Source organism: Alosa alosa, chromosome 11, assembly GCF_017589495.1.
Source record: "Alosa alosa isolate M-15738 ecotype Scorff River chromosome 11, AALO_Geno_1.1, whole genome shotgun sequence".
Classification (NCBI taxonomy): Eukaryota; Metazoa; Chordata; class Actinopteri; order Clupeiformes; family Clupeidae; genus Alosa; species Alosa alosa.
Window position 1 is genome coordinate 7,254,356 of NC_063199.1, and position 70,839 is coordinate 7,325,194.

The following is a 70,839-nucleotide window of genomic DNA, read 5'->3' on the forward strand; positions in this document are numbered from 1 at the left end:
CACATGACCCTGTTCTTTGATCTTGTGTGTGTGTGTGTGTGTGTGTGTGTGTGTGTGTGTGTGTGTGTGTGTGTGTGCGGCATGCGGCGCGGCGTGCTTGCGGCGCGCGTCGGTGTGTGTGTGTGTGTTTGTGTGATCGAGACTGTGTGTATGTGTGTGTGTGTGTGATCAAGACTGTGTGTATGTGTGTGTGTGGATGTGTGTGCATGTCAAAAAGAGTTCTCCAAACCCTAACGGAATACTGAATAAGAGACTGCCTTTGCTGTCTTCTCTCTCTCCCTCTCCCTCCCTCCCTCCCTCCCTCCCTCTTTCCCTCTCTCTCTCTCCCCCCTTCCTCCTCTCCACAGTTGATATGCAAAGTGTCGACGCTGCGAGCGCTGTGCAGCAGGCATACAGAGAAGCTGACGGCTTTCAAAGCAATATACCCAGACATTGTGCGTGCCCACTTCCCCCCCTTATACAAGGAGCTGTTCGGATCGGACTTTGAGCAGGCCATGCCCGTGGACGGGTAGCTGGCAGGAGGCTGCCCGCTGACCTCCCACCCGTCTGCTGGAGGCTAGCCACCCAGCCAGGGGAATGTCGCGCATGAATCTGAGACACTTTAAACGGTGCCCTGCACTCACCAAGACGGCCGACACACACACACACACACAAACACACACACACACACACACACGCACACACGCTGCACACACATTTTTTTTCCCTTTTGTTTGTTCCTTTTTATTCTGGTTTATCTTTCCCTGAAAGTGGTGGATTGTGGGAAAAGGAGGGAATGCAATGTGATTGGTTGGGAGAAAAGGGAGGGTTTTCTGATTGGGCAGATCTTATTCTTGTTTTATTTTATTTTATTTTCGGGCTGGGAGGTTCCTGGATTTTACCCTCTAAAGTTTTTTGTTTTGTTTTCTTTGTTTGACATGGGTGGGATTGTGAACCCAAGGGAGATCGAGAGGAGATAGCCCAATGCTTACTCTATGGCTGAACTCGGAGCATTCGTGCATATAACCTGGGTGTGGTTTCATTGCAATTCACAACAACTGACAAAAACTTATTCACGGATGAGATGTAAAGAGTTTTTTTTTTTTCACAGTGTCGATATCATTAAATGGGGTGTTTGAAGAGGTGATCCAAACAGTCTTTCGGCTGGCCAAATATACAATAGAAGTAGATTCTATGTGCTAAGAAATGCTCACAGTATATGCATGACTCCATCGAGTTCAGCTATTTGTTTTCTTCTTCTGTTTAGTGTTTGCTTTGGAATGTGACTCCCATATAATAAACTGATAGCACATGGGAGAAAGAGAGAGAGAGAGAGAGAGAGAGAGAGAGTGAAGGGAAGAAAAAAGAAAGAGAGAGAGAGAGACCACCAGAGTGTGGAGTTTTAACCGTCGGCATGGTGACGTAAGCAGCACCTTTTTATGGACAATCGTCAAAATCAAGAGAAAAAAAAATAGAATTCTGGTAATTCTAGTTTTAAAAGAAAAATGCAATGACTTTTAGCTGTCAAACATGACTCCATTCACCATGGTTGCATAGATGATATTGTGTAAGGCCATCTGCTATTAATCCTTCTCTGAACAGGAGCCCCACCAGTGAAACTGAGGGCACCACCAATGACAAGGGTCCATTCCACCAGTTTTCTAACGTGCTACAGGGTATACGCTCATAAGTACTTAATAAACAGAAAAAAGTAATGTTTATAGATTCTATTTTAAATAACATGTATGATATTCGTAGTTAGACTTATTCTGAACTGTTGAATTGATAAGGCACTTTTCTTTGCACCTTTCTTTAATTTAAGACTTGTATATTACCTAGTGATGTGTTGCATGTGCAAAAAGAATCACACGACGTTGAGAACCCACGGTGGTGGAGAGGCTGGGTGTGGGATGATGATGATAGCTGCAGGGTTGCTGCTGTTTGGAAGGGTTGTTGTTTTTGCTGTGGCTGGTTGATGTCTTGTTGTTGGCAATGATGGCTGCTGGGGAAACGGAAAGGCAGAGAGGTAGTGTGTGTGTGCGTGTGTGTGTATGTGTGTGTGTGTGTGTGTGTGTGTGTGTGTGTGTGTATGTGTGTGTGCGTGTGTTTATTTCTGTGTGTCCTTACCTTCAATCCCCATTTCTCCAGCACAAGCGGTTTTAGCTTCTTGAAGCTTTGGTTAAAGAGATTGACATCCTCCCTCCAGAACATTCGTTCGACAGTGATGGTGCTTGGAGCAATATGGCTCTCTTCTGGTGTGTATAAAGGGATTGTCTCTCTACCTCTTTTTGTTTTGTTTTGGGCTGGTGCGAAGGCGCTCACACTCTTCCCTTAGCAGCCCACAACGAAAGCCATCAGACAACACACACACTCACACACACACACACACACACAAACACAATCTAATGTGAGTCAAAGCAATCTGTCATACACCCACACATAGACTTTCAGTCGCCCTCTTCTGAGAGATCCATCAAACAATCCCATCAGCCCACGGTGTCCAATCAAAACAATTCTCTCCTCTTTGTTTTCTCTCGTCTGCTGTGGATCTCTTGTCTGTCAGCATGTGGTTGATTGGATGACTGAACTGAGGAGGAGAGGAGGAGGTGGGGGGTGTCTGTGTAGTGAAGGAGGCCTCTAGCCCTCCTGTAGCGCATCCCTGTCCTCGCCCAACACAACTGCCATGCTGCCTTGCACCATCACTGATCATATGGCTCCACCTAGTGGCTGCTGGAACAATAACTTCAGGCTTCAAGTCCAATTCTTGGGTTGATGTAAAATAGCATTTTATGGCAGTTAACAGTGCGTGTGTGTGTGTGTGTGTGTGTGTTTCTCAGTGCAACGATCCATCCATCATCTTTGTTGCTTCATTGCTGATGTTGTATCCTCATTCTCGAGGCTGTCACAGTGTTTGTCTGTGAAGACGTATCTGAGCGCTAGTGTGTGTGTGTGTGTGTGTGTGTGTGTGTACCTGCCTCTCAGTGAATGCCTCAGCTCAGCTGGTTATGACAGTTTGTTATGGGACAGCAAAAGAAAGAAGGGCAGTCAGATATTCAAAGCCTTGTCTGGTAGCAAAACTTCTATTTTTGTAACATGTACAGAACATAAGCTCATAAAAAACAAGAGTCAGAGAGAGATAGAGAGAGAACGAGAGAGAGAGAGAGGTGACACAAAAGCACTTATTCTTGCAATAATTACAATTGAAGTTTCTATCCTTTCAAGAAGAAAGAAGGATATTATTGGACAAAAGTGCTATTTTTGGAGTCTTTTGCTAATTGTTTTGTTTGAGTGTGATCAAGCTTTTGGGAATCCAACATCTCCGTGATTGTGCCATATTTGCTGTCGTTTCTGTAGTCTGTGTCCACAACAGATTGTTTTGACATTCCAAAAATAAAAAAATGAACGATGTAAAGCATGCCGAGTATTCCAGAAAATCCCAGTCGACTCCAGACATTTCCTGCAAATGCCCTACCTGAAACGGAAATTAAAATACTCTTGTTATTCATGTTTTTTTGTGAGGTCAGTCATTCCTCCATTAGACCTGCATGTTTCTGTGTTCTACCCATACTTTTCTTGCTCATGAGGTTGAGAGGGTGTGTGTATGTCCACATGCACCTTCTCCTCATTCAAACATTGGGGGAAGTTTCTTTATGCTTTGCCATGTGCTATTGTCCTAACTGGGCTGCAGACCAGGAACCAGTGGTCATGCACAGGACCTGTAATGAATGCTCATACTGTATGCCATAACCGTCATTACCGTAACCGTAATTACTCAGAGTGCTGCAGCTTTACCAGATAGAGATTTTACTTGTCCTTGTTCACATACAAAAGTCAGATACAAAACTCCACAGATGTAAAACCAATGAAAACTGTATCAGACTGTGAATGGTAATCGACGCCCCCCCACCCCCACCCCCAATACACACACACACACATACACCCTCACTTGACCTCACCTACCCTCATCTTCAAGAAAGAGCCGAGAGCTGAATTTGATCATTCAGTGAAATCACTCAGGGAGATTTTTGTTACTCTAGGCTCTAAGTGGGAGGTGGCTGTTAAAGGCAGGTGTGCGTCACTCCTCACAAGAGACAAGCAGACAGTGCAGATGCGTGTGCACGTGCACAAGCACCTTCTGGAAAGTTCCCTAAGGCCTCTACACAGAGAGAGCTACTGACTGCTGAACCGAGCTTATCAGTTTGGTCTAGAGTCAGCTAACATGTTAGCATCAAAGTCTTGTTACAGTATCCAGATATCGTAGAAACAACACAGCAATATTCATTATAAATTAAGTTTGAACAGGTATTGTAGGCATGAACAGGCATGTATTTTTAAATATGTTCCCTCTCTGTCCTGCACAAAATGAGTGCACAAGCCACTGCAAGATGCCAAAAATACTGGTTTCCGGAGCCTCCTCCACTCTGTCCATTGCAATTGACTCCCATCACCTGCTCCTCACATCCTCATCCCAACACCTATAGCAGTGTGCTGTGTTTCATATGACATGTCTGGAAGGCTGGGATTCTTCTATACTCATCACTTTGTGGTGATTCCACGTGCCAAATACCTCTCTGTGTTCTCTCGCCAGCATGACTCCAGGCACTAGTTAGTATTTTAAGACATTACCGATACGGGTGTCCATGGGGCTGCCTGTGGGGTCCTTGAGACATTCTGATGTGCAGCGATGCTTAGCCTTCAGTGGGACTCCCTTTCCCAGAAGCCTCTGTCCTCCCCACCAGTCGCAGCCCAGAGCTGGGGAGGAATGCTATCACTCACTCCTAGCTTGGGGTTTTGTATTAAAGTCCTGTCGATGTTGCATAGGCAAAAAAACTAAGCAATATAGAAGACTGAGCAAAGAAAAGAGACTTATTATTCGGCTCCCTTTTTCAGTGATTTGTCAGAGGCACTCAGACTTGTTTGGACCTGTGTAGTTTTGAGGATGTTCCGCTAAAAGGTATGCTTTGTTGTGGATGTTAAAAATAATTGTTTTGACTGGGTTCTGTGGTATTTTTTGTCGTGTTTTTTGAATCGGTCTGTGGTTTCTGTCCAGCCAAGTGTATCAACACATGTAAAAGCAATATTGGTATGTTTGTACGTGTTAATATTTTTTTTTTTTTTTTTGAGGGACAGTGAACACATACGCATAAGTAGCATATACATGTGTGTGTGTGTGTGTGTGTGTGTGTGTGTGTGTGTGTGTGTGTGTGTGTGTTTTGCTTTTCTGTGCTCATATGGTTTGCTCCAGTCAAATCCCAGACAAGGCTTTAATCGATGCGGAACAGCAGGGTAAGATGATCACCTGTGTGTGTGTGTGTGTGTGTGTGTGTGTGTGTGTGTGTGTGTGTGTGTGTGTGTGTGTGGACTTACTTTTCCAGTTTTAGGTGATTTCTTTTGTTGTTGTTGTTGTTGTTGTTGTTGTTGTTTTGCCGGGTAGCAAAGAGCTTAAGCTCTCTCTCTCTCTTGCGAGGCTGCAGAAGCATGCCGAAATGCACCTCATCTCTCCTGCCTATTCATTGCCTCCTTATGCAAACAGCGACCTTGTCATGACCTTGTCACGACCTACGCAGGCACTGGCATTTTGTAACCTCCCCCCTTCTTGCTTTGATGCGCTGCGCCCATCTGGTGTTCGGACTACCTGCTGACTTGTGACGTCGTGCTCTTTAGATATGTAGTAATAAGACAGGAAGTGTTACGTCACACTCGTGACAGTGTCCGTGTTCAGAGGATGTGAAGGTGTGACCAAGACCCCAGATCAGCCATTCTCCTTGCAGTTTTTTATATACTATATAAAAAGTAACTGAAAGTCTGTTTTATCTTCTCCCAAAAGCACACCTGACACAGTAATTGAAAGTGAATTATGTCTCAGAATATAGAAATAAAAAAGATCATTAAAAAATAAATAAAAAATGAAAAATCTTTTAGCCATAATCGAATGTCAAGCAATAATATATATGGTGTATTATTATAATTATTAATTTTGTGCATAGGCTTTGAACATCTGCATGTAAATACACCTCTTATTTATCTTGGGTTATGTTTTAACTTTGTGTTTATTTGTTTGTTTATTTTACCTTCTCTTTTGATTTGGTTTGTTTGTTTGTTTGTTTGTTTGTTTGTTTGTTTGTTTGTTTGTTTGTCTGTATATTTGACTGGTTCAGTTCCCGGGTGGAGAACTAAGAACTTCATATGGCCTGTATGCTGTAAAGCTTCATCTCCCCACTCTCTCTCCCCCTCACTCTCTGCTTTTTAATTCACAATATTTAATGTTATTATTGATCACATGTATAAAGTTAACTTTGTAACTTCTGTCTGTATAGGTAAGAAGAAAATACTGCTATTAAGGCCTACTCAGTGCAAATATTTATCTGTTTATTGAATACACCATGCTGTAAGATATCTCTGTTTTTAGTATACTTCTCTTTTAGACTTAGTTTGATAGAGGTAGGGTGTGCACATTTATTTTGTGTTATTCTGACGTGTGGTGCTAGGTAAGTTACTTTTGTGAACAAAACAAATCTTGATTCATAGACTAGGCCACCCTGTTAGTCCACTCATTTCTCTGAGTATTGATGCATTATTGATATTAGGATTCAATAAATGATAATGATAATGATAACAATGGTAAAGAAACTGATAGTGGTTTTAAAAATGACGTTAATACCCAGCAAGTACCTGTATCAGTGTGCTAGTCTTGGGATATGGCTATTTCCTTCTCACTTTTAAGATTTTTAGCAAAAAAAAAAAAAACAGTATCAATTAATTAAAAAGGCTATTAAAACTTGCATTTCTGTTTTTTTTTTTTTTTTAAGAAAAACGAAAACATGGAATGGGTTTGCTCATGCTTATAAACTACAGTATTGTGTTTCTCCTAGTTCTGATTGTGAAAACCACTGGTTGGATTTGTTGCTGGTTTGTTTTGCATACAGATATCTACAGCTGTGGGGTTTTAGTATCGACAGCTGGAAAGGACTTGAGTTCTTCAAACTGATACTGGAAATGACTGTACGGGTGACGCTTGAAATCAGGCACATTTTTGCTCCCTCATTTAAAACTCAACCAACTTTTTTTTAATGACAGTTTCCCAGACAACTGTCACAGATCCATGTTTTACAAGCAACTTGTGTTCTTGCTCACCCTTACAAGAATTCTCAACGCAAACGTACAAGAAAAAAAAAACAGTTAAACAAAACCATTTGTTTATTTTGCTCCTCTCTGTAGCAGACAGATAATACTTGCAATAATACACATTGAACTACACTGAGAGATACTCAGTGTTACAGGATGCAGACATTATATTCAGCTGTTGCTATTGTTTTGTTTCTTTTGATTTTCAAACATGTACTCGAATGACAATGTATTTGCACATTTAGGTGACTTCTATCTATCTTGTGTGTCCAACTTTTTCATACGCTGTCTTTATAAGTAATTGGTGTTTTTCATGTTTGTTTAAGACCATAGAAACAGTTAGGTCCATCTATTGCGATGTGCTGTATATTTCAGTTGACAACCCATTATTTGCAGTGCTCAGTATATCCAGTTTTATTCATCTTTATTTTCTGTCAACAACTCAACTAAGATTGTTGAACCATTCAGATGTCAGAGAGCATAGCGGTTGTGTGGTCTAACAGACATTGGGTAAAAGACAACTTTGGTAGAATCAGGTTTAGATTTCTGTAAAAGAATGGACAGTTAGACAATCCACGTTTTTGTTCCACCCTCAGTTTTACAATGTTAAAACTTCAGTTTATTGTATTGCAAACAAAAAATGACTAAAGCATTGTATTTTAAGTATTCATATGTGTATGTAAAATATGCATACTACACATCTGGATCTGTTTCCTGTTTGTTTCATGTGAGCTTAAGGGGTTGGGAGATCCGGGGGTGATGCAGGGGTAGGGCGGGGGGGTCATGCGCTCCACGTTGAAGCAGCATAAAAAATGTGGGGGGGAAAAGCCGAGGACGGTTTGTGGTTTGTCACAAATTTTTATGTCACACGTTTGCTACTGATCTTAAAATGGGGACAGATGATCATGTAACTTTTTACCCAGCTCTTTTAAACTCTATTTAGGAGGTAGTGTCTTCACAAGTAGTTTTGCTCCTTCTTGTCTGATTCCTAAGTATGGAAAATAAGTATTTTGATTCATTTTGTAAATACAGCTGTAAAGAAAAATAAGAAATTTAATGTTGTCTTTTAAATACTTTTCATTCTAATATGAATGTTGTTATATTGTACTTAGAAAACTGTACCTTTAATATTACCTTTATTAAAAGTGCATTGGACACATCGATTTTAGATGTGCTTTATGTGCTGGTATCCCATAATAAAATTTACCGCTTGTAATGGGCTCTTATTTATTGTCTGCGTTATTTTTGTTTTGTAGCCATGACAATTACAAGAAAATTGTTATATTCTCTGCAGTGTCCTGCTGCCTGTGTTAGGGGCCATGCCACAAAACAGACACTGTGGGGTGGGGGGGGGGGGGACTCCACATTTGAGGTGTCTAATATAATAAATACAAAATATAATAAATTCTAGACATTTTAAGACAATATGAATGTTAGACTATTGTAGCTATAAGTCTATTTGCATGAACTGTTTTGACTTTATAACATTTAAATGTATATTTATAACATTATAATGTAGGCCTAGGTAATTTATTTTAAATGAATATAAAGATCCAAAATGGACATACTCTCATGGGGCAGTTGGGCTATAACAACTGACAGAAAACATGTCTGCTTAGTATATAAGTCTTACACCTTGTGGACAAATTATTATCTTCACAAAACAAATAGTTTATCTAGTAGCCATTTTAGTTTTGCTGATTCTGGCTGCTAGGGCCTATGTCAGAAGACAAAATGTTATCTAAACGTTCAAATATGTTCCACAGGAATTCACAGATGTTCACAGATCATGGTTGTTGTGATATGTTAACTTTAAGATTTAAGATATTTAACAAACTTTATAGCCTACACATTTCAGAGCTTGTGACAAATGTATTCTGCCTTCTTCAAACATGTAATGTTAAGTGTTCCTTCTATTTGGTGGGCTATTTCTATTTCAATCTGACAGCTGCACTTGATATTGCCTAATTTTATTACATTTTAATTAGCCTAATGTCTGAGTTGAAAAGTTGAGTTAATTAGCCTAATGTCTCAGTTGAGAAGTGGGGACACAAAGAAATTCTTCCAAAATTAGAAAACAGGTACATTTTTAGATGTTACTATTCATTAACGACTTTTTATTTGTTATTTTGATCATTAAAATACTTAGATGTTATTACTTATTTAGCCTATGGACACACATATAGCCTATTCCTATTGGGAAATCATTGGTGTCAAAAATGTGAGCCTAATAGGCTAACGAATTATAGGCCTACTTAAAACCCTCCTGTTGTGTTCATTTCATGTTTAGTTTTGTGTTCCTGGTCAAAAATGACCGTTGCATTATAACTTGGTATAAATCCATAGTAACACATATTTTATCATCTGATGTTGTGACAGACCTTTGTATCAATGTATATTCTATTGGATATTACCAGTTTTGAACTTTCATTTGCTTATGGCCTGCAGGCCTCATTGACCTGAGCTTATGCAAGTCAGAAAGGGGAGAACTATTCATGGGTTTCATCAGGTCCCTTTCCACAGGTGTATAAAATCAGGCACCTTGATTATCAATGCAGACTGCATTGTGATTGATTAATACACCTGTGAAAAGGGACCTGATGAAACCCATGAATTGGGGAAAGGTTCGTGGGGGCTGGCATAGAATCAAAAAGGGGGAGTAGGGGGGGTGTTTGTGTGTTTTAATGTACACCAGGTGCCTGGACTCAATTTTATACACTGACCATTTTCTCACCCATTCATTTCTAATGGCCGGTCATTTTAGACCATGAATAGCCTACACATGGGTGTTCTAAAGGTAGGCCTAAATAAAACACAAATAGTTATAAAAATGCCGTGTTAACAACATGGTGGTCAGAATAAGTTAACAATATTTTTGAGAGAAAAGAATTGTCAATCGAACACAGTGGAGGGTTAAGAGGCTACTTGTGATACCTGAAATGCAGTAGCTAATCGAGCCACATGCAGCCACCGAAAATATCCTGTTCTCCATAAAGAAGGCGCTAGAACGGCTCAGCATTCGTTGTTCCACCGGAACCCTTTTTAGCGACAAGTTGAGTTCCAATCGGCAAGCACATGACGTTACACAGTCAGGAAAACATGTGAACAAGTGTCAACCATGTTATTAGACATTCTCTGACCATGGTGTCAACATTGGACTGCATCGCACCTATGATCGCACCACTTTTTACAGTACTCTACTAGATATTCTATGTCACTGTACACCTACCTATCATGGAGCTGACATGGTAAGACAGTAGTTTCACCTTGAAAAGGCGTCATTTTGACAATTCATTTTTGTGCAAGTTTAACAGCTAACAGCTAGCGATCACTAACTAAACATTAAGGTGATACGTCAATATTTATGTTTCATAATCGCTCTAATTAATATTGCCGTAATTTGACATAGCAGTGCGGAAAAACTTAGGGTGTCTGAGATGTTAGTAAGTTTCAGTTGGCTGAGTTAATTGTCCACTCTCTCAAACTGCTGCATCTTCCTACTGTAGGACTGATTCCCCTGATACCAGCAGTGTTTTTTTCACCCGAGATATTTATGACAAATTCTCTCTCGCACCAAATATTAAAGAACTATGGAGCATCCTTCACAGGTAAGGGTCTTCATTACTGAATGTAACGGCTTCAAAAGTTTGTGCAGTACTAAATACTGTGATATTAGAGTTAGCCTAGGCTACTACTGCTAAAGCCTATCATTGATTCGACTGAATGGACTGTGAGCAAGATGCTAAGAAATGCGTTTATTTGCTTTGATCTGTCAAGTCCAAAGGTAAAGGCAGAGTCGCAAGAAGCAGCTGAAAAAAATCAAGACTTGCCTCCTGATCCACCACAACTTGATAGCGATGACACTTCAGGTGTTGACAGTGACCATGACGCGGATGAAAACCCTCAAGTCAAAAAGAATGCTGCCAAGAAAATCTCTGAAGGAGTTTTGGGTGGTAAAGCTGTAGTCTCAGCGCAGAAGTTTCCGGAGCCCAGGATACCCTATCCGCGTTTCAGTGCCGTCAGCAAGCACCACCATTACCAATACATAAACTGGTTACGGAACAGGTCTCGCATGCTCCCACCACAGGTAGGCCTACAGTAGCTGCCATAGTAGTCTTCTTCACATCATGTGTTGTGGCACAAAAACAGTCTTTTCATGAACTCCTTGGTCTCTCTTCAACTCCCATGGGTAACCTGCTGCTGTTTTATTGATGTATGTGTGTTTGTTTTCAGCATGTAGTGCAAAAAATCAGACAGGAGGTATCAGAGTTCATGGGGTATCTGCAGGAGGCCGCCAGAGCCTGTGCAGAGGATTACAACTTCATTTCCCAGGGTGCAGCCCAATATTGTGAGGTTGGGTAGTCTTCTTGTACACAAGTTTTATTGGAAATGTTCTATGAAATCAACCTCTCATCATAGATTTATGTAACTTTAGATGTAGATGGTTAAGTTGCCTTTCTTACTGTATGTTAATTATCTATTTTTCTCTCCTCTGGTGTTTACTTCCTTCTTTTGCAGGAGTATTTGAAATCCTTTTATGATCATGTGAGGACCTATCCCCAGTTTTATGTCCTTCAAGAAACTACCAGTCTTCTGGGGAATGTGTATATGCCAAATCTGTCATTAAACACAGAGAAACAACTTCTTGCAATGGTATGGTATAAGGCATTACAATTATGTAGACAGATACATTGTAAAAACACATCCAGGAACTTGACTGATTTAATTTTTATTTATTTTTATTTTTTTTTTTCCCTCAGGGAAACATTGATGTTGGATTCAAAACGATTCTGACTAAGGACTCTCAGCTGTCAGTTGATTACGATTGTGTAAACTCTGCAAATCCTCCATCTAAAAAAGCAAGAGATGTGCACAAGGTACAGTCTTTAAATGGCTACAGTAAGTTGTCTGCTTTATGGAGACATGTAATTGCACTGTTTTGTTGTTACTTTTAGAAACCACTAGAGGGCACAAAAACATCTTTGCTGTAGTTTAATGTTATTTTGTGTTGAAAATGAAATGCCCTAGTATGAACTAAGAATATTTAGCATAGCTGCTTTTGATAAGTCATAATGATAAGAAGATTTTGCAGGATGATACACCAAGTTTTTTCCCCCCCACTCGATCAGGTCACCTTACATGCATGCTTACATCCCTACCCCGCTGTTTTATATTGCTCTTGCTAGATTGTTGATGGGCTGTTCCAGACTGCATTGCTGTTTAATTCTAACTTAGGCTAGGTTATTGATTGGCTGCTGTAGGAAGTCCCCAACTAAAAGCCTAAAGAATTGAACATCTTTTCCTGTGTTTAGACCTAAGCTGGTTTGTCATGATACATTTCCAGCTCAGTCATAACATATCAGTCATCTTTTCCTCAAGACAGTTCTGTTTAGAGTTGTGTTACCCAGAACCTGTTGAAGGTGGACGTGCGCATGATGAGCCATTCTCATGTGTCTCCCACAGGCGGTCAGCAGCGACGAGACAGCGGAGAGGCTGAGCAATAAGTACGAGCCCGACGTGTGTCTGACCAGAGAGACCCTGGTGCAGATCCTGGACCAGAGTGCCGAGTTCACTGAGGACTGGGAGGTGCCGGTGTGGGTGAAGCTGAACTCTCTGACAGGTAGACAACCACACAGATTAGAGTGCGGTTCGGGCCGCAAATTTCTGTCCGAACCCGGCCCGCGTCCGACAGAGTTGCGTCCGAACCCGACAGACATTTTCATTTTTATGTCCGAACCCGACTACCGGTAGCCTATGTCTTTACCACAGTATGTAACGCAAATAGGACTGCCTTCACATAGTAGGCCTAGACTTAATGTGCTTAGTTTTCTTTGGTCTTAAAATCTCCTGATAGGCTAACAACTTTTTTTTAACGACGCCCAAGACGTGCACGTCCAAGAAATGCACAAGTGTTGTCACGGCTACATAAACAAATCTTGCACACAGGAAGAAAGCTGTACATTTTATTTTATTCTCAAGAAACAAACGTTTGCATCATGTAAAGCAGATCACTTGGTTACCCAACATAATAAGCTATTTTAAATGTAAAGCTTCCAATGCATATCGCCCCCATGTGTCCGAACCCGAACCGAACCCGACTACAATTTCTGAATATTTGTCCGAACCCGACCCGACCCGTCGGGTACTGTCAGGTCCCGTCGGGCTCGGGCGGGTAACCACACCCTAACACACATACACAGACACACAAACAAACACAAATGCTTTACAGCCCTACCATACTCAATATCTTTCTCATGACTTACAAAAGAGAGGCCATCTTTTCTATGGGGCTTTGTTGGGGCCACATATGAACTGTATCAATCTGTTTTTTTATTTTATTTTTTTTTATTCATTTTGCTCTTGTTGATCATTTTACTGTTGTTAAAATCATATATGCTTACAGTGTAAGTAAAACAGCTAGTATCAGTGATTGTATGTGTTCATTGGATTATGACATAAATGAAAAGATATATGTTTGTATTTGTGGATGCTACATGTTAATTTTTATTGGCAAATGCAAAGTGAGCAGACAATGATGTGTCTTCTGTTGCAGGTAAAAAGACAGTGTACATTGACCCTCCTCTGCTGAAGAAGGACCTAACTGTGAGAGAGAAGAACCATCTCTTCCATGAGGAGAGCATTAAATTGGCATTTAAGAAGAAAGTCCCCAAACCTGTGTTCTTCCTCATGACCGGCCAACTTAGCCCAGAAAAACAGCGTCAACCCAAGGTTGGAAGTGTGTGTGTGTGTGTGTGTGTGTGTGTGTGTGTGTGTGTGTTCTACTCTGTTGCAGATGGCTCTATCACACAAGCCCACTTAATCACAATGCTTGAAATTAGATAGAATCTATACACCATATCACTCTACAGTGTTGACGTTGATTGATGGTTTTTGATTGTTTTTCTCTGGCCATTACTCCTCATCTAAATAGCTTCAAACTCCATTGGTGGTAAGATGTAAGCTGTGAAAGACATTGGACTTCAGTCGTTTAATGTGTGAGCAGTTGGTGGCTGAGAGCTTGAGTGTTATGGGGACTTTTTATGATGTAGCTGTATAACTTTTCCAGTCATTCAGCTTTTTTTTTTTTTTGTTGTTTTTGTTTATTTGTTTGTTTGTTTGTTTGTTTGTTTGTTTGTGCTCCAGGAGGGCCAGTTGAGGAAGCCTGTGGCAACAGAGAGCACAGACATGGAATTTGAGGTGGATTTCACAGAGCTGGAGTCTTTCGGAGAATCCACGCCTTTTCTCAAGAAAAAGACAAGCCAAAACACTACAGAGAAAACAGAACCTGTCAGGAAACCCAGCGTGGCCGAGGCCAGATTGTCTCCCAAAGCCTCTCAGCCTCGCAACTCTCCCCAGAAACTCAGCACCAGTACACAAAGTTCAAAGAAGGACCCCGCTAAAGAAGATGCATGCAAATTGGAGTCCCAGGGGGCTGATGTGGACTCATCGTGGACAGACGTTGAGGATGACCCCGCAGAACAGAGCGATAGCGCTGTTGTGGACACGCAGTCAGAGCAGGGAGACAGCCATGCAAGCGCAACAGAACAGGAAGAGGAAACCAAGGGGTTCACCACAGCCAAACGAAGCCGCACAGCCTCGGTGTGCTCTGCCGACTCCGACGAATCCAGGCTCTACATCGACGACGTGCCTTCCACTGGGTCAGTCAGCGGGTCCGCTAAGAAGCCTGCCCACCCTCCTCCCCCGAGCAGAGCCCCCGCGGCCTCCCACCCCCGCCCGGCCACCCCCCTATCCCCCCAGGCCGGTGTGCGGGCTAACAGGGTGGTCAAGAGGCCTCGACTGGAGGGGCAGTGCGATCAGCTGGGCCAGATCCTCCGCATGCAGAGCGCCATGCTCAAACCTCAAACACCCAACACGAGCTCCAGGACTCAGGAGACGAGCCGGCCTGCAGAGCCCAGGCCAGCGGACACCCCCGGTCACAGCCTGGTCAAGTCCTCTGTCACCTCCTTCCTGGAGGGCAAGGAGAGAGAGGACGGTGTCACCCACCCTGGCCCTACTCTCACTGTGCTGCATCTCGACAACAGTCAGAAATGTAAGTGCCTGCACTTCCTCACTTTGGCCAGCAGGAGGCACACATGCACAGGCATAGAAAAGATTATTCTTTTCCCTTTTTTTTTTGGTTACAATATAATGAATTCAGTCCTTATAAATTCAGCGTCTTTTATTATTATGCAGCTGCCCTTAGGCTATAGTGTAATCGTAATCATATCATCCGTGTTGCACAAATGTTGCAGTATCTTGTTCGGTTGCATTTGCATGAGTGTATACATTGTAGCAAATTACCATTACTATGATAGACCGTGGTGTGAGTTTGCCTTTTACTTTTCCAATGACAACACTCCACTGTAGCATGCCTAATTTATAGTATCAGTCAGGTGCTTGCAGGAAGATGTTGTTATGGTAATGCATGTACAAGGGTGACAGGAGGACTCTTATTACCATGATAAAGACATGCTACTGATAGGACTGCTGGCAGCAGGGGTATGTCTGACGGGCATTTGTGATCCAGGGCATTTCGATCTACGAGACAGCAGAAGGCACTCACTTGCATTAAAATTGCTATTTGTGGGTTGGATTTTGTAATGATGTTTGTTTGCGTGTGTGTTATGTGGATGTTTGTGAATATGTGTGCGTGCGTGTGTGCGTGTGTGTGTGTGTGTGTGTGTGTGTGGGCGTGTGTGTGTGTGGGCGTGCGTGTGTATGCAGGCCTGCTCCGTGAGGATCTGCAGAGCTGTGTGGAGGATGAGACGGACTTTGAGGCGCCGCAGGAGGGGAACGTGCTCTATAAGCTGTACAGCCTCCACGACCTGCTGGTGCTGGTCCGCTCGTCCATCCCGCTGGGCCACAGCAGAACCAGCCCCTCCGGTTCCCACTGCGTAAGACCACCGTCCGCCCCACACACCACATGGCTCATAGCAGTTACTTTTGGATCCATGTCTCCATCATACATACATGCCACGAGGTCAATGGCAAATATAGAATAATGATTGGGACACATAGGCTACTATTTTTTAAATGATTGTATCCACAATGATAGGATCAAGTGATTCATTCTCTACCAATGAAATTTACATTTACATTTATTAATTCAGATTCAAATGCCCAAAGTGACATACATATGTCAATTGTATTACAAGGGCCATTGTCCCCGTAGCAACTCGGGGGATCCCCAAAAACCCCCCTAAGTGCCTTGCTTAAGGGCACAATGGTGGAAGCCGAATATTGAACCCACAACTTTTCAGGCTACTGCATGCTAGCCCAGCTCATTAACCACTACGATACCACTGCCTATTTGTTTATGGCAGAGAAATGTGTTCTACTTTAACCCACCTGTAGTGGATATGATTTATTTCATTTAAAATCATATTCATTTGTTGGTCTCATATACTGTACCTAGCTTCGTGAATTTCTATCATCAACGAGTAGTACCCTGTGTAGTCATCATGTCCTGTAGGTCCGATATATGTGATGGGTTTTTCCAGGTAAAATAAAAAAATCCTTGATTACTGCTCCGCTTCAACCCTCTCTGGTGAAATTTCACTAACTTAAGATCCTGATACCATCCCAGCAACATCATGAATCCCGTCCCCTAGAAACATCCTGGATACCGTCTGAGCAACATCCTGGATGTTGGTAGGATTGTATCAGAGTCTTAAGTTAATGAAATCTCTCCATGTGATGGGGTTTCCAGATGCCATCACATATGATGATTTGTCATTGTGGCCCTGCATTAGTAGAGAGAGAGGGTGCTGTGTGGATGTGCTCCTCTCCCTCTCTGTAAACACACACTATCCTGTCCAATGAGATCCATATCCTGGTGTTGGGCTGCAGCATGTTTAAGCAGGGATCACCCTGTGTGTGTGTGTGTGTGTGTGTGTGTGTGTGTGTGCGTGCGTGTGTGAGAAAGAGAGGGTAGGCAGACGGGCAGACGAGACTGTATGATAATCATTACTGTCTGTACTGTTTGTGTTTGTGAGATAATCATTGCTATCTGTACTCTGTGTGTGTGGGCAGGTTGTGCCCATAAGTGTGTTGCCCAAGCTGGAGTATCAGCTGAGTTACGGGGCGGAGTGTGTGACCAGCAGCGAGGCCTGCAGACTGTGGGCGGACACTCTCCTCAACCCCAGCACCGTGTCCTATATAGGTGAGGACACTGATACACACACACACACACACACATACTCACAGTCTCTCTGCCTTTCTTGACACACACACTTACAGATCTATCTCTCTCCATTTCTGTTCCTCTCTTTTCTCACTCTCTATCCCTTTCCCCCTCTTTTCGCTCATTCGCTTTCATATACACACTCACAGTCTCACTCCCTCTGTCCCTCTCTCGCCACTCTCTCTCTCTGTCTCACACACAACATATGCACAGATGCACACAAACACAGTCTCACACACTGCCAAACAGTGAGATTTGTATCCTATCCCCTGTGAGCTGCTGTTGACTATCCGTCAGCTACACAGTCAGTATTCAGCAGTGCTGATGCCTGTTTAGATGTGCTAAAACACATAATTTTAAAAAAGCGGTTTGACCTTCCCCAGACATCATACTGTTTTCCCCTAGTTTCTCACTCTGTTTCCAAATACAGGCATCTTGATCTGGTGGTCAGTTTGTGGTCTTGTTGCTGTTGATGAAGGCATTCCAGCAGGCCTCATTCTACTCCCACTGTTCACATACCAGTAGCAGAGGAAGGGGAGAGTCTTTTTCTCCCTCTCTCTCACGTACACACACACACACACACACACACACTTAGACACACGCCCCCTTCCACAACCCCAGGAATATCTCACTCATGACTCACTGGCCTGAGTTAGTGTTTGTCTTTGGAGTTTCCATGGTAACATGTAGGCATGATTGCCTTTGTTTAGCATTCCCTGAAATCAGAGACGGCTAAGATCTTGAGAAGCTGTTTGGTGAAAACATGCGTTTCTTACCACCTAATTAGTGTTTGAGTCACTCAAGGCACCAGCTCTGTGATTTATGTGGAAAGATCTCCAGTCGAGGACCCTGAGGATTCCAGGAAATGTGGACCCCTCCCTTGTTTTATGAGGACACTTTGCCCATCCCCGTTGCACAACGCTCTCAGCAGATATGATAGCAGCTATCGATCACGGCCGTCTTCTCTCGCCTAGCAGAGATCATTGCACCTGGAGAGGGTGTAGCACACATTGCTCCGCGAATGCCTCTCATGCTTCAGTAGATTACTGGAAGAATGCAGCGTGGTGGAGGAGGGTGGGGGTGGGGTGGGATTGTGGAGGTCTGAGGTTGTCCTCGCCTGCTCTTGCCATTGTATCTCAGATGCTGCAGGATTTCGTGATGGAATCCGTCTCTTTTTCTTGGGGCCGTGCCCAGGCCCTGCCCACACCTCGGATTGTTATGCCAGAGCTGGCGTGCTCTGTGCCCACTGCATGTTTTCGCATCAGTCTTTACAGCCTGCCACCCCTTTTGTTCCACTGAACGCCTCCATGCTGTTGCCTTTTGTGTGAAGGTGTTCAGTAATCTCGCTCGCCAGACGTGGACTCTTGACATTATGTCTGGTCCACATTGTGTGGTGCCCCGTCAGACAGTCAGAAACTAGTTACTATCGCAACAGGAAGGGCCTGTTGTTAGGCAAACAAAACCACCAATCACAGAAAACATCTTATGCAGGACAAGAAAATCTGACATAACAACGGACCATTGTAATAACTGAAGTACAGTACTTCACTGTCAAGTATGGTGGCTCTTACTGAAGACACTTTGACAACCCTGACTAATTACTCCGTAAGTTGGCCATGATTTATTTGTTAATAGTGTCCCACTGAGTCTGTCAAACCAACAACTCCTTTCCAGAAAAGAAAACCTTAAATATGTTCCAAAGATAAGATGGTCCTCACAAACAAATTTAGTGAGTGTGTTCCACTCTGCTCATTTCTCTAGTGCTTTTGTTAAGTCAGATGAGAAGAAAGCTCTTTTTCACTTATGTGCACCAACCAAAGTGATGGACGCCCCAGGCAGCCAATGACAAATTCCCACACTGCATTGGGCCATCCTGTCCTGCCTGCCCCGTGGCTGAGACCCGTGCTTGACACTGTGGATAGGCGTGTGGCCAGAGTTCAGCAACGCAAACTGCGGCGGTCCAGTGCGGGCCAGCTGGAGTGTTACAGGAATCGGCACCACTCCTGTCCACTCCTCCGCACTCCCTCTCTCCCTCCCTCCCTCTCTTTCAGCACTGGTCATTCCATTGCGCTGAGTAAGAGACTCGCACAGGGTCTCCCTCTTCTGTCTGGGTTAGCAGAGAGGCGCCTCTCAGGGCATCTCCCGACCAAAAGAGTTTTTTAGTCTCCCATCCTTCATTATTATGGGACATTGCAAACGGTTCTCAGGCTATGATCTTGTCTTCTGAGTAGCCGTAACAGCCTTAGTCATGCTTGTGTGTACATGTATATACAAACATTAGGAAAGGCAAGGCAAGGCCAGGCAAGTTTATTTACATAGCACATTTCATACACACAGGCAGTTCATTGTTCTGTAGTAGGGACTAAACTTACAAGGTACTCCCGACTCTTAAAAGCAGCACATACTTTCAACAGTTTGTATTGGTGACATTGTTTGGAAATTGGAACAGTGAGGTTAGTTCAGGAGTCCAAGTTTATCCTCTCTGGTGTGGGGCAAAGTTTCCAGGCAGGGTGTGGTGATGAGCGATGAAGATGATGAAAGTGCAGCTTCCTGTCAAACTTTCTCACAGCCCAGTGAGATCACTCGGCAGGTAGCGACAGGTCCAGGATGGTTATTGTTGGCTTATCGGATGACGTGGGGCTTGTAAGATGGAGGTGGAGATGCGTGTTTGATCAACTGAGGAAGCCCTCAGTTCTCTACCCTAGAGTCTGCCCCTGCGTGTTTTATTAGTTTAAGAATAACCTTGAGGATCATCTGCTTTTGAGATATTTTGAGTTGTCTGCTGCATGCTGAGAAAAAGGTCATATCCCATAATTACTGTGTGCTAATCAATTTTCTTTCTCTCTCTGTTTCTGTCTGTCCCCCTCTCTTCTCGTCTCTACTGTGTGTTTCTCTAGCCCGTATCAATGCCCACACATCAAAGCTGGTGGAACTGCAAGAGCTGCCATCTGATTGGATGCAGAGCATTTCCTGTGACTTCCAGTGAGTGTCCCTTGGGTTGGGCGTGTAATGTGCTGGTGCAGCCTCATTCACATAGCATGGATGTCAGGAGTTGTCTGGGTTATCTGTATCACATTGTGACGTATATGTGATGACTTCACTTACAAAGTCAGCTTTATTGTCAATTTCTTCACATGTTCCAGACATACAAAGAGATCGAAATTACGTTTCTCACTATCCCACGGTGAAGACAAGACATATTTGACCAATTTTAAGTCCACAGACAAACATAACATTCAAGTAAACAAAAAAGTAAGTAAATAAGTAAATAAGAGGGCACATATAATAATAATGAAAAAAATAAGAGCAGCAAAAATGTTGTTGAAATTGTGCATAGACAGTCAATAAAATACTAGTGCAAGTACTGTAAAATACTATAAAATACTGTTTGACCTAAGTAATAAAGAAAGTGGCATAGTGGTGCAAGTTATGTAAGAGCAGCAGAAGTGTTGTGTTTTCAGGACAACAACACCAAGTTGTAAAGTGTACAAGTGTGCAAGTGTTCAAGTGTGCAGGTGGAGTAGTGCAGGCGGCCATTGTGGGTCCAATGTCCAGGATGTTATGTAGCTGAGGGTGGAGGGGAGAGGAGGGAGAGAGTTCAGCATCCTTACAGCTTGGTGTATGAAGCTGTTAGTGAGTCTGGTAGTCTTGGGGAGGCGCAGGCTTCTGTACCTCTTCCCAGAGGGCAGTAGATCAAACAGATTGTGAGCAAGGTGACTTGCATCACTCACAATTTTGGTCATTGGCGGGTGAGGTGGGTGGTGTAAATGTCCTTCAGGGAGGGGAGTGAAGCACCAATGATCCTTCCAGTTGTTATGGTTAGATAATCAACATCTTGCTCATTCTTTCATCTTTAAAAAAAAGATTTTGCATTTTGCAAATTGCCCCCACTGTCACTAGCTGTCTGACTAAGACATGGACCATTTCAGCCAATCAATATGTTCCTTTAAGAGCGCAAATGGAAGGTGTATCATTTGATTGGCTGTGACCTCAAGCATCAACAACACATTACACCAGAATTGTGAACTTTACCTTTAATAGAGATGTAATATGAGGTGATATTTGTTAAACTGTGTGGTATGAAAGGAGTTGTGGCATTTATGGTCTGATGTGTTTATGTGTATGTTCCCCTTCCCCCTGATATTTCTCAGCCCAGCCCGATCCCTCAACATCCTCCACCACGTATTGAAAAAGGTCACTGGGTGAGTTCATCTATTTCTATTTCCCCCAACACAAACATACTGCTGACACCGCTGGTTTAAAAGAGCTAACGTCACGTGGTGGAGATGTTGTAACTGACATACGTACGTCTTGGGGAGTTCCTTAGTGACTTTGTATCTCTTGTGTTGCCTGGAGACTACTTTTGTTGCCTAGAGAGCACGGCAACCTTTGTGACGCTCACCTGTTGTTGGCTGGGTGTGGCATGGCGTCTCTCTCTCTCTCTCTCTCTCTCTCTCTCTCTCTCTCTCTTCTCTCTCTTCTCTCTCTCTCTCTGTCTCCCAAGACAGACATCTTAAGCAAGCAGAGGGTGTAACTCCCATGTGTGTATGGGGTGGGAGCTGGGGTTTTTTGGAATTTGATAAAAAAAAACTCTCCATGCCAGAACAGGAGTGCATGCAGTGGTTGTGTCAGAGACGCAGCTTTCACAATCATCTGCTGGCCTTGAGCTCAGAATGCATCACCCATCTGTCACCCCACTCTTTCACAAGACAGCGCAGCGTAACATTCCTTCGTCTCTCATGAAAAAAAACAGCATCCACTCCAGCAACAGCAGCATACAACCCTTATACAAGCATGGTGGACAGAAGACTCTGTAACATGCTGTCAATACTTCCTTTCCAGCACTGAAGAATCACACACTATTTTTTTAGTGTGTGTGTGTGTGTGACAATGCCATAACCACCAGTGCAGAAAGGATGAATAGTGCAAAGTGTTCTGTGTTTGATCAGACCTGTCTAAACCTGTAGCGAGGGGTGTAAAGGCATGTGATTCGTACTGAACCGTTTAGGTACAGGACGTTAGGTTCAATACAGATGTGTGCCGAATGTACCAAATGCAGTCTTTAACAGTAATCAACAGTGGGCATTTTTTGCGTGCGTGGACCATGTTTCAAATGTATGCTCCCACACAAACATATTAAGCTGCTGAACCTACTGTATGTCAGTTTAGTCAATTAACGTCAAAGAACATTTGACACCTTTTCAAAATACTATCTCCGTTGCACCTACCATACCAAAAATTAACCGAAAACTGAGGAACACACTGAACCATGTTTTTTGTGTACTGTTACACCCCTACCAGTAACATGCTTCCATCAATGTTTCCATCCAAATTTAAGAGAGAAAGAGAGACCTTGTCCCATGGCCTGCAACCTTCATCATTTAACCAAGATAGCATGAGTGAGAGTGGGATTGTTGTGTTGTTCGGCTGTAGCCACAAGGCCAGAGGCAGAGTGCTGCAGGCTAGTGTTAATTTTGTCACCTATTTTTAATTTAGTCTTAGTCTTAGTCTTGTGACGAAATGTCCTTTTTAGTCTTTGTCATATTTAGTCATTCAAATATCATTTTTGTTGTCGACTAAAACTCTCATCATTTTAGTCTAGTTTTAGTCAAAAGAAAACTAAAGGTATCTTAGTCTTAGTCAGTTTTAGTCAACACATGTTAGTCTTTTTTTTTATAACAAATTATTTCTGATTACCATTTGAGTCAAATAGTGTTTCACACATCTCAATTTTCCAACAATATTGTGTGTCCACAGGGCTACTCGTCTGTTATAATTACTCATTCTGATTTTTTGTCAGTCAGTATGTTTACATGCACAGGTAAGTCGAGCTACAGTAGCTCGGCTGGGATTTGACCATAGACAGTAAAAGATTTGACTGGACCACTGTCATATTCGTAGACCAGTGTTTCTCAAAGTGTGGTCCGGGAATCACTGGTGGTCCGCAAGCTATCCCAAGTGGTCCGCGAGCAGACGTGGTAAAATATAATATATATGAGTTGTTTGCAATATAGAACCAACTTGTATGTAAAAACAGTTCTGCAACACTGTCTATGTAAGATATGCCAGTTTAAATCAGTATGAATCCACACAATAAGCAAAGTGCAAAGACAATAAGCAAGGTGGTTCAGTGAGTAGGCCTATAGTGTAGACTAATTATAGGCTACTGTTGAAGTAGGTCTAATCTTTTTTTTTTTTGCTAGGGTTAGTTAAGTGGTCCTGAAACTAAAAAATTTGAGAAACACTGTCGTAGACCAAAGTATTAATGTTTTACTCCGCCTCGCTAGATGGCGATATGCGCCCAAACACAACACATTCCCCAAACAGACTCTCCATCTTAGCCATAGCTAACTTGTTAGCTTAACTTTCCATATTAGCTTACTTGCTAGCAAACTTTGCATCATCAGTCTAACTAGTTAAATAGTTGACATTACATGATGAACATTTTCGTATGGACATTCTGGGGGATGTTAATTTGTATGAGAGAAGCTTCAACTTCTGGGTATGTAGCATTGTGGCATAAAGCTTAGGTTGCTAACTCTGGCAGAAATCTCCATTGTTCTTGTTCCATGTAGTTTCGTGGTTGCAGCCACAGGGTTGCAGCAACAGCACGTAGACTAGCCTACAGGAAAGCTGTTAGCGTATGAACTCATTCGAATATTTTGAAAACGTAACAGCTAGATATTCTGTCTTCTCATTTTGTAGATGAAAATGAAGAGATTTTATCTTAGTTTTTATTTCATGCAAAACATTTTAGTCTCGTCTTTTTTTCGTCAAAAATAATGCATCTTAAGATAGTCTTAGTCAGTGTTTCAGGACATTACTGCCGTCTCGTCATCGTCTCGTCTTAGTCATGAAAAAAAAGGTTGTTGACGAACATATTTCCTCTCGTCTCGTCTGACGAAATTAACACTACTGCAGGCAACAACAGCCGTGGGAATATCCATTACCTATCATAGCTACTGATCCCATATAGCTCCCCTTTGGTTGTTCTTCATAAAATTCCTGCAGTAGCCTAACCTATTGCGCCGAGATCGGATTTGGCGATGGTTTTCAAATGAATTTCTCTCTTCGTTTCAGATAGCCAGGTGTTAAAACAGTTAACGGCCCATGACGTTTGCTAAACAGTGTTGCTTTCGTGCCAGCTCTTTTTCCATACAGTCCAGTTCTTCTGCACTGATGAACGCATCTGGATGAAGATGCACTTTCCTCTCGCTTGACTGTCTGTTTCTCCTTGTCATCCGACATTTCATATATTAACTGAAAAGTTATTTTGGGGAAATCATTTTTTTCTCCAATTGCCAAGGCTACTCGTTTTTTTAAATTATGAGAACTTTAATTTTAATTTTAATTTAACAGTTATTGCTACATGCTACAGCGTTATAAAATCTTTGCATTGTATCGCGGAGTGATTTTATTATTAGCTGTGCAAAGTCTGAGTTGAAATGTCCAGGGATAATAGTTCCATAGAACCCAATTGTTGCATAAAATATGTGATCCATCTCTTAGGGACTGAGCTCATCACCTTGGGAACACATGCTTTAAACATTTATCATTTATCAGACGATGATGTTTTTGACTCAAATAGCATATTTGTATCGACTCTACCTGCTATTAAGTATAGTATATATACTACCATATGTATATTACCAATGTAAATGTAAATGTACCACTGTAGACTGGCAGAGGGGAGATACCTGCTGAGCCACAGATCCTGCATGCCCCACTTTACCATCCTGAAGGCCTGTGACGCGGTGGCCTCGGCCCGCAGCCCCTACGACCTGCAGGCGTCCTACAGCCAGACTCCCCCCGCCAGGACCCCCAGCGCTGTCCCCTGGGTACCAGTGGACCCCAACCACCTGCTGCCCTTTCACAAGCACCATGGCAGGGTCCCATGCACGTTCCCCCTGCACGAGCCCAGGAACCCACAGCAGGTATGATGCCCAGGCAGTACACACACACACACACACACACATCATGCTTGTTCCCCCCGCAAATGGGACCGGAAGCCACAGCAGGTACACTACCTGGTTGTTCTCTCGCACACGCACACACACACATTTTATAGACCATGTTTCAGCTGATTTTGTGCTGCAGGTTTCTTCCCCTAGAAAGGAAGTGGGGTTTGGGCTTGGGGGCTTTTAAGCTTCAGGCATTCAGAGGGCTTTGAGAAGTGACACTTGCTCTTGCTAATGATGCTAGATCAGTGCATGAAACTGGGACGAGTTTCATTGAAATGTTAGGTCTGAGTATCCCAAACAGAAGACAGAAAAGAGAAAAGTGGCCAAAAAACAAACACCTAAGCAGAGGCTGATGCGGGTGTAATGTTGTTCCTTTGACAAAACCTTACGAGCTCACCAAGGAATCCTTACCTACTTTACAGGTCTGGTTGCATGGCTGGTTTGAAACCCTAGTTGTAAACCAAACTAGTTTGACCTCTTTGGCATTTCTTATAGTTCCAATGAACGCACGAGTACTCACAATGGCACAATAGCTTATCTTATCTTAAAGCAAACTGAATTGTAGGTTGAGTGTGTTGGTCCAAGCCCAAGTCTGACATGAACTGTGTAACGTTGCTAGCCGTTAAGGAATTCCTTAGTGATAGCCGAAACAGAGTTGCCTGACTAAAGGTTAGAATGGGTGAGCCACGCCTTTACCATGCACAAATACACTGTCACTCACCGGCAACCTACACACTTAGCTCAGTGTGCTCACTCAACTCAGCTCAACTTAACTCACTCAGCAACACCAGACAAGACCCATGGCCATCCACACACACACACACACACACACACACACACGGTTCACAAGGTTTGTGCTCTCAATCAGTTCCACATCTCTCCTTACTCCCATGCCGATACACACAAACACACACACAATGAAACTGTGTTTCAGCACTACCAGAGAGGACACAATGAGTGACCACCTGTTGGCTCACCTCTTGTGGTTGGCCTTAACTCAGGCTGTGTGAAAGACCAGAAACACAATAATGAGGGTCCAAAGGGCCAAATGTAGTAGTGATTACCCATGAGTCATCGCCAGCCAACCTGGTCATTATTTTTTGTTTGGTCATGATGATTATTTGGGTAATAGTAGTTTATTAGTCTTTGCCTAGATAGGTGAGTAATAGGGCTGTAACGATTTACGATTCGACACCGAAATCGCGACATTCATATCCACGATACTGTGTCGCGGTGTGAAAAGGCAGAATCGCAACACACCCTTTCTAGTATTTCACGCAGTGCTTTGCAGCTTATGCGGCCGCAAAAGCAACCCACAACTCCCGCTTTACTTATCGGTAGCCTACGTTGTCCAAAAACAAATAAATAAATAAATAAATAATTTCATACCTCTCCTTGCTTTCATTGTAGACTATGTGTGCAACTTTACCAAACAGTATAGGAGTAAACCCCCTCTCCTTGCCCCGCTCTCTCGCGCGCTCCCTCCCTCTCACTCTCCCTCCCTCTCCTGCTCAATGAACACGCGCGACTTAAATAAAACATTCACAATCGTGAAAGCAAGGACACATAGACGACTAGCTAAATTACTATTAAATCCGCTTAGCAGCATTAGCATGCTGCACATATTTGTTTAAAACTCTTGCATTGAAGTTGACTGATCATCTCAATACCAACGTTTCCCAAAAGGGCCTGTCCCAAGGAGAACAAGTATTACCTTGAAACTTAAACACACATGGGGAAACTGAACAGTCCAATCAGTAGACTATGATCGGCTAAGCTATATGCTACTTTGTTTACTATATTTCCAGGCTTCAACCAGACAGCTGAATTAAACAGGTAGAGTTGTAATAAAAAATAGTAGGCCTAGGCTATAGGCTAATCTGCATAAAGTGTGCTGTCATAAATATCAGTCATTCAGAAAAATATTTTTATATCAGGATATAAAATAATAGATATATTGTAATCCTCTGGTGTTCTAAGGGAGGCTATTAAAGTGTTATTTAATAAAATGTCTTCATATCGAACCGTGGGTCAAAAATCGTGATACAAACCGAATCGTGAGGTTGGTGTATCGTTACAGCCCTAGTGAGTAAGCTTTGTTTGAACAGTGGCTGTGGTGGAGTTTCAGGTGTGTGGTTTCAGGTATGAGTATGGACTAAGGCCTTACTAAGGGGCCGTGCACACGACGCCGGTTTTTGTGAAACCGGTGAGGTTTTGTTAACGGTTACGCCTTGCATGTACACAACGCCGGCAGTTTAGGAGACTGAAATCGACAGCTTTTGAAACCGGCTTCCGAAGTGGGAACTTTTGAAACCGCCGGCTAACTTTCGCCGTGTAGACGCCTGTAGGTGCGAAGCCGGCAATTTTGTGACGACAGCCCCACCTCTCAACTCAGCCACGGCACTCGACCTGACATGTTGCTTGTCAAAACAAACCAAACCATTTATTTATCATATTAAAATGTTTTTCTTTCCCCTGTCATGATTTATGTGCACAATGTAGCCTATCAGCCTTTAGTGGCTAAGTTAGAAGCACACGTTAGCTTAACTTAGTTAAACATTAGCTTACTGCATGTTAGTGTTTTCTCCAGTGGTGCTCAGACCTAATGCAATGCGTAGGCTAAGCATTTGAAATTTCACATAGCAGTCACATACCTTGAAAATGAACTTCATTAGTTTAACAGTTGAATTGAAAACCGAATTGTCTGTTGTCTCCTTATTTCATGCGACTGCTTAACCAGAGCACTTATTAGACATTCTCTGGCTTAACAAACTGTTTCAACAATGTTTTCTTCTACGCGATTCACGCAAAATTATCGTGAAGCTTCTGCACAGCGGCGCCATCGACTGGTCTGGCATATGCACTACAGCACATTTAGCCGCTTACACCTCTGTGTGTACATGCAAGGTTTTTTCTTGTCGGAGTCGTTAAAGGTGTGAAAGTGGTAAGAGAAAATCCACCCGGCGGTGTCGTGTAAACGGCCTCTAACAGCGAGATGACTACTGCCCCAGGGTGTGTGCAGACGGCAGGAATCCAGAACATCCTTGATAACTACAGTCTGACACACCTGTAGGGTCTCTGCTGTGGCCCTCACCTTATGAAGGACAGCCGACAGACAACACACCCAAACGTCTATTGTACTGTTACTGTTGTGTATAGCTGCCACCGACAAGCCAAAGCCCCGCCCTACACCAGTGGTGGAGGAAGTACTGAATCTCAGTACTTAAGTAAAAGTACAAATACACACAGAAATATTTACTTTAGTAAAAGTAAAAGTACCACAATGACAACCCTACTTAAGTAAAAGTAAAAAGTACCTGCTTTTAAATGTACTTTAAGTATTCCAAAATTCCAAGATTCCAAAAATAATTCAGTGGAATTATAATAATTCAGTGGCTCACATTTCTACCCCCCAATTGTAGGCTATGCCTCTTTATTTGATCACACACAATTAAGAAATATTTCCTAATCTGGAAAATGCTACGTTTTTTTTCGGCCAGCGGTTCTATAATAGTCTACCATTCATTTGTGCCGCAAATGATCAGACGTGTGACAGAAGCATGGGCATAGCCTGTATCTTCGCTGATCCGCGGATATAATCTCATCCAAGAGGAGGCCCTAACGCTGCAGATAACTACGACGGAGTATTAGGGCCACACATGAAGGAAAAAAAAAAAATTGCCATGGCGAGATTAAACTCGACATGTTGACTTTAAAGTCGCCATATCGACATTAAACTCGACATTTCGAGAATAAAGTTGAAATATCATATCGATGTGTCGACTTTAAAGTCGACATGCTGACATTAAACTCGCAATAGGCCCTACTGTTTAAACATAGCCTACACAGTTTAAGCTATGTAGCCTACACTAATACACAATATGTTACATGAAAAATGGGCTTCAAATAGGTGTTATTTCAGATAGATTGCAGATATTTAGATAGATTGCGTCTTGTCTGTTAACTACTCATTGCCATCATCGCAAACAACAACCTCCTGAAGTGCTGTCTGCCACTGACCATCGGCGGTGCTGTGGTGGGGAGAGGCGAGCAGCACCAAATGTTTATGGAAATACCATGCACTATGCCGTTTAGGCTAAATAGCTAAAAAAATATATGTATCCAATGATCTAATGTTTCTATACAAAATGTTATTTCACTCTGTTTTACGTGGGTAAGGCCACTGCACATCCAAATAACTGCCCTTCATAACCCACAGGCCGTCACTCTCCATAGGATAACATGGCAAAACTCATTTTTCTAAAACTGCTTTTCCATGTCTCACCTGCAATACGTAGCCTATAGGAGGCTAGAAACACAGGTATAGCCTAAGCATATATACTATTTTGATCCCGGGAGAGAATATGTGTGCATGCACTTTATTTATGCACTAGGCTATGTGTGCATGTAGGGCTACTAGCCTACATGGGGTGGTCGGGAGGACAGCTTCATTCGTCCCTCCATAGACATTCAGCAATAGGCTGTTTTGCATCCATTACAAACAAGCAACATGAAAGTCTAGGATTGGGGAGAGCGCCTAGTATGCAGTTGAACCTTTAGATGAAAAACAACACTTTAATAATGGGCCTACAATAAATAAATAAACCGCTAATGACGTTTAGGCTACTTTTGACCATCGCATTTATCGCCTGTAACTCCGTGATAGGCTACTTTGCTGTTACAGTAGGTCCTATTTGGCTGAGCAACGTAGGTTAATATGTTCTATGTTTTGTCCACATGATATAGTCCTATGATTGTCTAATCATTGTTGCACTCGAACACTCTGAATCATTGTTGCACTAGTTGCATTGTTTCATTCGTCCTCCCTTTCAATCGTATCGAGCGGTCGTTCTCTCTCCAAACTAACTTTATTCTCGAAATGTTGAGTTTAATGTCGACATGGCGACATTAAAGTCGATACGTCGAGATTAAAGTCGATCTTACATTTCAATTTTTTTCTCAAAAAGTCGAGTTTAATGTCGACATGTCGAGTTTAATCTGTGGCCCTAATACTCCGTCGTAGATAACAGACAGAGAAAGGCACAGAACACAGTTGCATGTCCAGTGTAGCCATGGGTCTGGTGAATATAGCCTACCGAATGCAGATGGCTACAAGCTCACGCTTTGCCTGGTCTAGACTAGAAGCTTATGTTTCAAAGATTTAGAAGCTGTGCACGTAGCGCTCCTGTGGATCAGATCAGGTCCAATCAAATGTGGCACAGCACTTGAGCATCGGCAGTAACCCTCCCTCACTGCTACAGTAGGGTCCCTTACAATACTGACAGGCAGGCGTTCTGTTGAAGAGAGGCTGGTAGACAGAGCAGGGACATCTGACAGTTATGTATCCAGTAGGCGTGGGCTTTCAGTGAGACCAAAACAAACTTGAAAAGCTACTGTACAGAGAACTCATTTTTTTGTCCATGTTATCTGTGTAGTTTGGTTTTAGTCTGGGTTTGACATCATGATCCATCCTCAGCTGTACACCATTAGGGCTGTGCAATCAATCGAAATCGAATGTCAATTTCAAATCTTTGCTTTTACGGTGGTGACTGTTAATACTGCTGTAAATATTTACATTTATTTTCTCATTTGTTTTTGAAAGTTCCGAAAATGGAATGTATTTCCAGAATCATTGAGTAATCATGTTAACTAATCGTGATCTCAGTATTGACCAAAATAATCGTAATTACTATTTTTAGCCAAAAAATCCTACCCAGCATTGAGCTGTTTCTGTGTCGCTTCCCTGCAGGGTCCGGCAAGGCCCAGGCACCCTAACCAGCAGAAACAGTCCAAGCCCCTGTCCAAGGCCCAGAAGAGGAGGAGGAAGAAGCAGGCTGCCAAGCAGAAGAAAGGGAAGCAGGCAGGGAACAGCAAAGCCAAGCAGAGCCCCAACTAAGGAGGAGGAAGACGAAGCAAACCTCAACAGTCATTGTTTACTTCTCTGTCTCAGCCCTTGCACTTAAATTGACACGTGTAAAGTGCTGTATAAAGAAATAGACTTAGAGAAGGAGATTGAAGTATGTGTTTTTTTTATTTATCATTTTGTAAAAAGATACCATATGCACTGCATTTTGATACAGATGTCCGTAATAATAAAGTTATTTTTGGAATTGTGTGTTTTCCTCTTGTCGCTAAGCTCAGTGAGTTCTGATCTGATCAGTGAGCTCATCAGATGAGCCAAGCAAGCTCTGATCTGATCTGATTTGGTGTGTGATTAGAGTGTACTCAGAGGCCATCTGAGTGTATTATCAGTTTTTGAAGAAAAGAGGAGGAATCTGGGATTGGGGGGGGGGGTGTAGAAGCCCCTAAGCCTCTCATGAATCTTCCTATTTGTTCTGTGTTGCAATTATATAGCTGAAACTGTTTGAATGCATCAAGCTATTCACAGTTAGCAGCTTATGCACATATCCACTCGTCAATGCAAATGTACTGGATGCCATGCAAAGGAACAACCAAATGAGAGGACCATGTTTTGATGGTCGCTCCTAGAACCTGTCTGCAATATGTTGACAAGATTAGAAATACATTTAAATTAGGGTTAGTTTACAGAGAGGTGAAGGGCATCATTTCCAAAAATACTGTATACCCATTATAGTTGTCCATCAGGGGCCTTGAAGTGTAACCATAGATTTTTGAGATGCACTATAGAGACAAAAGTATTGGGACGCCATTAAACCCAGGAACTTCAATGACATCCACTCCAATGGCGTCCCAATAATTGTGTCTATAGTGTCTATAGTATAGTGTACATTGAGTCCATTTGTGAGTCGGTATCTATTTCAAGGCCTCTGCATCATCTGGACCCCACTCCATCCAAACCTTACGTTGTCCAGGGTAACAGTAGCATATGCACTCTCAATCACATAGCATAGAGTGAAAGTGTCGAAAGAAAGACCGCAAATCAACAGCAGCCTCATAAACCATATCAGCTCCATTCATGGTCATCACAAGCTAGTGCTTTGCCAACGGAAGCTGCACCCAGGTGGATAGTAAATTGCTAATCAGTAACAAGTTTGCAGTCTAATAACGTTCCCTAGCTTACTCTGCCATCAACACAAAGAAAAAATGCAGAGCCCTGAATCAGTTTTCTGAAAAATCCATGCCATTGTTTCTGAAGTTTCTGAGTTTGAAAAGTTTCATGATACATCCATGTTGAAGCCTTTAAATCCTTCCCTGATTCAGAACAGCACTATGGATATCCATTCTTGACTTTGTTTAGAGGCTGCTGGTTTATGTCAGGAGTTGAAGTTGGTACAAATTAAAATAGATCCAGAGGCTGTACGTTTGGATATGGAATGAATGAGAGTATCAGATTCCTATATCACTCTCTCTGCTCTAGGGTGGAGCCAGAGGGTGGCTCATGGCAGGAGCAGAGTGTGTGTGTGTGTGTGTTTCTGGGTGTGTCCCTGAGAGGCGGGACTGCCCTACTGTGGTCGTGGCCGGCACGGTCCTCCTCTGATATTTAGTCCCCACCACAGCCCTTCCTTTCTTCACTGCTGGACTCAGTCTCCTCTCTCCACAAACTGCACACTCAGGTAAGCCAAGCCAAACTCTCTCGGAAAACACTTTTTACCCCTGTCCTCTGCAACTCTTCTGAACTACATTGCTCTATTAAGTGCTGACTAAAAAGTTGGTGTGTGTGTGTGTCTTGTACCACAAGATTGCACATGACTGTAAAATGTTGCAGTATCATTTTTTCCTGAGGCTGGGTTTGCAGTGTGGTTATTGGGTGGATTCAACTCTCTTCTCTGTGGATAAGCTAATCCACTTTCAGAGAGCGCATGTTACCCCTTAAAAGTCTCTTTGAAAAAGTTTTAAATTTTAAGATTGTTGGGATGAAAAAAGAAAAGAGAAGAGAGGAAATGGAAACATTCTGCCCCTAGGTGTAAAAATCTCCCTTTCCCTCTTTCTCTCCCCTCCCTCTCTCTCTCTCTCTCTCTCTCTCTCTCTCTCTCTCCTCTCTCTCTCTCTCTCTCTCTCTCTCTCTCTCTCCCTCCTCCCTCCCTCCTCCCTCCCTCCTCTCTCTCTCTCTCTCTCTCTCTCTCTCTCTCTCTCTCTCTCCCTCCCTCTCTCTCTCTCTCTCTCTCTCTCTCTCTCTCTCTCTCCAGAGACGTTTTCTTCTTTCTTTCCTCTCTTCTCCTCTGTCCTCTCACTGGGTGTGTCTCCATGCCTGTGGATTAGCCAACCCAGAGCGATAAATCTGTTAAGTCTGATAAATGTGTTTACTTAAGATTTGCCTCATATGTGTCACAGCCAGGTCACTGTGTGATGCTATCACTCCTCCTGAAAGATGTAGTCCATTTACCTGCCTTGAATCAGTCAGGTTAAATACTATACACAGAGAGCTGTGTGTAGTGCCTCGGTGTGCAGAGTAAATTTCAGCGTGTTGCATGTCTTCATGAACTATTACTCATCTTTTCCAACAGGGGGGAAAGAATGTGCCTGAAAGAGAGAGAAGGGGATTTTAGTAACAGGAGTGATTTTTTCCCTGTTCTTTGCCCTAAGACAAATGTTATAAATCCTCCCTTTAAAGTCTGGTTTTACTCATGTGAATTTTCTATGAAGAACACATGACATGTGATTCATGGAATCCCAAACTGTTGCTAGACAATATCAATTCACGGTTGCCTAGCACACACACTGCCTCAAGCAGCTACCACCCCCTCGCAGAACTAATAGGACCTTTGCTTCCTTAAACCTAATTGCATAACAGGCGACTGCGAATGAGGCATCATGGGAACTAGCGGAGAAGGAGTGTGATGCTTTGTCACTTCAGACTGAAGAAAATGTGAAAAGTGGTTGTGTTTTAGTAGTGAAGTGAACTTCTCTCTTTCTCTCTCTTTCACTGTCTTTCAGAAACTTTGAAACATGGCTCTGGTATCTGAATTCCTGGGACAGCTCACCCTGAATATTGGGGTAAGCAGCACTTATGTTTCTCTCTGTGTAGCCACAAGTCATGTCTTTGCAATCTATGTGATAGATTGTGATAGAAATGTAAAAAGGAAAAAAAAGTGCCAATCCTCTGAAATGACAGACACATGTATGAGTTCAGACAGTTGAAGAACTCAGAGCTGACTTCCTGCTCTGTTGTGTGCATGTGCAGGGAGCTGAACCCACCTACCCTACTGTGGTTCCTGCCTCTGACTTCGACCCTGACAAGGATGCTGCCAGAATTGAGACCGCTATCAAAACAAAGGGTAAGAGGAAAAGTACTGACTGTTCAGTTAGCATGTCCGCTAACTGCTGAAAGAACATATGAGACAAACTAGGAATGGGGATCTACTTGGAGTTTTTCAGTTGGAAATCCCCAACCCCCACTCTGAACAGAAAACAGCATTTTAAATTTTTAAATTTGGGCTTTTCTTCGGTTGGGCTTTTAATAGCGGGGTGTATCCTCTGCTGAGTTGGGTGCCTGTAGGAGTAAAGTTTTCATCGGCTGAACTCACTGTGCTGGTACAAGTGAGTCACTTTTCCTGTCTGGAAGCCGTGAGACCGCAGTGGGAGCTTGGCACTGGCCCACGCCTTAATGACTGGCTACAGCCTGCATCCTCCCTCTCCGCCTGCCGCTGACACAGTAATGTTCCACTGGTTAAATTAGGGCCCTGGTTGCTATGGACAGACACTGTGCATTTGTGCACACATCACCAAACATGGCCGACGGGGTCAAGCCCTGCGCCCTGTGAACTGATTTGATCATGTTAACATGTGCTTTATCAAAATTGTTTGAAGTGTAATGATGCGAAGACATATTTGTGGAATTGTTAGAAACACTTTTAACTGAATGACTTGAGATCTTTCACTTGCAGGATAGAAATCAAAGCTTCAATTATTAGTCATTCAAAACAAAACAGCACAGATGCGAAATGCTTATGATGTCTTTTGTAAAGGAAAACACCAGAGCAAATCTTTTGCCAGTCTTACATATCATGTTAGACATCAAACATTTTGCTCTCTGTCTTAGGGGTGGACGAGCAGACTATCACCGACATCCTGACCAGACGCACATACAACCAAAGGCGAGAGATTGCCTTTGCTTATGAGAGGAGAGCCAAGAAGGTACAGAGAGATGGCGGAAACTGAATTTGAATTGCACTCTGCCTCAATTTGAATCTTTTCTTGCTTGGCTAAGTTTGTTTTCATAGTCCCTTTGAGTCCTATGATGAAACCCGCACAGTGGTCTTTGCAAGCTGCTGCTGCTGCTGCTGCTACTAGACTTCCTTAACTTTGCATGGTGTGTGTGTGCAGGATATGATCACTGCCCTGAAGGGGGCGCTATCTGGCTCTCTGGAGGCACTGGTCCTGGGTCTTATGAAGAGCACATCACAGTATGACGCTACTGAGATCAAATCATCCATCAAGGTGAGAAATTACAGCAGTCACCAGTTAGCAACCCCATGACACAATGCAGCTTTGAAAATCACATGGAATTTCTGTCTGTAAATATGCAGATGTTAATCTGTCATTAAGTAAAGATGTAAACCCAGAACCTATAATGTGTAATTATCCAGATTTAATTTCCTGTTTCACATGTGCCTTCACTGTACGTTAAGTGAATGGGCATCTGTGATGCAAATGGTGTAAATGGATATCAGATCAGTCAGGCTTGTGTGTGACGTGTTAGATGATGGGCCATCATCTCTGTCACTGATCGCTGCAGCATGATGGCCATGTGTGTAATGGCGTGACTGATTGGGTTTTAATGTCTCTTGGCAGGGTCTCGGGACCGATGAGGAGACTCTGATTGAGCTCGTCTGCTCCCGGAGCAGATCAGAGCTTGTGGAGATCAAGAGCGTCTACAAAGAACGTAAGGCTTGTTGATTCATCTGGTCCTCGATAATATCTGATTATCAGCGCACAATACACAATCGCAACGCAAATCAATCATTGAAGGGACGTTTACTGACGGACAGTGCTTATTTTTAACAATAATAATGATACAAGTTGTGTCGATCAAACCCTCACAGTTTTCAAGAAGGATCTGGAGAAGGATGTGGCTGGAGACACGTCAGGCGAGTTCCGGGCACTCCTGCTGGCCCTCGTGGAGGTAGGACACACCTGGCCTCTCTTTTCCAGCAGACATCATCACCTGCTGTTCAGACCTGTGTAACAGCAGTCGCTTTATCTCCAAAACAGGCCAAGAGAGATGAGCCAAGCACTGTGGTAGACTACGAGAAGATCGATGAAGATGCCAGAGTAAGTGAAATATCATTGGCTTCCTTTTGTGTCTCTGAGTAGCCTATATTTCACAATTTAATGAACACGGAATGGTGTTTTTCAGTATACTCAATTTAAGACGATTTAACATGTCATCACTAGCCAGTAATATAAGATTTTACATTTAACATTACATTTAGCCATTCAGATGACACTTTCATCAAAAGCCACTTTAAAAAAGGAACAATCAAGGTACAGTGAGACTAGGTTAGTGCAGCTATAAGTACTACTCGCATAGTATAGAATAACACTTTAGCAAAGTTAAGGCAAGGCAAGAAGAAGAGGAATAGTCAGGATGGAGAAGGTCATGGGTCACCATGGGTCAAGGTCAAGTGCTAGATTACGCATATCCGGTTGTTAGTAGTGCTTGGAGAGGAGGTGCTCTCGGAAGAGTTGGAACCTTAAGGAGGTTTTTAAAAATAGAGATACGCGTTTGAGTGTAATAAATAAATTCTGCAGGTGCATATTAGTGTAGTGTGGTGCAGAACATCTCTATATGTTAAGATCTATATGAATTGCGTTCTGGGCTTGTCGTGTGCAGGCTCTGTACGAGGCTGGCGTGAAGAGGAAAGGCACTGATGTGAAGACCTGGATCTCCATCATGTCTGAGAGGAGTGTCCCTCACCTGCAGAAAGGTACCCACGCACGAGCAGTGCTGAGAACAGTCTCTGGGCTATTTTTAGAATAACATTCATCCGAATCAGACAGATATCTCTAAAACACAACACTACAAACTGCTCTCCATTGAAGAATGACAGACAGGGCAGAATTGTTACATTTGGACTGAGAAAAACGTATAGTCTTTTGCAAATTTACTTTGTGGAAAAGTATTTTCTAACCTGTTCTACAGTATAGCTGACAGGTTAGAATGCTGAATGCTGCAAAGACATCATATCTAATTGCCCCCTTTGGTGTGTGTGTGTGTGTGTGTAACAGTGTTTGACAGGTACAAGAGCTACAGCCCGTATGACATGCAGGAGAGCATCAGGAAGGAGGTGAAGGGGGACCTGGAGAAGTCCTTCCTCACACTGGGTAGGTCTGCACCTCGACAGACACAAACCTGCAATTTAGCTCTGCTGTCACAATCTCTGAGCTATCTTAATGTGCTCAGAAATGTATAGTAGTGTTGAGACAATAGGTGATTTTTATTGCATAATGTTGGTGTATCTTTAAGACCCTCAGCTTTCTTTGAAAGAGACTTTTAAGGTTGCATGGATACTTTTGGTCTGTAGAGCTATTGAACACCTCTGGTTGTAAACAGTTTAACATCCTAATGCCTTCACAATTTCTTCCCCAGTTCAGTGTTTTGAAAACAAACAGCTATACTTTGCCAGCAGACTCGCCGAAGCCATGAAGGTAAGTCAACTTCATGCACTTTTTAAGAACAAACTAAAAGATTTTTCTGTTTCAGTGAAACTTTATTCTTTTTCATACCAAGTTAGAGAGAACCAACATAAAAGTACAGTTCCCCCTCTTTGAATAATATCGCTGCTTACGTTGCAGATGGCTTACACTGTGGTTGCATCATACGGTGCAGTAGTTGTTCATGAGGCCATTTCTCTGCCTTTTCCAACTCCTTCCTTTTCCTTTTCTTAACTTATCTCAGGGCAAATCGGCGAAGGACAAAGTCGTGACCAGAATCATGGTCTCCAGATGCGAGGTGGACCTGATGAAGATCCGCTCTGAGTTTAAGAAGCAGCAGGGCAAGTCTCTGTACCAGACCATCGCTGTAAGTAGCATCCCTGTCATTTCAAGAGAGCATTGATAAACATAAGTGTCTATCAATCAGCTAGTATGTCAGTTCACCAAGTCCTATTGTGTACAGAAGTATAGCAAGTGGGTGTCTACTTGCAAAGGATAATTAAGAGTTGCATCAATGCAGATGAGATGAATTCATGAGATAAATAAATTTCACATTCCAGATTCTTTATATCACTTTATATACCACATACATACTGTGTTACCACAATAAAACTGTATTAATAACATCATCTAAACCTTGACAAAATTACATCAAATTGGTTTCTTAAAAAAATCAGAAATAGAGTTTATCCACCTCTCAAAAGAGTTTATTCACCAATTGCAACTTTTAACATTAATACATCACACTGTATTATCCACATTTACAATATGTACACTCACCAACACTCTAGGAACCATTTAATACCACTGGTATTGTTATAAACATTGGACAATAACCTCCATCACCATTGAACATGTTCTGAATGCCTTTTTAAAAAATCCGATACTGCATGGCGCAGTCCACTTTACCGTGATCACAGTTTATCCACCTCTTATTTTACCACTGCACCCCTGGCCATGAGTGTTTCTGAATGAACTAACACACTCCCTGTGCCCCCCACCAGGAACACACTAAGGGTGACTACCAGAGGGCCCTGCTGACCCTGTGTGGAGGAGATGACTAGAGCAGAGCTACTAGCTGTTTCTACCCTCCATCTCTGAACTCTTATATCATGTCTCTTAAAGTAGACCATACAATCCAATTCCAGTTCTGCCAAATCTAGAAGGATGACCAGTCTAATTGTTATGCGAATGTTGCTTACCTACACTTGCAGCCAATATCCATCTTTTACACAATGTACTGTAGAAAACCATCGACAACTGGTCAAATTAGGATGGTCACGTCCATTATTCATCATTCATCATAGTATCAAATAAGGACACTGGATGAAGTGATCAAATGAAATCAGTCACTGGAGTGAATGTGAATCACTCAACATGGCGTCAGGCATACCAAGTTGACAATTGTGTAACCTAGTTATTTGTTTTCTCTTTTGTATGTGCTTTTGTTTTGAAAATAAACTATGTTGAATATTCTGTAAGTGTGTCGTAAGGTTTGTTCTCTGCTGCACAGTTCAGCAAGGCAGCAAGGCAATGACTTAATATCAATACTGTGGAAGTAGAATGCTAAATGTAAGTGTAGAGAGAACCAAGTACCACTAGAGGGCGCAAGAGCATCACGGGCACAGCTTCAGTGTTTGCTGCCTGTGGCGAGAGCCCAGCTGCCTGCTGTGACTGCTCTGATCATCCTCATTTTTTCCTCCCCTCACACAACGAAATATTTGATCAAATCTCATGCTCTAATTATGAGTGTAATTATTCTTATTATTTTACCCTGAAATTATGAAAGTATGTCTTTCTCTTGTTTACTCCACATAGCAGTAGTAGATTCCTTTCAAGTAACGTGTGTTCCTAGGCCTACAAGATAATAAACTTTGCCTCAAACAGACCATAATTAAAATGAATACTAACATGTTAATTTCAGTGATAGTTTGATATCATGTTGCATAGTTTGAGATGGTTGATGGTAGTAGAGAAAATCATAGTTAGTATTATTCACCCTAATTGTGCTGTTCCACTAAATGTTTTTGTAACAGTGAGTACTCATTCTAGACAGCCTGTTAAAACACCTTTTATAGAGGAAACCACAAAAAAAATAACAATAAAGGAAGTACCCCCACCCCATTCATGTTGCCACCTATTTCCAGTGATGAGGCTTTATTTAGATGTTTTAATCATTAGTGTGTTTTGCTGTGTTTGTTTGGTGCTAATTTTTTAATTAAAAATGTTAATTTTACCTCCAGCAAGGATGATTTGCATTCTAGAAACAAGCTTTTCTATACTGTGTACTTGTGCTGTTTAGTTTGTGGTCTCTCAGGAAGAAGAATCCGCTAAATCGTTGACAATGCAGTTCTCACTGTGCAGGAACGCAAAAGGATCATCCCCAAAAGGCACACTTCATCTCGCAAAGAGAAACGACAGAGAAAGAGAATGGAAAAAGACAGAGAGAGAGAGATGGAGGGGTGCCACCTGAGAGTGTTTTACTGACACGACCCTGCTCCCTCTCACCCCTGTCCCTCATCCCGTTCTCATTTAGAAATCCTAATGTCACAACAGTGTCACATTTTCAAAACAAGTGAGACGCTGCACTGCAATGCCAGGGGACTGAAGCCAAGTCTTAGAGAATCTAAATATTCAGCAGCCGTTAACCAACTCACTGTTCACACTGTGCCACTACTCTGCATCTTACCTACTAACATTGCAGGTCACACTGGGAATGAGGAAACTATTTATATCCCAAATCACCACTGGACACACACACATCACCACTGGACACACACACACACACACATCACCACTGGAGACACACACGCGCGCACAAACACAGACTTATATGACAGTTTCAAATCCGCCCCTGAGATGCACTGTGCCTCTTGACGGAGGCCTGGGAAGAAAATCCCTCAAAAGTTTATAAGCCTTCAAATTTATTATCATTTTGTGATAATATTGATGAGAACATTACCCCTTTGTGATGTTTTATGTTTATTGCCAATAAAAGATAAAATATAGTGTAAAGGAGGGTAAAACAGTATTTTGCAAAGCAGGTGTGAGATTTATGCTGAGGTGCAGTGACAGATTAATCTCTGTGTCATAAAGAGAAGAGTACCTCCCATATTTTTTCCTTTTTATGTGGATGTACAACATGCTGTTCTGTTCAAGGCGAGCCCATAGGGACCTCCACCAAACCCAAGGGGGACTCTCTCCTCAATTGAAATGATGCAATTTGCCACGGCAAACGCCAGCACTTAATCACCCCGATGGGTCCGCAACCCCATGAATGTCAGCGACGGTGGCACCGGCGAAGGGGAGGAAAAAAGGCAGGAAACGCGCCGTAAACAGGGGGGCACGGAGAGTGAGTGATTGGCGTTTTTAAAATGCCAAACGGTCAAGGATATCCAAATAAGACCACTAATACCACTTCGTCCCCCCCGGAGGTGAGCAGGGGGATTTGCGACTTCCGCAACTAATTGGAGAGAAGAGTGACTCAATCAGCTGAGAGTATGGATCACTGATGAACCTGGATTAATTAATGTAATGACACAATGAGGTGGACGGAGTGTTGAGAATCGTAAATAAGACGACGCTAAGCAGAGAGGGAGGGGACAGTGGCCGACTCAGGAGTGCATCAGACCCTCATCTGGGCCAGCTGTGGTATACTGTGTCAACACCTGTATGGCAGTGGTAATCCATGTAAAAAGTAGGTGGTAGTGATAATACATTTAGAAAATCAACAAACAAATTGACAAACCACCAAAATATATTGAGAGATTAATGATTAAATGAATCATTTCATAAAATACCAAAGCACACATAATGTAATAACACTTCCATTAATATATAATATAAGTGGTAATGACATGCTGTATGGGGGTAAGTGACTGTGCCAGGGAGGCTGGGAGATGCTCCTGCTGGTGCCCCAGTGCTCTGCAGCGCACCGCTACCAAACCCACACACTCACACTCACACACGATTAACATTTAAATGTGCAGCTGTTGGATGACACTTGCCTAAGAAAAGAAAATGATGGAGTGAGGGAGAGAGAGAGAGAGATAGAGAGGGATAGAGAGAGAAGGAAAGATAAGACAACAAGAAAGGGGTTAAAAATTCTAGTTGCAAGGTTTGACAGATTTTTTCCCCTTTTCTTTCATGTTGTGTCTCTTTTCTGCTTACTCTGCCAGTGCCAGGGGCCTGCCTGGCTGCCAGCGAGCACTGTGCCACCGGGTGTTTAATTATACACCAGGCCAGGAAGGTCCTGTGTGGGACTGCAGTGAGGAGTGTGTGTGTGTGTGTGTGTGTGTGTGTGTGTGTGTGTGTGTGTGTGTGTGTGTGTTTGTGTGTGTGTTTGTGTGTGAGCTTCATCCGGCGGCCCTGTGCTGGAAATGAAAGTTCCTACAGGCTAGCCTGCAAGTGCTGCTCCTCTTCCCCTCCATGCGACTGACTGAGAAGAACAGAGAAAGAGAGAGAGAGAGAGAGAGAGAGAAGCATGCCAGAGCTATATTAATATTTCTTTAATTATTATTATTTCATATTTACCAAAGGAATCCTCAGCCAGTTCTTTCTCTTTCATGTTCTCCCTTTCTTTCTTTCTCACTCTCTCTCTCTCTGTGCTGAATACTGGGGCTCATTAAGGCTGTTGGGGGTGTGCTGGTATGGTGGATGGATGGGGGTGGTGTTGGATGGGTGTGTATGGTAAATACTGACCCCCTGCTTCTCCTCACAGCCCTGGGGCCTTGCTGGCACGGCAGTGAAGGACAGCTCGTCTTCACGCCTGCCACTCTCTCCGGGGCGCTACTCCTACCCCTGCCCCTGCCCCTACCCCGCCTGGTGTGCGGATGGCAGGAGAGGGGGATGCGGGCGTCTCCAGGCCTTTGGTGTTGTCAGGGCGCGCTTCCTTTCATGAGGCTCAACGCCACGGCAACGCAGACTAGACGGATCACTCGCCTCCATTCGCTGCTCCGGCTTCCAGTCTGTCACCTTTGTAGAGTCAAGTTGGAAGCACCATAGAGGGGGAAAAAGCTGGAAAGTATCTATGGCAACATTCCCTCTCTGTCTCCCCCACTACACAAATCATCCGGCAAGGTAGAGACATAAGTGTAAGTACTAGTCTTAACCAGGAGAAAGACTAAACACATAGTTGCTGGTCATTTCTTTTTGTAGGTGAACTTCTATAACAAGCAGGATGAGGTAAATATTTAAGCACGACACTCATATTATGTGTTCTCTGTCTAAAACAGAATGATCTTGTTCACATTAGGACTTCAAATGACTGTGAGCTAGAGTAGCGTTAAAGAGTGTCTGATGAACGCTACACTGTTACAGCTATCAAACAATTATTTTTGCCTCTTGGATTTTCTCCCAGTGGTGCATTTCATTGTATAAATATCTAAACTAGTTTGTGTTTAGTGTAAATAACAAACAACTTGATGTGTACTTTTTTCTCCCCACACAAAGAGCGAGAGAGAGAGAGAGACAGGAAAGGGGAGAGGGAGAGAGAGTTTCCTGTTAATGAGACACATCAGCGTTATTTGTTGCTTTGGGCTGGTCTCTGATTGCACGCGCTCTCTCTCCCTCTCGCCCTCTCTGCTGGAAGCCGTACCTTCATCTCCATGGACTGAGGCAACACTCGACATGCTCCCCGTGGCAGGGCCTCTATCCCTCCCTTCGTGCCTCCATCCCACCGCTAGCGGTCCTCCAGCAGACCTGCCCCTCACCCACTCTCTCTCTCTCTCTCCCCCTCTCCTCTCCAAGAACTAGGGAATAAGACTTCCGCTATTGTAGCAGGCTGTGGGAGACAGCTGGTCCTGATGTGGCAGTGCTGTGTCAGACCTGGGTCCACTCAGGTTCAGAGCAAGCGGCTACCTGGGTGTGCTCCAACATCAACTGCACAAGGAGAGACTCAAGAGTGATGAAACTCCATTCAGACTTTTTTTGTATCATGAATGTATCTGTGAAACAGTGAGAACATATTCTCTACACTCCAAGAGGTTGTATGGCATGGATAAAATGTATTCCTAACAGAATATTATGACAATGTATTAAGGTTGAATATTTGTGTGGACATGCTGTCCTACTGTAACAGAATGCACATCTACCTTAAAACCAAAACGTTTGAGACTGACTTCATATAAATATATTATGGTATTGCTAGATATCATTCCAATCACACTCTTAAATTACCAATTCTAGACTTTCCTCATAGTAATTAGAACATCTACTGTCAATGAATCAGTGTGCATTCCACTACAGTGATATTACTGGTTCTGATTGTTACTGTACAGATAGTTGTAAAATTAATATTAATATTACTAATAACTGGAGGAATCCTACCAAATCATAACAGATGGGGCAATACTGTAATAACATTCCATATTTAAATTCCAAGTAAATGCATACAGATTAAACAAAAACAAACAAAAAACATTGATAGATAAGTAAATAAAATACATAAATACATACATATATACAAAAATGTTAACAAACATAATGGAATTATACTTTCAGTGCAAACAAAACAACATAATATATAACAATAAACATATACAACACATAATCAATATTGTAAAGAGTAGGCCGCATTCAACAACTGATCCCCAGTAATGTCATCAGACATTATCAGACAGTTCTAGGAGTGGTGTGTGATCCCTGAGCTCCAGGAGCATCCTCATCCTGCATCGTCACACCGCTGCTGTTGCTGCGCTCCCGTGAGCGCGGCAGTAGTGGTGGCGTTAGCATCAGCTGGGGAATGCCTGCGCTGCGCTGCACTGCCTCATGCCTGCACAGCTACATGCAGCCGGCCGCAGTGGCGCCATGCCAACCGCACTAATCATGATTGGCCGTGAAGTGGTGCTAATCATCTGGTACAGGCGCCACTGACTCCCTGCTTGTTTGTACAAGCCAGTGGCCCGCCGGGTGGCGCATGGTGGGGTGGGGTGTGCTCACACACATATAAACACACACACACACTCACGGCGTTATTTGTAATCATAATTTTCTGAGAACTGGTTAAGACAAACACTACGGGAAGATGCATATTAATGCATGTGTGTGAGTGTGTGTGCTCTATAAAACACACCAGGTTAATGAGAAGGCCCGTTTTCATGTGTGTGTGTGTGTGTGTGTGTGTGTGTGTGATATAGCTCTTAGTTGAAACAAACAGCTGAGAGTTGGAGTCTACACAGTTCTGCATCGGATGGAATGCACAGTGCAGGTGTGTGTGCAGAAGAGGATGAGGGAGACAGTCTAAGACTAACACACCATGTTACGCTAACACACCATGTTAACTGCTTCAGTCAATGGCCAATGTTAGCTTAGCTTGCTGGTATCAGCAGGAGATGAAGTGAGTCCTTTGCTTCGGCTCATGTAAACATGTACACTACAGGTTTATTTCGAGAGAGTACACCAATACTTCTGCAACACTATTGCAAAGCTATACTACAAGTTGGATCTTACACATATGGATCTTCACTGTCTACTCAAAGCATACGGTTCCTTCAAAAGTTAATATTTGTCATTTGTATATACACTTTCAAATGTACTGTGAATGTACAACTGTACATTAAATGTATTATTTCCTAAAACTTTGATATCTGTATTTTCAATTCTTGTGTCCAATGTCTGGAATAAAAATGCACACAATTAAATCATGAAACATCTCTCCCTTTAAAAAGGAAAAGTCATTTGTGGTTTCCTAAACACACTATATACTATACTATACACTATATACAAAACTTTGAAATGGAGGCCATGCCAAAAATCTTTTTGAGAGAAGGGGAAAAGAAAGCAAAAGAATGTGCCCGTCCACTTTCCCTAAAACTTCTAAGGAGCCCTGTCATGGCTCGAATGTGCCCTCATGCCTATGCATGTGTGGATGGGAGCGTTTGGCATTGAACCCTAACCTGTGAATACGCCGGGATTGGACTGAAAGTGCCTTTAATCCACAATTGTCACGCCACCTTAATCCGTTCTCCCACTGGCAGCCCCTGGAGCCGGTGTCCTTGTCAGCCACTGTTCTGGTCTTCCTTCTGCCTTCCTTATTGCGGACACACACACACACACACACACACACACACACACACACACACAGCTACAGAGAGAGGGAGAGAGAGAGCCTCACCTTCATGCAAGAGATGGAAATCAGGTGGGAAGGCACTCAAGCATGCACCAAATGTCAGCCAGAAGCCAGCCCGAGAGAAGAGTGTCCCTGTATTAATTAAAGTGCAGAAAAACCATTCCGTTTCTCCCTGTGTGACATGCAATCGAGGCTGTCCCTGGATCACAGGTGATCCCCTACATTTTTAAGAAGGGATATCGGAGAGGCTAACAAAGTGCTTAACAAATGAATTTCATCTGACGTGAGTGTGTGTATGTGTGTGCAAAGAAGAAAGAGAAAGATAGTGGATACTCTGTGTTGCCATGGCTTCTGAGATCCATCTTACAGCGGCTCTGCAACTTGGTGTACAGCATGTTGTCTTTTGTTCTTGCACTGTGAAAAGTTTGCCATCATGAAATTGTTCAGATCTGGCAGAAAACAACACGCCCATCATGAAACGCGCTTGTTACGCTCCCTCAATATGTCACAGAGTGAAATGTAAAGGTTTGAACCCCAAAATGTGAAATCTTTCCACTTTTTGACAGTGAAAACACAAAGTTTTGAGAAGGTATCAGTAAATGCACTTTTTTTTGCGTGTGTGTGGAGAGGCGGATGTTCTTTCATTAGTCTTTGAAAAGGAGGGAAGAAGAAACAAGAGAAAGAAAAAAAACTATTGCTGACAACACGTTTCCCTTGTGACACTTAACCTTTGGAGATTTCCTATTCTCTCTGATCATTCAGTGTTTGGCGCATGTTAATTAACCCTAGGGCACAGTAGAGTGTTCCAGGCTTTGAAGAAGGAAATATCAGACAGAGGGAAAGAGAGAGGGAGAGAGAAGTATAAAAAAAATCTGTCTTGTCTCCCCTTTTTCATCAGTGCTTTCTTCTGACTGTATTTGAGTGAGTGTGGTGGTTTCAGGGGGAAGAGGCTGGAGGCTGTGAGGGGACATTTTGGGGTGCAGGGCGGACCGCGCTGTCTCTCCACGTCCCCCTGAGTCAGTCCTCCCTCTGGGGGAAGCTGGCCAGAGTAGTATGACCTCCCCGCGGTGGTATCGAAGGTATGGAAATGAGACAGAAATAGCACACACACACACACACACACACACACACACACACACACACACACACACACACACACACACACACACACACACACACACACACTCTTGCGGGTAGCCTACAGCTCTCGTACAAAGAAGGAAAAGATTTGTCTTTTTCTTTTCCTTTTTTCCCCCTCCCCTTTTCCCTCCACAGATGCCGCCGGATATGGTCTTCTCTGTTCTTGTTCGACAAACACAAAGCAAAAAAAAAAGAAAGAAAAAAAACTTTCTTAAAAAAGAGCCACCGATGGCAAGAGCAGCTTGGTTGCCTGAGCCCATGGCAGCAGTTCTTCCAGTGCAATTATTTTCTTAACCAGTGCACTGCTAGTGCTGTCTTTTGCACTGGTTCCTACTGCCACAAGGCACAGAGAAATCAGCCTCTGCCAAGCTACACAGTGACCCCCTGCCATCTCCTACCACTCACTACAAACACTTCCTGCATCAGAGCTGAACACAAAACATGACCCTCCAATTTAACTGACCGAGACGGTCATCTCTCCCTCTTACTATGTTCTGTTAGTCTAGAAGGTCCTACAAGCACAGGACGTTTTTTTTTTTGTCTTTGACAAAGCCATCAGTGTTTGTTCCAGCTTGTCTGAGTCTAACAATGATTTCCGAAGATCACGTCCTTAACAGAGAAGCTGACAAGATTAACAAATTATTTGTTTATTTACTCTATTTTTTTTCTACAGAGAGAGGACAAGTTGTTCCGAGGCTCTCGTACGCATGCTGTAGTCTACTCCAAAGCATATAGAGAGCTCAGACAGGAGGACTGATTAGCCTCTGAAAGTGGGGGAGAGCCACTAGCTCTAGGATAAGTCTCAAGGTGGGACTGATCAAAGCTGTGCCCAGGGACATGTGGAGACTGAGAGACCCAAAAAGCAGATTCTGTTCAGTGGTTGTGGATCTCTGCAGCTCTCTCTCTCTTTCTCTGTGCTTCTCTCTCACAAAGCCAGCCGGGCAGAGAGGGTGCTTAAAACACATGTTTCCTTTTGCCGTCTCCACAAGACAGATGTCAAGATGAAGAGAACTCAGGAAAGGGGAAAAATAGAATCCTGCACAAAGTCTCGGTAATCCTTGAAAATGTCAAAATGTGTAATAAATACGCTCTTGAATAGTAATCTTTGACCATACTCAAAAATTGTATTGAATAAATGTTTATCTAGAGAAAAGCATAGCATTTAGTCATTCATTATCCCCATTTAAATAGCTGAGTATAGAGTCTACCTTGAATCTTCAGACTCAGGCCGGAACCAGAGGAAAGTGTGAAACTGCCGCTGAACCAGGGCAGGGCAAAAAGCTGGCATCCTGCTCTGTTTTGTTTCCTTTATCCTTGAGCGGTATACACAGCTAAACTACTTTATCTGTCAGCACTACAAATACAACTACAACAGGGATTTTAAAAAGCATGTTAATTAATGCCCTTTGTAAATAATAACACAGGGTACTAGGATACCCTGAACACACACACCCACACACATAACCAACACACATAGCTCTCTCACACACACACACACACACACACACACACAAGAACACATACTCGTTAAATTCTTACTGTTTTTAAACAACAGCGGTAACCTTGCGTTCCTGACTTTATTCAGTCTACTGATTTGCATCTTTTGTTGATTCAGTTTGTGTTTGTGTTTACCTGGAGGGCTTTAGCTTCACATGCAGGCAGGAAGCCATTAAAGCGATGTGTGGCTGCTCTTCCTGTGGTATGGATATTTCCTGTCAGACTGTTTGGGGGTACACAGTTAGATCTGACGTTTTTTGTAGGTTACTCTGCACTGTAATCCCAACGCTGTCAATCACAAATTACATTTCAACCACACTCTCATCATTGTCTCTCCTCGTCCACTGGTTTTATGTGTTATCACTTATGCTATGTCTTAAACACTGTGATAATAAAACATAAGTAAAGCCCCAATTATGTTTCAAATCAATCCAGTTGTTATCTGATATACCTGGCAAGGCCATTAAAATCAGGTTGGAGCTCAGACAAGAGAAGAAAATGGTAATTTCAGAATACCACATCAATTACCTTTGATGGCGATCACTCCAACTCCCCCACCTCCTCCTTTCTCTCTCTCATCTTATTTCTTTCTTCTTCTTTCTCTTCTTCTTTTTTCTGCATGACAATGCAAATGATACTCCGGGAATGTGGTAAGGCCGGGCCTTTTTAAAAATTTCATCCCTTAGCCTCCATTCACCTGCTGTGATCCCTGCCCTATGTTTAATCATAGGCCTTGTACTGACTCTTCTCGTCTTGGCGAATATGCAAACTTTAGCGGCCGTCCTTTCATGTGACACAGGGTCTCGCTGCTGGAGTAGGAGCGCAGAGAATCAGGTGCATTTAGTGCTAGCCTCAGGCGGCAGGTCAGAGAAGAGAGGGCCCCGCCTGGTAATTGACAAGGACAGATTCCTCATGAAGGCCCTTCTTCATTACAATATTATGCTCCAAAGAGAAGAATGAGAGGGGTGGAGGGGCCTGGGTAGTCGTGTACGGGACAAGGGATATCAAAAAGTGGGCTTTGATATCACAGGCCTCAGCAGTTATGCTCATAATAATGATGGCTATGGTGACAGATCCCTCTCGTTTGACTGTCTCCTCTTCTCCCTTTTTTTTTAGTGAGGAAAGTTTCTACAATTAGCATCAATATTTAATTTTTCCACCTTAGAAGTGAGGGCGAAGCAGAGGTAGATTCAGGCCTTGCATGCAGAGAGGAGGCAGTAGGCTCTCTTCTGTTAGGACCTGACCATCACATTTATAAACAATTTCAATGTGTCTTAAACAATGTGAGTGTTGATTCACAGCTGGGACAACATGCCATAGTGCAGAAAAAGCAGATGATCAAAGAAATTAAAGCAATTTTAGTGTGCAAGCATGAGGCATATAACGCATCTTTTGGAAAATAATAGGTATAGGTAGACAATCAAACTACACTGTCTGTGCTCCAGACAGTGTAGTTTGCCGGTTGCCGGTTCGAACCCCAACCAGTAGGCACGGCTGAAGTGCCCTTGAGCAAGGCACCTAACGCTGTTGTTGCAGGCAGCTCACTGCGCTGGGATTAGTGTGTGCTTCACCTCACTGTGTGTGTGCTGAGTGTGTTTCACTAATTCACGGATTGGGATAAATGCAGAGACCAAATTTCCCTCACGTGATCAAAAGAGTATATATACTTATATACAAACAATTATGGGGTTTTTTTTACATTTACAGAGCTAGTGTATGCTCAACAAACAACTAGAGGACTGTGATATGAGGTGATATGTTCTGAATTTCAAAAAATGTGCATTAGATTAGAATCATGTACTGTACCTTTAAGTGTTAATGATCATTCAAAAATTCAAAGAGAAGAGAAAGTACATACATTCCTACAAATATAAAAGAATTCACAGTCATCTAAAATGCCCTAAATATGTTTGGAAGCATATGGAGCCTTAAAGTTGTCATTAAGGAACTTAACGTTGTCATTCAAATAAACAGTAGGCCTACAATAATTAGGAATTGGTGGCCCTTCACTGTAATCCAAACAAGAAATGACAGCATAAATGTGATAGTCAAATTAAGACACTCAGAGCCCTTGACCAGTCCTTGCATTTCGACTTGTTTGCAGAATAACACCCAACATTCCAGAAGCATCCATGCAACTGTTAATTCAAGAGTGAAAATGTGTATTTCTACCCAGGCCCTCAATCCTTTAAACTATAAAAATAAATATATGCTCACATTTCATTTCAAAGGGCTCCAATCCACCCCCACCCCTCCTTCCACGGGTGCAACACTGGGCTTGCAGAACTGAACTGTAGAAGAGGAAGCAGATCATTAAGACTAGGGGAGAGAGATTAAACTAGGATATGAAAGAGCAGGGATGGTGCTCGCCTGTGGCTACTCTACACTACTTCAGAAAAACATCGACACAGGCTGTCTCGCTCACTCGCTCACTCACTCACTCTAAGACCCACACTCTCCCTTGCTATTTGAATTTGTTCACTGGCTTGAGATTCACGTGGCAAGGATATTCATTTGGAATGATCAATCGGGAGACATGTTCAGGAGTCGAGGTTTATGGGAGATGAACTTTTTTTTTACTATAAAAAAAAAAAAAAAAAAAACCCTGGAGAAGTGGGGAAAGAACACAGCAGACACATGTGAGACACGATGAAGACAGGAGAGTCCACATGTACCATGTTTCATCTGTCCCATCTGATCTCAGATCAGCAGATCAGGGTCAGGAATCTGTCTCGGAGCCGAGCCAGCTGGTACATGGTGCTGTCCTCACATCCTCCTGACAGGATTCGCTTCGTCCAAAACCACTCCTTTCTACCTACATGTCCTCCTCTGTCAGCAAGCATTCTGTAATGAGACTAATTATAGATCAGAAAGCATGCATAGTGTGGGGAGCATGGGAATGTGTGCCTTCATAGTAATTAAGATATTACCAATATAATGACTCATTTGGACATACATTTCCATCTACGGAAGGAGAGATGGGTCAGATGGAGCAAAAGGAGAAGGTCGGATATGAGGTCGTCAGGTGTAACCCACCAGACAGGCTATGAGGGAGACAGTCATTACCATACTAGGACAGGACCCTCATGGATAATGGAAGCAGGTACTCATTGTAATGATAAACAAAGTGATGGCCCAGACATGCCAGTAGACCCCAGTGCTGTCGTTCACAACCCCCCAACACACACACTTGCACAGTATCCTGAGCATATGCAAACCACATGTAGGGCTTTTGGTGTTCAAACCTGATCATTTGTGTATCTCGGAGGCATGTTGGACAATTACAGGTCTGTTACTTACGTCCTCTGAGGGGAGGGAGAGCTCCTGGCTAATGCGACCGACTTCAGGTCTCTGGAACGGTGGTGCACCACACTTTCATCCACTCAAACAAATTCCATCTCATCTTTGCATTAGCATAGACTTTTGCGTGGCAGTCTAATCAGATTTGTGAGGACCAAAGCCAATATGGTGCGCCGGAGGATGAAAAGGACTCAGGACTTTGTCACAAATATATGACATACCAACGCTGAGCAGTATTCAATTATTCATAGGACTGGGGGAAAATATGGTGCTGTGTGAAAGCTAGCATACTCCATTCCTACTTTACCTTCGCCTGTTTATTTTTATTTACCAGGACGTTCAATTCTAAACAAACTGCAGATATTTTAGTGTGTTTTGCAGTTGAAAAACAGCTGCAGGGAGCATTTTTAAGTTGTGGTGTTAAGACTCAAGCTTAAAAAAAGGTATTTCAAGTCACCTGAAATGTGGAGATGCTGACAAACAAAACACTGTGACTTTTGAAATGAGAGCCTATAAAAGGAACGGTATCTAAACAGAAACAATGTAGAGTATATATTGGTTAATGTTCTTTGATGACAGGAGTGACTTGCTATCTGAAGACATTTGTTGGAGGAGAAGAACAAAATCCTGTAATTACCTATGCCTGCCAATCATTCGGTTTGCTGTTAGATCTCTCTGTTGTTCCTTTAATATGCTGAGAGTAAATGTGTGTGTTTACTTCAAATGAAGTCTTTTTTTTTCGAGACACTGTATTTACCGCGCTTTTGAAGTGGAAGAGGAGGTGTTACACAAAGTATCTCTCCTTGCTTGCCAGGGAAAAAAATATTTTTTTTCCAGCCCAACATATACATAGTCTCACTTTTTGTTCCCAAGAAAGACAAGACAAAAAGACAAGATGAAAGACCAAAACACAAAAACAGTGTCAGAAGTAGAAGTTTTACTTTTAAATTATGTAAACCCCCTCCTGCCATGCGTCAGTTGGGACAACCTGTTTCTCACTCCATCCGTACTTTCTGGTTTCATATTCCTTTTAATTGAATGTCTGAGGATTTGGTTCACTGGTTGTCCAAAGATGCCGACGGTGGAGTTCTATAGGGAGGACAAAAAAAAAAAAAAAAGAAAAAAAACGTAGAAATATCACTATTCTCGTGACGCCAACCACGTGATCTTCCATAAACCTGGCAAAACACTCTTGCAGACAGCAGTCCCTCACGGGGAGGAGACATGGAGAAGCCTTTTATCAATGTTGACCACCTGATTTAGCGTCGGCTCCTACACTGAGTCAATGGGGAACTGGTCCTCTCCCCATGCTTTGTAGTCCTGGGTCACTGGATATGTTCCTAATGTACCCTGAGAATATCGGCAAAGTAAAATACTCTGAAGGTGTGTACATTTTTTCAGGGATGAGTACAATTGTGGGCCCTGTGAGACACAAACCTTTCTTTACTCGGAGAACCTGACAACGGAGGGAATATGCGGCAGAGTGAGTGAGACTATCGCAGAACAGTGCGGTGTACTGTTGGCCTGCCTGCTGTGCAAGTCTTACACCAACCTTCTCACCTCACATAGAAATCCTTGCTTGAATGGGTGCATTAAAAAAAGTGACCCTGAGGTAAGTTTCAAAAGAAGAGGGCTTTGTAACTAGCTGGGCTACTTAGCAGCTCACCGCGGTCCTAAACAGCTTGAGTTTAAAAGCAGCGAAGCAGAAAGCCTCAAATGACACTCACCTCTGTATGGTCCCCTTTTCCACACCACTGAACCGACCCAGGCACACTCACATGGAATATAGTCTACTCTAAAAGCACACTCATTCAAACAACAGCTATGTATTAAATGTTACTGCATTAGGGAATTTAAATTAGAGTGTGGATAAAATATACCCCCACATTAATACATTAAATCTTTGCTTTGACTGTGTTTTAAGTGGTTAGGGTACTTTGCATACAACCAATATGTGACATTAGGGCATAGTCATCTATTATCTGGGTTCCGAACATGTGAAAAGGGTACTAATATTGTAATAATACATGTAAGACCACAACTATTGTTTAACTGAATAGTAATAACAATGTTATAATCCTATGGGAGGTCCTCGGGATAATTAGCATGATAGAGACAACACTTTTCTTTATGCGTCGGCCACTTTGCTAATTAGCAGGATCAAAAAGGTGCTTAGGAGAGGGAGGGAAGGACCGAGCAAGCGGCTGCTCATGTTTGAGCACATGCTCGCTGGAGTAGACACTGAAATGCCAATTATCCCCACTGGGAGCCAGTTCATTTGGAATCATTAAAAAATTATGCAACCCGATTACATGAGAAGAAAAGCCTCTGCATTGGTTTCCACTGCGTTGCTTCGCCCAGTTTGTCACAGCTGCAACCCTGCTCACAGAGAGGCATAGTGAATGTGAATACAGCTTACTGTATTCTATGCAGGGGAGGCCTCTTGGTATCACCATCCGCCACGGTAATAGATAGCCATATATAATTCATAGAGCGGCTAGTCCCCAAGTTAATTTTGCCTGGGGCTCTGTTTATTTCTGCTTTGTACTTTGTTTAAAGTCAGTTGTTGACAACTCTTGAGCATGTCAAACTATCACCGCTAATAATTGCTTAAGGAGATGGAACTTTCGCAAATGTTGGTTCCAGCACGAAAATACATTCTCCTCGCCTTATCTAGAACTCTTTCTGATGAATTTTTGATTCCTCCCCCTCTCGCTTCTTAACAAAGATTCCTCTGTAATTCAAAGCAATAGCTGTGAGAGAAAGAATGAAAAAGAATAATGTAGCGCGCTCCTAAGAACACCGCTGTTTTTAATGTGCGGTGGGAAATTTGTCAAGCGTGGCTCTTTTCACCGCCTCTCCGAGTTTCTCTCCCTCTCCCCCGCTCCCTCGCTCTCTTTCTCACTCTCTGTTCTCCTGCTTTTTTGTTATTGACCAAAGAGGAGCTGCTGCGGCAGTTGAATTTAAAATGCCATACGCTTGTGTGTGTGTGTGTGTGTGTGTGTGTGTGTGTGTGTGTGTGCATGTGTGTGTGTGTGTGTGATGGAACCGTGTCGGAGAGGCCTACGGCAGTACCTATTTCGGTGGGTCAATGCCACTTCTCTTTCTGATCGCGACAGTCATTCAGCGCAACTGCTTGATTAGTCCCAATTAGACAGCCTGTCACTTTCCCCCTTGCTCGCTCGAGACGGCCAGGGACCCACCCAGTCCTCCCTGCTTCCCGTCTGGAGCGACGGACGACGTGTGCTAAAAAGTCTGCAAGTGATTGCTTCTTGCTTGGGGGATTATTTTGAATGCAAGAGGGAGAGAGTGTGAGAGAGAGAAAGAGAGAGAGAGAGAGAGTGATGGAGAGGGGAAAAAACAAAGGAAGTGTAAGGAAGATGAGCTCAGACTTGACAAGGTGATCTCTCACACTTCCGAGGTAGTAGAGAGGGGAATGTCATTTCGGATGCTGAGATGCCACGTCTCCTCGGGGTTCTACTCCTCCTCTACTCCATCCCTAACAGCTTTCCCATGTCACCCAGCTTCTCTGCCAACTCCGTTCTGTTGCCACCACAACCACCAGCACAAACAGCTTAAGTTTGGTTAGGGCTGAGACCCACACCAGGGTATTGTAGCTTAGATAAACACACAATTTGAAATAGTTCATCTTCAGAAAATAGGTAAACAAACTAAATGAGCACATTCAAATAAACATGCTGTTTACCTTAAAGTGGCTCGAGATTAGATAAGCCACAACAACTTTAAAACATTTACAAAGTAATTGATTTTAGACAACAAGGTTTCATCCTCCTTAATAAGCACATTATAAACAAGCTCAGAAAGTGAAGCAGAGCTGCTGTGTTTGTGTTTATTCAAAAGGATGAATTTACACAGAAGAAACACACCTGTGTTTATTCTAAACCCTTGCCTTTTCGAAAGTAGCGGATGTTTTTTTTTCTTTGTTGCATTGTTGAGCGGACTCAAAAGCATCTGTTTTTTTTTTTTTATTTTTTTTTCTCTGGGAAGCAAGGGTTAGCTTTCATGCCTCTATCTGCAGGGGTGCAAACAGGAGTTGTGTACTCGCACAAACAACTCGGAAGAATCTTTAAATTTAACGGCATTAAATATTCATGCCTTTTTATTGTGTGTGTTGTGACATATTGTGTGTGTATTGTGACATATTGTGTGTGATATGTCAAAGAGTGTTTGTCTATTTACAAGACTGCAAATATTTAGAGCAACAGAAAGCATTCCATTTTGAGCCTTAAACATATGTTCAATTGTATATTCACCTATTTATGGAATAGGCCTATGGACTACCTACATCTTCAAGGGACAAATGTTCCTAATATTATAAAAATAAATTATGCCAAAGTAGATTGTTTGGTAAAACTGTTCATACTAAATGTATGCTGCTGACATATTATATTATTCTCCTAATAAATAAGCTATATTATATTATTAATTTTTAATTACATATTTTACATGGTGAAGCAAATTGCCATTTCTCAGACATCATAAACTGTAACCTGTGCATATAAAACATTAGAGCTTTTTTCAGTAGAAGGCCTTTGTGAACTAAGGGCCAAGCAATACATATTTGATGTTAAATAATGAAATAACATCTTGTTTTGGCTTAATGTTGAAAGTAATTAAATATCCACATGGTTTATTTTGTTTCCAGCCAGCCAGTGCTCTGCACACGGGTTTTGTTCGGCAGCCATGTCTGGAGGGCATCTCTTTCACCCAGTTCAAAGCCGGGGTGGCTGCTGTGTCATGTGCCCCCTGATGCCCCCGTCTCCCTGCCACTACCACCCACCCCCCCTAGGGAGCAAGTCACATTGTGCCGGCAAGGCGGGCAGCCCTGCCTAGGCGCTGTAATTGCCATCTCCCAAATACATGCGTGGCAGCACCAACGTGCTTAGTGATTACATCAAAAAAAGAAGGGGAAAAAACTGTGCTGCTGCATCCAAGTTTTACCTCGGAGGCAAAACAGCACGCTCCTCGGGGACATCATCGTCGCGTTTCTCCCTGCACCCTGTGATCTCACACACAAGGAAGACCCACTTCTCCTTCCATCTCTCTCTCTATCTCTCTCTCTGACTCTCACTAACACTCCAAAAAAGCTAAATATCAATACTTCTGGCTATGCTGGACTAAGCGCCTTCTCAAACAACGCTAACTCTAACATTAGCATAACAATTCTGGGTGCCAGTCAGTGTGTCTTGCTTCAAATATTTGAAAATCTGTTCAACTGACTGTAGGCTACTAAACAGCATCAATACTTTATGGAGAAGATGGACAGAAACCAAGAGTCCTTCCATTTTTCATGATCTGCACCATCCTTCCTAATGAACAATTCAATTAAATATTTTGTGGGCCTATTCAATGAAACATAAATAATATTATTAAATGAAACAACCAACTGTATGATTTAGACCAATTTTGTTTTAAAAAGCCTTTTATATGACATGGTCATTCTTTTGCATAATTCAAATTTACTCCACTCAAATTAGTCCAAACAAAGTCAATCACCCACTAAAGAAATTGACCCATTTTTCTATGTAGCCAGGAGAGACATGGACTGCTGAATTGCCGCAAATAACATAAACAGCCCCATGTACAGCAGCCCCATTATGCTGTGAGTTACTGGCTATGCTAATACCACACACCAACACAGCACTATTTGCGAATTAACTTGTCACACCGAGGCCCATTTTGTGTGGCGAGTGCAGGTTAGCGGTGCTACGAGCACATTAATACCTCGGCTGGAGAGGAGCTCGGCGATCTAGCCACGGGTTAATTAAACATTTACATACAAACACCCGACAATCTTTTGTCCTCTGTAATTTATACCATCAATATGCACTTTAATCAGAAACAAAGGGAGGGGCATATGTTTGCTTGAAACCTACTAATTGGCACCACGCTGGCATGCAGCAGCAGTGTTTTGGTGGGGCTGCATTGGGGGGAACGTTAATTCACAGCAGCGGTTCATAAATGGAGAACATGACTACTCCTACCGAGTCTGGGAGGGAGGAAGTGGAGGGAAGGCCGATGTTCAGCGACAAAACCACGAGTCCAACACGCCTCATCACGCTTATTAGAGACGAGTTCTGCCGCCACCCCGAACACCAGGCTGCTAATCATCATCCCTCTCTCTCTCCATCTCTCCTCTCTCCCTTGTTCCCCCTCTCTCTCTATCTCCCCTCCTCTTTCCTCTAAGCACCACACAACATGCCAGCCAGGCTTCAGTCCACAGGAGACATTTAAAGAGGCGGCAAGCTGAAGCTCCACTGAAACCCACCTCTCTTCCTCCAAATGAAACCTCTTTTATTCTTTTTATGCAAAATGCCCTTGGGGCCAGTTAAGGAAATCGGGAGGGGTGATGCACACCCAGACACACACACACACACACACACACACACACAAAAAGATTTTCTCTCATTCTCCAACTCTCTCACACATACATACTCACATGCACTCTTTTTTCTTTTTATTGTTTTCCAATAATGTTCAGTTGAGAGTGTAGCCTACAGTGGGAATTTGGCCAGTGGCAAAAAGAACATCTAAATCTTTTATCTTCCCTCCACTGACTTGGCAGTGTCTGGTGAGAATGCCGCTCTGATCAAACATAATGCAGAGTCAATCACCTTTTAGTTTTGCACAAATTTCAAAATGGCACAGCCTGGTTTGAGAGAGAGACGGTTGATCTTGTGTACTTCATTCCTGTGGGGCCATCATGACAACACAGGGAGGTTATTTTCAGTACAAACACTCTCCACTAGGGGGACTCCTGCCTTGCAAGCATTGTGTTGTGATGTCCCAAACGCAGCCCGGTTATGCTCAGCACAGGCAGTGACGCTGAGGTACTGGCTCAAAGCAACACACAATGCAATGAAATGCTGCTAATTAGTTGTTGTGGTGGTGTGTGTTTAATGTCTCCGGCAGTTAAAAAAAGAACAACAAAAAAATGGGACGATGTCCAGCTGTCCAGCTCTCTCTGTGAGATATGAACCTCCATAGCCCCCTATTGTGCTGAGTACACAAGGGCTGGTTGATGGTGTTGGCTGCAGATGTTTGCCTGCCTGCTGTCAGACCAAAGAGCTTGCTAATTACAAGTTGTAGGTTTAAGGCCAATCTGTAATATGTGATTCATTGGCAAAAACCATATAAAAACAAATGTCTAATAATGATGCAAATTGAAGATACTCTTGATGGTACATGGGCTCCAGTTCAGACTCAGTTTATGTTTCTAAATAATTCTCATTCAATACAGTTATAGTTAATAGTTATTAACATTGTTATAATAAGTTATATGTAGTGGGATATATTAATAGATGTATTTACACATTTATTTTTTAATTATTTAATTTACAAAGTTAATGTGTATAATAGTTTGCTGTTGTTATTTGTTTAGTTACCAGGAGGACTGATGATGTAAAACTAAAAATAAACATAGTGCAGATTGTAGACTGACTGAATGTATTCAATGACACAAAGCCGCCACTCGTATGAAAACTGGAGTATAGACTCTTCCCCATCTTAGCCGGTTAAATAATTGACTGTCTGCAGTGCGTCGGATGAGGGAGAACAGGTGTGGGTACGCAGAGAGAGAGACATATTTGCAGAATTGATTAATTTCCCACACCGTTTGATGAGGCGTGTCTCATTATGCATGTAAGAAAGCATTCTGGAAAGATGCTCCTCTTTCAGCTGGGACCCCAAAACACCCCCAGCTATTCTGGACTGGCACACACATAGAGGCTTGAGCATGTGCATGCACACACACACACACACACACACACACACACACACACACACACACACACACACATGACAAATCATGAAAAAAAAAATGTATGTAAAAAATGAAATGACACACTCACACACACACACATAATATATACCATTGCCCCCCCCCATTATACATTTGCATACCATAGGTCTCCACTCTTACGGTATGTAACACACACACACACACATACCTATATACACAAACACACGCACACACACACAAAAACACACTCACACACACTAAAAATCCTTTCATATCATTGCCAAGTACTTCAGCCTTAGGTGAGATTTACTCCTTTTCATCAATTCCTGAAGGGTTCCAATTGTGTACCAACAGCAGCCCATGTCCCTCAAACATGTGGCATTGGTAAACAACATGTTTAGGCCTAAAACAATGCCAGTCCCCGATGACCGAAATTATTTATGAAATCAAACAGAATGCGGCTGTTTGCCATGCGGGATGTCTTAACAGATCACTCAGCCCATTCTCCCTGACTCCTCCACATCAACAACACTTCTGTTTGGCTTCTTGACTCGAGATACAAGCAGAATGTTTGTGCCTTGAAACAGTGCAGCAGTTAACACACTGTCTGACCCACATTCATGTAGGCCCAAAGAAGGTGCACCCATAAGAATGTGGCAAGACAAGAAAGGTGAGCCTGGAGAAAGCATCTGACCGAAACTTTCAACATTTTTCTATCTATTGCACTCTTGTGTTGAATAAATATATTTTCCTATATCTCATGCTTTATTTTTTATTTAGGCCCAAGTGGTATGCTCCATCTGCTGATTATTTAGCATATAACATTAAGCATTCTGATCATACAGAGAAAAACAAAAAAACTAAAATAAGACCACTTAGTCCATTCATTCAGTAATATAACAACATATTCCATCTTTTGTCATCTTGCGGGTAATATCTGCAGCCTTTACAGGTTTGCACCATGACAGATGGGGCACTCTTTGTGTTAGATATCAGACAGGAAATACACTTCGGGCAAACTGGCAAGCAGCACATTAAGGGACGTGGCCATGAAACGAAGGAAGTCATCCACTTTGTCGAACACCGGCACACCTAATCAGAACATGTGTGCTTGCTGACGTCCGGGGGTCTGGGACACAGAGCCTCAGAGAGGCACTGTGACGCACAGATTCCTGAAAAGTTCAAAAGGGGGCTAAATAATTTAAAGCAGCACTAAAGAAGATTTGCTCTCGGGGTCCCCCTACAATTCAGAAGCGCAATAATGAACTAACTAAATATGAGAGTTTTACTAAGTATGAACATAACTCATATAGAGAGAATGCACCAGCAGCAGTCTGTAGAAAGAGATCTCTGAATTCCTGTAGCATAGCAGCTTTTCCATTTAGATTTCGAAGGGGTGGGGGGAGCAGTGTTCCTATACGAACACAGAAAGTTGTTAGGTCGGTATTCGCCTATAGAGGCCGCTAAGACAATGGGGCAATTCCATGGAAAATTACATTTTATGTAACATCCATAACGCCAATAAAATGTGATGGTATAGTATGATGTGAATGATTACATGAAATTTGAGCATTTGCTATTTTTGGCTGAAGAATGTAAATGAGAAAAAATGAACAAAAAAATGAATGTTATCATTCACATCATACAAATGCCAAGGCATTTCACTGGCGTTATGGATGTGACAAAAAGTCCATTTTCTGTGGAATTGCCCAATGGCAGAAGATGAGGTTATGTGCCATTACAGTGATTTTGAAAACTTTACATTAAGGTAAAAAACTCTTAAGGGTGACTTTAACCTGTGGGAATATTGCCCCTGACTCTTTGCAACACAACTCAGAGTGAAAAAATGCCTGTGTCACCTCAGTGTACAAACTTGCAGGGTTTCGGTCAGAAACTGCCTCTCAGTTGAGGCAATTTCGTAAGAAGATAATAAAAAGGTAATTTACCATCTCCCCATTCTTTTGAGATTCCAGCCGGGGCAGACAGACACTTTCATTTTCCAAGAGAGTGGGAATGACAATGAGAGGAGAGCCTAGTATCTGTGTCATTTCCACTTTGAAGAGGAGTCAAGGTCATCTGATGGTCACCCCTTGTCTTCCTTGAAGTATGTCATCCATCAGCCCTATATCGGTCAGCAGGCCTCTTCTTATCACTGCAGGTGTGAACAAGCTCTTTGCTGAATGTAGGTCTCCTTCTCTAGGCTCTTATCTTTGTAAGAAACATGCCTATGGTCATCCGTTTGCACACCTTAAGCTAGGGAGTGTTGGCATGTTTCCTTGTACTGATGAATTGCACCAACTGGCACAGGTGTTAACAAGCTCCTCCACGTCCCCAGAGCTTTCATGTTTTTTGGGGCAGTACCGGCTCCACCCACCCACTGGTCCATATTAGCTTGTTTTGTTAATGTATCGACCCCCCCACCCACCCACCCAATAAATACTCTGGCACAAAGGTTTGAAATAATGAAAATGCTCTTTTCAAAATCTTGACTGTAAGGAGCGAGGTGACACACAGTACACAGTCAATCTCTGAGTGTCAGGTTCTGGGCAGCACTTGACTGTGGTGCGACTGCATTTTGTCATGTTGGCAATTTTTCAGAGCTCTCTGAAAAATGTGTTTACTTTTTATTATTTGTACACTCGTCCCTTCCCTTCTGTCTGCGTACGGTGAAGGTGGAGGGGAAATAATCATTTAATTGATTACTGTCCATGCCCTCATTTGTTAAATGAGCAATCTCTCCCAGGGGTCAGCTCATTGCATGTAGTGCATTTTAATATGATCATGTTAAGACTCACAGGCACCGTATGTGCGGAGGAGGTCCTGCGGGCATCTTCTGATACTGCTAAACATGACCAGGGCCAGCTGCTAGACAAGCAAACCAAGCAGGAGCACAGCGGAGAGTCTTTCGTGTGCTCCACTTTTTAGTCAGCTTGTGTGTATTTATTATGCGTGTGCGTCTGCCGTCTGTGTGTGTGTGTGTGTGTGTGCGTGTGTGCACGCATGTTTGTTTTCAAAGGTGTGTGTATTTATGTATTTATTGTGTATGTAAGAGAGTGTGTACATATTCACAGGTATGAATGAGGATGTGTATAAATATGCCATGCTTTGTGGGTTTGTCTATACCAGTGTATATGTGTATAAAGTGTGTGCATATATGTATGCTAAATATATTATTGTGCATGCATATGAGCTTGTGTGTGCAATATGTGTGCTTGGTTAAGGAGACAGAGACAGAGAGAGTGAAGACTTTGACAATGAAGATTAATAGGATTTAAAGGCACATCATCGGCTTTGTTTATCATTGCGTTGTTTACTGTGTCTATCAGCTTTGTGGAGACGGGCTGCGATACTGCTGTTCTCCCAAGAGAACGCGTCATTGGGTAACCAAGCACTAACAAATTCATCTTCCCTCTCAACAAAGACTGTAGCTTAAACATGCCCACATATGAATTCAACAACAAAAAGATTTAGGCAAAAAAAAAAACTGCAGAGCTATGCAGCATTATTTAGAGATCAAATGTGCGAGTTGATTGCTGCCCGCGATTGCTAATTAATGTTGCATGTTATTGTCCTTGTATCATGGACTTGTATTTTCTTCCTCCATTGTAATAGACTTTGTTTGCTCTGGCTCTTTTTAAGACCATCTAGGGTGTAGTGGTCCATAGACAATGAGCACAAAGGTGCAGCATATGGAAAAATTTACATGCTAAACGAGGGGCATAAATTGGGTCATTATTTTGTTAATGGACCCGATAGATTTCCATCCACTCTGCGTGTGAGAACAATGTCACTGTTGGTCCGTTCGGCTTATGAATGAGTACACAAGGTCAATATTAGCAAAAAAAGCAAACCGTGTTTAAACTCTCCCCCGGAACCCAGGGGAGAGAGGGAAAGAGCGTTCTCCGAGCCCGGGTGCGCACAACGAGGGAGCTCTCCTCTGTGACAACGCCCAGCGCCCAGATGCAAACTCCATAAATCATAGTGGGAAGATAAATATAGAAGGCTAGCTAAATTAAATGGTATTTAGCCTCGCGAAACACACTCTAATAGATCTGGAGAGGAGGTTCACAGGAGAGCAGGGGAGCCGGGTGTGCGTCCCCGAGGCCTCGTGCTCCTGAACGGCAGGGGGTCAGGCTCCTCCATGATCTCCTCTTAATACCGGGGCACTGCTGCGGGCTCGCTCCACATCTGAATACATATTCAGCCGTCACATTGCGCCATTATGCGGCCGCTTTCCCTTTGTCTTGCTTGTGTCTTGCTCGCCCACACGTGGGTCGCCGCTGATCCGGGGGGTTGCGCGAACGCTAGCGGTGCAGTCTGGCGGCCCGGGCGGAGGCGAGGCAAGGCGCTAATTCCACCCGGGCCTAGAGGAACGAAGGCTGAGGCAGGGGGTCTCTAAGCTCCTGTCACACCCCGCCTAATTATGATTAATTACACACCTGGTAGGATCGCTCCTCTGAGTTTTATGACGGAGACGCGTTTCACAAAATATTATCACTAAGGAGGCTCCTGGAGGGGGTGGGGGGAGCGGGGTGTATGCTTGTGGCAAAACTGGAGCTGGTTGAGGGACCCAGCAAAGAGATGGGCCTCTTGGTGTGAAGTAGGACTCTTCATGTAATCTACAAAAGGAACCAGTAAGGGCCTAATCTATATACCATGACACACACACACACACACACGCACACACAAAAATTGCTGTACAAACATATACAAATACATTAAGCAAACAGCCATGTTAAGGTACTTTCCATTAGATTAGACATTCCCACTAAAAGGATTAAAGTCATTTCTCATTAATTAATTTAGCAAACACTGCTGACAGAGCTGTTTTTATAAGAATCACTATGAATAATGTGTAAGAGGCCGAACATAAATCAATAAATCCCCATAACAATGACAATAAAAAAACAAACCATAATCATGTTTTTTTTCCCGTTCTCTCGTCCTTCCTCTGTGCTTCTTTATCCATTGCATCCATTGCAACTATCTGTCTGTCACTGTTTTTTTATTGCCATTTCTTTCACACCGGCTTTTATTAAGAGGGAAAACACAAGCAATGGAGACGGTTCATTTAAGCTTGTGGAGGCTTAACAGAGCTCCTGGCCAGCTCAATCCAACAGGATCCACCTCTTCTACACGTTAGAAGGCTCTCACTCTCTCTCCCTCCCTCGCTCTCTCTCTCACTCGCTCTCTCTCTCTCGCCTCTGAGGGCTAGATTGTTATAAATGCTGTTTATGATCCTGCTATGACAACTGTGAAGGGCAGGGACAGCGGTGGATGGAGGCGCGGATTACTTCACCCGAGTGTCTGAATACGTTATGGGATTGTAAATGACCCCGCCACCATAATGGAGGATATCACTGCCAGTGCTGAGGCTGTAATCAAGAGCCCCGCTCTAGCGTTCAGTACACTCATAATTCTACACTCCCCACACTTTTGTTTTGTGCTCTGAGCATTATTTAAACAACCGGGCCTCCGCATGATCTGTGCTGAAGGAGATGTGCTAGATTATCACCGTTTTTTGAAGGAGTAATTTAGATGGGAGTTGAGGAGTGGTGAAATGGCAACGGTGCAGGATGCAGCCATTAATTAAAACATTTTATTTATTTACTTTCTTCATTGATATATCAATTACGTTTTTTAAAAGATTACTTTTTTTCAGAAAGGTGAAGAGCACCACCAATTTATTATTTTTTTTTTTTTTTTTAGAATTTCCAGCTAAGATTTTGTATCTCATTTAAATGTAAAATTTTGTAAGTTATGCCCAAAAGAATTATATTTTTTGGTTTGATCCCTGACAAGAATGAAAATCATGTATTTTAATGCTTTCTGTTATCTTAGATGAGTTCCCTGTGCAGGAGAGAGTGAGGAGCACGAACAGCACTTTTAATGATAAGCCACAGTAACTGTAATACATGCACTGGTTTTGAATGTCATGGAGGGTTTATAAGTTTTGATAGTTTCTTTTACGGTGCCTTCACAGTGCGTACCTGCAAGTTATTACAAAGGGCTTCAGTGCATCATAGATTTCCCTCCCAAAGAGAACAATAATGCCGGAGAGACACCTCCACTGTTAAGATCGGCTCGCCCTTCTGCTCATGTCGGAATATGTTTTATAGCCCACAATAAAAGATTTTAGTGCAAAATAAATTGGGATCGTATTGAAATGCTGGCCCTATATATGTCAGTGAAGACATACAGTTATTTTTTAGCCACGCCGAGGCATAGTTTATCATCGTGCGAGTGGCACGGATGAGCCCGGTCCACATCATTGGCTCTTCTTGCTTAGTTAGATTGTGAAGGTCAGAGTTCCTTCGGCTTTTATGGCTGTTTAACTTTGGAGAATTATCGCGTGTGAGGAGCCCCGCTGATTTACGGCCCTCACTGGAAGGTGGTGGTGGGGGGGGGGGGGTATGGATGTTGGGCACAGAATTAGGCTGGGTAAACATATTGTTGTGAACTCCAGGCATGCTGCACAAAAGTACAGCGTTGCTATTTAACTGTCGTGGAGAAAGTGGAAGATCTGCATCTTTAAAGTAAAAAATATGTGCAGATTAGCATATTAAAAGCATATACATTCCTCTTTCTTCATTAAACATTTCAAATCGTGGAAGTAGAAGAAAAGGGCAAAAAAATAACAAGTGTAAAAAAATACATCATGACATTTAAAAATGCTTTCCCTTACACATTTTCCTGCAACAGCAAACAATAAACTCTGGCTCAAATGAGTCTCCTTCATAATAGAAATCTCTCAGGTGTTTAAATCTTCCCACTATTAAAGCCAGTGGTCCCATCCCTCTCAAATGGCAAGGTGACATTCTATTTCCATTTGTTAATTGGTGTTTTGCTGATTGTAGCACATTTTTTTGCTGATGGCGCTGAGGCTCCGGCTTGGTTTCTGTGCTGTGGGGCTATCGGGTGGCAGAGTGGTCCTGCTGCGGAGTTGCAAGGCTGCACTCAATGTGGCTAAACCTCACTAGATGATGAGGGGTACCCCACTAGACACACAAAACAAACACACACAAACACACACACACACACACACATCCAAAACACACACACACAAACAAATCCAAAACACACACTCACACACACACAAATCCAAAACACACGCACACACACACACTCACAGATATATAGATAAAGTATATATACATATACACATACCCATGTACACACTAACACGCTTCCTCTCTCTTCTCCCGTCTATTTAAAATGCAATACTTTCAGCTGAATAGCCAGAGGTGCTGCACTCTGGGCAATGACATACTGTACTAACTACTGTCAGTCCACAGAACTACAGTGCCGTACACCAAAGAGAAGAGATGAGATTTCACAACAGTAATGGTGGCTGAAATGTGAAATCAAAGAAAAAATGAACTTGAAAGGGACCAAAACAGGCACAATGATTCAAGTCAAACAGAACATAATTTAAGAAAAACGTGATTTATTTATGGAAATGTTCAATTGATTATGTGCCAGGAGAAGCACTCCTCTCATACGCCTCCTACAGAGGTCTCTCTAGTCGGCATAATCAACACAGTCTGCATAATTTACATTAGTTACTTTAAAATGCTATGTTCAGTCTGCACTAAAAAGTAAAGAAGTTTGTTTTTTCATGTTTGTGCCTATTAGCCACAAATTAATTAATCCGCTCTCTAGAACCCAATTAAGCCACAAGCTATATTAATACATAACAGTTTTCCCAGTATGGAAATGAAGAACACGGGGATTAATCCTATTATTTCCACAAACATCTCCCTATTTGTGGCAGTGTTTCCTCGCACTGCAGAGTAGCAAAATATTTCAGTTACCCCCGCCCCCTTCCCCACCCCTCAGACTTTGAACAGAAAGCACCACCACTCTTCATCCCTGGGTCACCAGAAGCCAAAAGCCACCAGGACACCATTAGAGTCACCCAGACGGAAGGACCCTCGTGCAGTGGAGCGTGTCCGCCTGGACCCCACACTGCTGCTGCTTGGTGCGTTTCCCACCAGAAGGGGGAGAGAGGAGCGCTTGGCGGCTGGCTGTCCTGTGTGTGTTGTGTTGTGCTATCCTGTGCTGTGCTGGGCGACGGCTTGTGTGTATGGGGGCTTGGCTGGGTGCTCTGAGACACACATCCATTCTCTTGTCACACTCTTTTACAAAAACAATGAGCTCTCCTACACAGTCATATCACATTGATGGAGTCCAGATCAGTTCAATAAAGGATGCCTCACTAAGACGCATATCTCATGGGTAAACTGTTCTTTTTTTTCTCTCTCTCTCTCTCTCTCTCCCCTTCTCTTAGCCATGGGCTTTTTCTCCTCTTTTCTTTTTTTAATGATCCACATTTGGTTTTCTCAATCAATCATGATGCTCGAAAATACTTGAGCTCTTTCATTGCATATTGTTTGTTTAGTTGTTTGTCAACATGACGGAAGAGATGTGCTTTTCTAAAGCCCTATGTTAAAGAGGCCCCCCCGAAGAAGAATATACACAAGGTTGCCATGGATCCCATTGATGTGCAAATGTCTTCATTTAAATATTTTTAAGAGGATCAGTTCAGATTACGCCAAAGTTTGACAGAGATAATTCGATGGCTTGTGTAACGGCTTTGTTCCTGAAGACGATCATTCATGGCACGTCAAAACCACCTCAACAACCCACATATTTAATTAAGTTTACTTTGAGAAATGGGGACCTATGAGAGGCTTCAGAATAGAGTCCACTTTTCTCTTGGACTTGGAAAAATGGACACTCACAGACAAACACACAGTGACACACATTTGTCTGTGTGTCACACTAAATGACAGCAGAAGATTTCAAACCACACAAAATCTAAACTTATATTTCCCCATTTCAGACAGTGCCAGGCCACATGTGTAGTTTGTGGTTTATTTACATTACATTAGACTCTAAAAACACAAATAGCCATTTGGAGAGAACTTACAAATAATAATAATTTATCTGGAAATATAAAACCTATTTTAAGCCAATTTCGGGTGAGAGGCCACTGAGGCAGCGGAACCACACACATTCATATTTTCGCCTCAGCTGCCATAACACATAAATGTACCATGGAGACCCCCTAGTATTTGGGACAAGGACGGAGGGCTTAAATATTTATGCCTAAACCTCTTGAGGCCTGCTATTAGGCCCGAGATGTTTCACTCTCTGGGCCTGTCAGTCTGCTCGGCCGGCCGCTAACAACGGGCCTAACAGGGACCTCTGGGTCAAACATTTTGATGGCGACAAAAGGCCCTGATGGAATCACTCACTGCGCCCCCCCAAATTACTTCTGTGTCATTGCTGAACAATATTTCCCCCCAAAAGCATTCCTCCCTGTGTAAGCGGCGTGACCCGCGCCACTGCATATGGAAATGATTGTTTGTATATTGCTGGGGGTGGGTTGGTGATGATGGCGAGTGTTTTGGAGGGGGCGGACAATGTTTCTGGCAGTGTCAGCCCCCTTGGGTAAAGACTACTGCCCTCCCTCTTGCTGTTGCGCTTTGTGAGAAAAGTTGATAAAAACAGGTTGTAAATGAAGACGGGGAGTTGGGAAGGGACATGTTGGAGTGGAGCGCTGAAGCGGCAAATCCAAATATACAAGACCCCATAGACTAATAGCCTGCAATACAAACAACACAAACAACAACAACAATACTGAAATGCTAATCATGTTGCCCATAAACAGGGTGCACAGTATAAATCCAGTGTGTTACACATAAAGTCTGGTTTGTATTTATTATGATGTACTACTGAAACAAGTCTGAAGGAGTAAATATAATGACAAGAAATTAGCTTTTCCTAGCATCGGGTTTATAATTCTTCCACAGTCAGTGAAATCTTCAGGTCTCACTACAATCTGTTTTTAGCATTCAACTATGATTATGATTTACCTGCTCAACACCATAAACGCTCTCTTTTTCTATGTTTAACTTGACACTTGACATCATCCGACTAACTCTTTGGAAAAAAAAAAAAGTCCAATAATCCTTCAGCGTCTGCCAACATACATGGAAACACAACCACGCAGCTTCACAAGAATAAATAAACAAAATAAATAAATAAATAAATATTTGTGTGTGTGACAGTGCCAGCTTAGCCACGCCACACAGAGGAATAATGGCCGAGGGAGGCACAATTGGATGAACGGCAAACAGTGCTGAAAGAGGAGTGCTAAAGCGCTACACAGGCTGGGAGGCTCCAAATCCCCTCTCAGGCCTAAGTGGGTGGTCCTTTCAACTGTGGGGCAACAGAACAGTCAGTAGGCATTCGAATAAGGGGGCATTGGGGGCTTCAGAAGCACTCCCTCTCCACACTGAACATTCACCCGGCCTGGGCATTACATCCACAGAATGATATTCACGCAACGCTGGTTTTATTTAAAGCCCTGAGTGCTGGCACCGGCCGATCAAATGACAGCCAGAGGTTTTTTTTTCAGCCTCCTTGGGATTAAATTGATTCAAGGGGAGAAGAGGGGGGACTGACTGGGAATGATTCAGAGAGAGAGAAAGAGAGTGAGAGTGAGAGAGAGAACTTTTTAAATTCTCAAAGGATTTAGCTCAAAACATGAACTAAAAATACAAGGGCATGGACCAGATTGTGGCATTCTAAATGAAGAGACCGCTCACACATATTTTATAAGCGTTAAAGCACTACTGAACCATTTCTACTGGCCAAAAATCAGGGTTTGAATGAAAAGTCAACCATGTGACACTCACTGGACACACCCTTTACCACTTTCAGCTCCCTGTCTCATAATATTTTCACAACCCTTTAAAAAATATTGTCACATTCGCCTTTGCCTGCACTTATGCACATGACCCCCCCCCACCCTCTGAATCTTTGTCTGTTTCCCGGACAGTCCAGAGTGAAGTTCCACGCAGTTCTAGAACACTGTCACATCCCTTTGCCGGCAGGCACTGGGAGTGAAGCTCACCGGCTGGCGGAGTTCACTCCAAAAGGCCTGCCAGGCTCCCAGCTCTACACCACTGTCAGTCATGCCCCGCTCTCACTCGGGGAAAAAAAGCCATGGGAAGCTGAAGACATGTCGACATTGAAGTTCAGACAAGCAAAGGATCCTTTTTGTGTGTTTCATTTCATTTCTTTTTAGTGAGGGGATGAGAGAGAGACGGGAGTGGCTTTGAGGGAGAAATTCTAGACTTTTTCTCATGGCTTCCACTCAAATTCAAACACTACAGTTGCACTCTCAAATGTGGATTATATTGTTAACATGCTGCAAAACCTTGCATATTTTTTGTCT

General features: G+C 42.9%; 3 protein-coding genes across 4 annotated transcripts in view; all 3 read left to right on the top strand.

The window, feature by feature from the left end:
• roraa (RAR-related orphan receptor A, paralog a) overlaps positions 1–7,201 on the top strand; it is a 264,293-nt gene extending 257,092 nt beyond the window's left edge. For both annotated transcript variants that reach the window (XM_048256486.1, XM_048256487.1), the window contains one exon: positions 348–7,201. In XM_048256486.1, coding sequence (XP_048112443.1) covers positions 348–512 — 165 coding nt within the window. In that variant the 3' untranslated portion in view covers positions 513–7,201. The remainder of the gene's footprint in view (positions 1–347) is intronic.
• Positions 7,202–9,996: 2,795 nt separating this feature from the next.
• On the top strand, positions 9,997–31,358 carry ice2 (interactor of little elongator complex ELL subunit 2). Its single transcript, XM_048256973.1, has 15 exons — positions 9,997–10,352; positions 10,611–10,712; positions 10,882–11,191; positions 11,338–11,457; positions 11,623–11,757; positions 11,865–11,981; positions 12,568–12,724; positions 13,658–13,833; positions 14,248–15,154; positions 15,829–15,998; positions 17,137–17,266; positions 20,185–20,269; positions 21,439–21,489; positions 24,966–25,221; positions 30,998–31,358. The coding sequence occupies exons 1-15, from the start codon at positions 10,339–10,341 to the stop codon at positions 31,142–31,144; spliced, it is 2,877 nt and encodes a 958-aa protein (XP_048112930.1). The 5' UTR covers positions 9,997–10,338; the 3' UTR covers positions 31,145–31,358.
• Positions 31,359–32,707: 1,349 nt separating this feature from the next.
• On the top strand, positions 32,708–39,300 carry LOC125303302 (annexin A2-A-like). Its single transcript, XM_048256974.1, has 13 exons — positions 32,708–32,783; positions 34,105–34,164; positions 34,352–34,445; positions 35,210–35,304; positions 35,494–35,607; positions 35,962–36,052; positions 36,213–36,292; positions 36,382–36,441; positions 37,004–37,097; positions 37,399–37,494; positions 37,760–37,818; positions 38,069–38,191; positions 38,829–39,300. The coding sequence occupies exons 2-13, from the start codon at positions 34,117–34,119 to the stop codon at positions 38,886–38,888; spliced, it is 1,014 nt and encodes a 337-aa protein (XP_048112931.1). The 5' UTR covers positions 32,708–32,783; positions 34,105–34,116; the 3' UTR covers positions 38,889–39,300.
• The last annotated feature ends 31,539 nt before the right edge of the window (positions 39,301–70,839 follow it).

Bases quoted from the DNA above. Each gene is read 5' to 3' on its own strand.
- ice2 (XM_048256973.1), top strand. The intron at 12,725-13,657 runs GTAGACAACCAC...CTTCTGTTGCAG, and splicing joins GAAGCTGAACTCTCTGACAG to GTAAAAAGACAGTGTACATT. The intron at 15,155-15,828 runs GTAAGTGCCTGC...GTGTGTATGCAG, and splicing joins TCTCGACAACAGTCAGAAAT to GCCTGCTCCGTGAGGATCTG.
- LOC125303302 (XM_048256974.1), top strand. From the start codon at position 34,117: ATGGCTCTGGTATCTGAATTCCTGGGACAGCTCACCCTGAATATTGGG. The intron at 36,053-36,212 runs GTAAGGCTTGTT...AAACCCTCACAG, and splicing joins CAAGAGCGTCTACAAAGAAC to TTTTCAAGAAGGATCTGGAG. The intron at 37,098-37,398 runs GTACCCACGCAC...TGTGTGTAACAG, and splicing joins TGTCCCTCACCTGCAGAAAG to TGTTTGACAGGTACAAGAGC.